The sequence below is a fragment of the Ceratotherium simum genome, chromosome 12, assembly GCF_057802395.1.
Source record: "Ceratotherium simum simum isolate JZ-2026a chromosome 12, ASM5780239v1, whole genome shotgun sequence".
NCBI classification, from domain to species: domain Eukaryota; kingdom Metazoa; phylum Chordata; class Mammalia; order Perissodactyla; family Rhinocerotidae; genus Ceratotherium; species Ceratotherium simum.
Window position 1 is genome coordinate 22,154,806 of NC_141911.1, and position 68,718 is coordinate 22,223,523.

Sequence of the window (68,718 nt, forward strand, 5' to 3'; positions counted from 1 at the left end):
AGCAAAATAACCAATAACCATTCTATAGATAAGAGAAAGCTGAGTTTACTGGAGCCAGAGTGAGGATTATAACCCAGGAAGGCCTTTTCCAGAAAGGAAGAAAGCATTCTGGAGCAGCATGGTTTTCAGTACAGTCTTATATTTTTTTAAAACAAAGAGCGCACATTTAACACACCCAGGATACATTTTCAAAGTTTCAAAGAGGTATTTAGTTGCAAATTAGCAGGTCAATATGACCCTGATGTCAGGAAAGGGACTAATAGGGGGCGTTACCAATAGGGCATAGGAAGGGAGGTATGCATTCTTTTTCTTTTTTTTTGGTGAGGAATAACAGCCTCGAGCTAATATCTGTTGCCAATCTTCCTTTTTTTGCTTGAGGAAGATTGGCGCTGAGCTAACACCTGTGCCAATCTTCCTCTATTTTGTAAGTGGGACGCCGCGACAGCATGTCTTGATGAGCAGTGTGTAGGTCGGCGTCTGGGATTGGAACCTGTGAACCCTGGGCCAATGAAGCAGAGCATGGGAACTTAACCACTATGCCACCAGGCCACCCCGCCCCAAGGTACGCATTCTTTACTTTAATGGTTAAAGCAGATGTACAATGTATATTTGGTAGGCCATAAGTGAGGCTTGAACCCAAATAGTACCCCATATACCTCAATATGTGAAAATCTCTTGACAGACAGAAGGAATTAAAACTGCCTGAGAGGGCCGGCCCCGTGGCTTAGCGGTTAAGTGTGCGCGCTCCGCTGCTGGCTGCCCCGGTTCAGATCCCTGGCGCGCACCGACGCACCGCTTCTCCGGCCATGCTGAGGCCGCGTCCCACATACAGCAGCTAGAAGGATGTGCAGCTATGACATACAACTATCTACGGGGCTTTGGGGGGAAGAATAAAATAAATTAAAAAAAAAAAAGAAGTAAAATAAAAAAAAACAAAACAAACAAAAAAAACAACTGCCTGAGAAGGAACAGGACAAGGCTATTTACCAAGTTGTGCATCTGCCTGCTTGAGAAAGTCAAGATGAGGTCTTTTCAAAGTATTCAATGGACCCAGAAATCAGATCACTAATTAAATTGGAGGAATTTCAGTGGAGAAGTCGGAGGAGATAAAAACAAGAGACAGTGAGTCAAATCTTCCACCCCACCCCCACCCTCCTAACCACGCCCCCCACCCTCCTAACCACGCCCTTGTGCAGAAAATTCCATCAGAGAGGAATATGGGAAATGTCATCAGGGGCCTTTCATTTCCCCAAGGCTGATTGCATCTGCAGTCTGTCCAATGAGATAAAGGAAGGGAAACACCCTACAGGATTATAAGGCTGAAAGAAGCCAGATTCAGAACTCAGCAGTAAACAGAGAGGCTGTGCTGTGTTGCCTGTTCTGACATGGACCAAGTAAGATTTGACTGATCTGTGAGGAGAGGAGAAGCTCTCAGTTGAATTGGTGCTGAGGGAAGCACCATCCCTGCCTTGGGGATATAAGAGCAGCTCCCCACTGTGGGCAGACCCAGGACCCACATAGAGCTGGCATCTTTGTGTGCAGCTGGGACCACAGGTGCAGGTAAGCCTAGACTCAGGGAAGGGACAGGAGCCTTTGGGGGGGCAGAGGGGTGGAGGAGGCACCGACTTCACGGACATGACCCTGCCAAGGCACCTCACCCCCAGTCCAGGAGGGCAGAAGAGAAACAGACCTAACCAGGGTGGCCTGCGAGGCTGCTCTGACGAAGTGTTGATTACATTCATTTTGAAGACATCTTCTGGCCAGGAGAGTGGTTAATGCCCGTGGGTTCAGAGGAGGATGCAGTGCTTGGGGGTAAGAGGGGCGAGTTCCAGCTGTGGTTGTAGACAGTGACTCCATGATATTAGCTGATAGAATCCTTATGCCTGGCCTCACTCTTGCCACAAACTGAATTCATCTTGATTTGGGAGATTTATGTGGGGTTGGAGGAGTGGGGACCAGGAAGGAGATGGAGTTGGAGTGGAAGGAGCATGAGGGCAGTTTTATGTCAACTGTGAAGAGAAAGAGGGGAGAATCGAGGATCTCAGAGCTTTGAAATGAAGGGAATGTGAAAGATGAGCCTCAAAGAAAAATAATGAGAGAAGCTGGGTTGGCTGGAATGGGGGCAGCAATACATTGACAATAATGGTTAGCATTTTAAAAATGTTTTTTATTAGACAAATCTTAAACATATAAAATAGTAGGGAAAATATTACAATAAACTCTATGCAGACATCTATAAACTTATGTCCCCAATTCATCTGCCCCTCAATATTACGAAGCAAATCCCAACCACATGTTAGTTTATGTGTAAATAAACTAGACTAGACTATAGTGTCTAATGGCGTGAGCCTCTTTTTAATAACAAGGTCATAATATCGTTAATAATCAAGCATTTTTTTATATAATGAGAGTTCCACTATTCCAATTGACTTATTGGTATTTTTTAGCCTTAGAAATATATGTATTTGGAGCAGAAAAATAACTTAGGTAAATCTTTGTCATTGATATACATGGCCTTCATTACTTTAATATATATTTTACTGTTTTCTCTTTGTTGTTTTATGTTGAAGAAATCTGGTCAATTGTCCTGTTGAGTGTTGACATCTGGAATTCCCTACATGGTCATTAATTTCCATCACTTCTTGAAGTTGCAGCTCTTTGCTGACAAAGAGGACTAATAAGCCAAGATGAATTGGAATAAAGGTGATCCAGAGCCAGGGGATCAGTGACTCCCTGGGCCATATCTCCTCCTGGCAGCTGCTTCTAGAGCTGAAGGGAAGGAAGCAGAAACAGGCTTGTGGGGTTATAGCTGCCTAGGATCCTGGGAAGACTTCAGGCTGTCTTCAGGAGGGTGACTGCTGACGACACATCAGCTTCTCACCTTTCCTAGTTCCTTGAGGATCATACTTACTGAAGAGAATCTCCTCAGACAGACACCCTCCCTGCACAATGGCCTTTGCAGCCTCCCTGGCTGACCTCCAAGCAGAGGCCAGCTGCCCCATCTGCCTGGACTACCTGAGAGACCCAGTGACCATTCACTGTGGGCACAACTTCTGTCTCTCCTGCATCCACCAGTGCTGGGAAGAACTACAGGACATCTTCCCCTGTCCCATCTGCCTCCACCACTGCCCTGACAGGAGCTTCAAGAAGAACCCCCAGTTAGGTCACCTGACTGAAATTGTTAAGCAGCTTCCCACCACGAGCAGCAAGAGGAAAGGGCAGGAAGAGAAACCCCTGTGTGAGAAGCACAATCAGGTTCTGGCCCTGTTCTGTGAGGAGGACCTGGAGCTGTTGTGTCCCCAGTGCAGGGTCTCCTCTGACCACCGGGATCACCCCCTGACGCCCACTGAACAAGCTGCAGCTAGTCACAGGAGGAAGCTCAGAAGCTACATCAAGCCCCTGAGGAAGCAGATTGAAGACGCTGAATTGGGGCGTGAAATCCAAGTTTCAAAATCTCTTACTGAAGTTCAGTGGAAGGTGAAAAAATGGAGGAGAGAGTTACGCTCTGAATTTGAAGAACTTAAGGATTTCCTGAGAAAGGAACAAGTTGCAATTCATGGCAGGCTGCTTATGCAAGAGAAGGATATTGAAGAAAAACTAACACAACACAAAAGCCAAATTTCAAACCACATGTCCAGGCTACAAAATCTGTTAAGTGAAATAACAGAGAAATGTTCCCAAGGAGACCTGGAGTTCCTGACAGGCATTGAAAGTATCCACAACAGGTATGAACACCTAAAATGCCCAGCCGTCTTTTCCTATGAATTAAGGAAAGAGAGTTGCAATTTCCCTCCACATTATTTTGGCCTGCAAAACATGATGAGCACGTTTCAGGTAGATTTGACGTTAGATCCTGAAACTGCCCATCCCAATCTTATTATCTCAAAAGACAGAAAAAGTGTGATATATAGAACAACAGAAGCAAACTGTCTTGACCACCATGAAGCATTTACTTATTACCCAGCTGTCCTGAGTTGTGAGGGATTTGATGCTGGCAGGCATTTCTGGCAGGTAGAATTAAGAGGCACAGGTGAATGGTCCTTAGGTGTGTGTAAAAATTTCCGCAGCAACGCTCACATTCCACCACGCCCAAAGGATGGATGGGGGCAATTTCAGCGGTGCACTAGGACGTGTGGTACAGGGCACACAGGGCAAGCCATGCGGATAGGTGTCTTTCTGGATTATGAGTTGGGAGAAGTTTCATATTATAATTGGAATAGCAGATCACATTTGTATACACTCACTGATACATTTACAGGAAAACTTATGCCTTATTTCTCTATTGGGCCTTCTTCAAAATCTCTTACAATCAGTATGGTCCTAGACGAACGATGAACTACCTGAAGGACCTTTCTGCATGTGGTTCTATTTTCTTCCTGTGTTCTTGGAGGGCGTTGTAATAAAGATTTTGAGTCCATTTTTGATGCTTGACTGCGGAACACTTTTAGGAGTCATCATTCTCTCTTCCCCTTTTCCTCACACCTGGCAAAGCTGATGAGAAAGCGTGGGTGCTCCATCCTCTGGTGCAGGTGGGCAGTTCAAACCCAGCAAGCCCCTAGGAGTGCCAGAAGCCTCACAGCAGCCCCACCCAGCAACCAGCACAAACACCTCAAGCTAGTCTCCCTTCCCTAGGCCCTCAAGTCATTTTGGCCCCACTCTGAGAGCCATAAAACTCATTATTTGAGTGATAAACCTTTTCATATCCTTCCGGAGTGTGTGGCATCATCAGTTTCGACATTTGTATCAAATTTGGGATAGGGTCCACCCTGGCTAGGCAAGCTGGTCCCGACAACTGGCATTGTGCAGAGGATTATTCAGTGTGCAGCACCAGCACCAGGGCCTTCTCCTCTGGCTGCGGCTTGTAATGGCTCTGCTGCCCAAGGCCAGCGTGCACCTTCAGCTGTGCTGCCTTGTGCTGCATTTGCTGAGCTCTGCTGAGGCTCTGTTCTAGATGTAACTGTCCTACGTCAGAGGCTTTCATCATTATTGGCCTTCAGGGATAAAAGTATGGATGGAGCTCCTCTTGAACGTGGTTCTGGGTCATGTGTGTCAGTCCAGACCTCCCTATATGTCTTAGAATGAATTGTGTGTCTTTCCTGGCATCAGCTGTGACTGATGTAGTTTTAGGGGAAAGACTCTAAGCTGTGACTGACTGGTTGTGTGTCTCAGTTGGACGTGGGCTCCTGTTCTATAGAGCACTCGGGAAAGACTCTACCTGTGAGATATCCTGCCCCACTGAGAAGTCACTCTGTAAATAACCAGCATTATATGAAGATTTGAAGTCCACACTCCTAAAGCAGACAGCTCACTAGGACCCTCCAAGATGCCTTTGCTACTTCTGCTGCATCTGCCTATGCCTCTGTCACAACAAAGATCCTGATTCTCAAGGTTACAGGGCAAAACACCCAAGGCCCCCTGTGGCACACTGAAGGTGTTAATTCACACCAGACTTAAGCCCCAGGTCCTTCAAATCTGGAAACCAACCATGGCCATAGAGGGGGCCCTAACCTTGATCACACTGATGTGAGGTTCTCTGGAGTGAGAAACTTACATATATGAGCTGGGAAGAGAAGATCAGCCCCTGAACTATATCCAGTGGCCAAAGAAAGAAGACAGAAAAATAGAAAAGAAGGAAGGAAGGTGGGGTAGGAGGAAGGAAGGAAAGGAAAAAAACACAAAAAAAGAAAGAGGGAGCTGGATTCATGGGGAGGAAAGAAAAAACTGGAACAGAGGTCCCTAATTTGACCCAGTTGGAAATTCCTAATGCACTAAAAGAATTTGTACAACAAAAAACATGAATAGGCTTTTGTTCCTCTACAACCTAGATGCAGTTTTAACCTCAGCATCTGCTTAAACACATCCTTTGTAAAATCTTCATGACCACCATCAGTGCTGGTCCTCAAATCAGCTATACCTGGGGATCTCATTAATTTAATCAAGGCATCCCTTATAATCTTAGCGATGCTGCCAAACATGCAACAGAGTCAAAGATATATGCCTCATCTTAACCATCAGAACTTGCCTAAATTCCCATGAGCATAACATACATTGCCCTAAAATATTCCAGAGAATGCCCGGTTACTCTGACCTAATGTGTAATACATTAAAATTAAATGAAATCTTTGGCATTTACAAATTGGCTTCACAAATCAGACCCTGTGGGTGCTGCCACCCTCATTAAAATAGATAATATGGCTAAATGTTGATTAAACAGGGCACTCAAGAATTAAAATTCATTATGCAAGATCTATTTATACTAGGGGTGATTATCCCCAGTGCTTCTCTCTTTAACTCCAACTTGGCCTATTCTTAAACTTGATCATAATCCTTGAAAGAATGAATGATACCTCACAGTGAATTACCACAAGCTTAATACTGTGGTCCTGCCCAATGTTATTGCAACTACTGCTTCTATCCCATTGGCAACTGGTAAATATCTGGCTACTATATATTTGGCTAATACGTTCTGTTCAGGGCTTATTTTAACAGCTTTTCCTGGGCACAGTTTGCCTTCACCTCCAAAGGGATACCATGCATGTACACACGGCAATCATGGGATCCTCAACAGCCTCGTCTTGGCACACAATTTTTGCAGGTAAGGTCTTAACTGTATCCAACTTTCTCCAGGAGCACATGTATGATGTACATTGATGACATCCTCCTCCATGGAGATCCATCTGAAACACTCATTCAGGACCCAAAAGGACCCAAAACGAGTTTGCACCAAGGTAAAGGGCCATTGCCCTACAAAGAGTGAAAGGCCCTAGTACCTTGTTGAAAATCTTTTAAATCATCTGGAAAACTGAGGACAACTCCATCCTGGACACTGTCAAGAAATACCTACTGACCCTCAACACCTCCAACATGAAAACAAGCTACAAAGGGGTTCCTGAAACCAATTTCAACATGTGTGTGTAGGCTTCCCCACAACAACAAGCAGTTCTTGGGTGTCCAAGAATTCAACTCAAATCTGACACTAACTACCCAGAGATAGGATCAGACTTCACAGGTAAAGGGCTCAGTCCCACAAGACCCAACCCCACTTCAGACACCACCTCAAGTCCCAGGTTGTGACTTGTACATCTGACTGCCTGGTTATAAATTGGAGGTTCCCATGACCTCCTCCTCAGGTTCGATTATTTTGCTGGATTGGCTCACATAACCCAGGGAAAGACTTACTTATGTTTACCACTTTATTAAAGGATATGATAAAGGATACAGATGATCATCCAGATGGAAGAGATGCATAGAGAAAGGTATGAGGGAAGGGACATGGAGCTTCCATGCCCTCTCTGGGCACGCCACTCTCCCAATACTCCATCTGTTCACCAATCCAGAAAGCTCTCCAAGAGAGGGGCTGATGAGTTGTCCTTTTTGGGTTTTCATTATATAGTCATGTGTGACTAAGTCTTTGGCCATTGACAACTGATTCAACCTCAACCCCCCTCCCCCCCCCCCCCCCGCCCTCCCTGTAAATCAGGGAGTTGGACTGAAAGTTCCAATCCTCTGATCACATGGCTGGTTCTCCTGGAAACCAGCTCCCCGCCTTGGGTGGGGTCCAACAAACACCATCATTAACATAACAAAACATTCCAAGGTTTTTGGGATCTGTGAGCCAGAAACTGGACAAAGGCCACATATATATGATAAATATACCTGGTCATCTGAATGACCACGTATATATTTCTTATAGATCACAGTATTGCACAAGTGCACCATCTTTTAGACCTTTCTGGGTTTGGAGGCAACATATTCCTCATTTATAAATTTTGCTTAAGACCATTTATGCTGTTTCCTACAAATCAGCCCACCTTTAATGACGCCCCCTCCAAGAAAAGGCTGTGATATTTATCTACTTTGAAATACATTAGACACTCCTGCTGGTGCCCCCAGAGAGATCGTCACAGTAGAGGCTGCAGCCACTTCCTCTCATGCTTCCTAGGGACTCTGGACCACCATATGGCCATACGTTGCCCCTGGGTTCCTGATGCAAAACACCGACCTTCTTAGCTCTATGCCGTTGCCATTGCTAGCCACACACCAGGATCTCTTAGAAAAAAAGGCTCTCAAAATCCTGAGTTTGTAAGTCTCCACACTCAGTTTCCCTATATGCCGTGCATTGTGGGCGCAGCAACCCACGAGGCTGGCACAGCTTGAGGACTCCTTGCTACAGGATGAAGCCAAACTTGGTCCATCTGGCACATGCTCCCTGAAGGAGGAGGTGGCCTTCCCTATCTTCAATCCCTTGCCACACGCCATGGTACTAAGGGAAGTCACCCCTATCCAACTCCTTGGCTACCTGGGGAGCCATTTGAGGTCATCTGAGTGAATAGCAATGGGAGTTCCTACACTGTATGGATGGAGTAACTAACCACTGCCGCGTGTGATGAGCTCAGTGGAGACTTGCTGCTTTTCATTCCTTTACCGGGACAGTCCTGATAAATGATGGGCCCCAAGGGTCAGTATCCAAGGGCTGAAGTTCAGGCAGTCATCCTAGCACTGGGAGCCCTGACCATGAAACAGCCCAATATGCCTGTGTTTACAGACTTGGGGGTCACTGCCTACAGTTGCCCCTGTGGGAGATCAAGATTTGGCTACCCTGAAATCTATCTCTTTACCTTGGTTGTTTTCTCTAGGGACATTTGACCTCCCCCACTAACTGCCTAAAGAATTTGACATAGTAACTCCTTCCTGGAACAGATCTATCATGATGGCTGTAAAGATAACATAGGGTAAATGTTACAATAGGAAAGGCACCAACAAGCCCCTCTTATCAGAAGTTCTCTCTGGCCACATTCTCTGGATGACCCTGCGAGGAGTTGCCAGACAATCATTTACATTTATAAGGGAAATCTCCATTTGTAAAGGTATCTCCCTCTCTGTTTTGAGAAGAGAGGGGGATGAGCTTATTTCTAGTGACTTATCAATGTGGAAGTTGAGGCCTTGGGGCTGCATAATAAACCTTACTCTTGTTTACTGTGCTTTAGTGGTAATCTCCTGTAACTGACTCCCCCAACCCCCAAAATCCTCCTTTGTCATTGGATGAACAGGGTATTTAAGATGAGAATTTGTGCTATTATGTTGAGAAATGCAGTGTCCCTGCTTTCTCCCATGTATACATGTTATTAAACTTGGTATTATTTTCTCCTGCTAACCTCTCGTTGATTATTTGGCCAGCCATAAGAACCTTAAGGAAAAGGGCAGAGGGAGATTCTCCCTCTTCCCCCTACACCCCCTTCAGGGTCAAGAACTCCAGCCTCAGAGACACCCGAAATACTAGCCAAGGGCACACACATCTCTACGTCTACTAAGGCCAGAATACAAGCCCTCACCAGGATATTCCTCATCCCCATTGGAATTCCACCAGAAATTCCTGATGGTGACTGAGGACTCATTTCAATTTTCAGAATACACAACAGAGGGCTCTTGAACAAGGCGTTCAGTGGAATGTTCACCTCCCTACTGGACTAGAGCTGCAGCCTCATACGAAACACAATGGCTTACTCAACCCAGTTCAAATCCAATGAAATAGAACATGGCACATCAAATCCTCAAACATTAGAGGTGAAGAAAGAGTCTGACTCCATTTCTCAAGTGTTTGCCTGCTGACAGCTTTGGATCCTCACTCCTCCTTCTCTCCCTTTGGCCCCACATCTGGGCAGTCTAAGAAAGCCCAGGAGCTCCCTCTTTTGGTGCCGGCAGGAGATTCAAACCATGCAAGTCCCATCCTGGTAGGAAACCTCACCCTGGCCCCACACCCCAACCACAATGTTCTCTGAAGCCATTTTCAGACCATATGCAAGCCTGCCCTGCTCTACTGCAACAGCCCAGCTGTGCAAGTCATAAACCCCTTCCTATCTTCTTAGTTTCTGTTTGGCATCATCAGTCTCGAAATCTGAACAAATTTTGAATGGAGGTCGATTATTCCCACGTGCAGTGGTCACACCAATACTTACGATATTGTACAATCCCAGTTTAATTCTTGGGATGTTCTGATCCCAGGAACCATGGTGTATTTGTTTTTTTGTGTGTGTGAGGAAGATCAGCCCTGAGCTAACATCCATGCCAATCTTCCTCTTTTTGCTGAGGAAGACTGGCCCTGGGCTAACATCCATGCCCATCTTCCTCCACTTTATATGGGACGCTGGCACAGCATGGCCTGACAAGTGGTGCGTCGGTGAGCACTCGGGATCCAAACCCCAGGCCACCACAGTGGAGCGCACGCACTTAACCACTTTGCCACTGGGCTGGCCCCAGTAACACTTTAAAAAAAAAACAAACAGTGTCATGGGTAGAATAATCAGGTTTCTGTGTTTCAGGATAGAGTCACTAGCTGTAGTTTTTGTTTCACAGTACAGATGAAAGAAATGATCAGCACTCAAAATAATAATAGCTAATACATAATTTGCTCTTACCAATTGCCAGGCCCTTTCTAAATACTTGTGTATTATTAACTCACTAGTCTTCACTGTATTAATATCACAGCCACGGGGCCCAGCCAGTGGCGTAGCTGTTAAATGCACGCGCTCCACTGCTGGCGGCCCAGGTTCGGATCCCAGGTGCGCACCGATGCACTGCTTGTCAGGCCATACTGTGGCAGCATCCCACATAAAGTGGAGGAAGATGGGCACGGACGTTAGCTCAGGGCCAGTCTTCTTCGGCAAAAAGAGGAGGATTGGCGTGGATGTTAGCTCAGGGCTGATCTTCCTCACCAAAAAAAAAAAAAAAAAAAAAAATTGCAGCCATCCTACACCAAGCCCTGAGCTCAATTACCTTTTAAGTGGTAGATTCAAACCTTGATCTAGTTAAGAGCTTTAGTCTTTATCCACTCAGTTATGTAGCTTTTTGATTATCAACCAGAAAAATGGTGTTTCTGTGTGTTTGTAATATGTAATGTCTGGACACTAAGATATAATATGTAATGTCTGGACACTAAGATGTAATATGTAATGTCTGGACACTAACAGAGAGACTCATCTGTAACATATTTTTTTTTCTGGTTACTGGATCAGCAAAGGCCCTTTGGCAAATGAAGACTCATCACAAAGGGTCATGTGCCTGACTCTCTGCCAACTGTCAAAATCCCTTGTGGGATTTCATCTACTCCACTGGCTTTACTTAACTATGGATTGAAGACTACCACTCTCTACCTCTAGCTGAGACCTCTCCTGTAAATGTCACGATTTCCTAAGGCACACTGAACGTCTCTACTTGGATCTCTCAATGGTGCCAACAGCCCAATATGACCAATATTTAACTTCACTTTCTCCCCATACCTACTCTTCTGCAATGTTTCCTGCCCATTGTTCCTCTAACTTCCTGACAAAGAAAGTGACAAGAATTTTATCCTGTGTCCCTGAAGCCTTGCCCTTCAGGAAGGCTAAACTATTTACCCCAACCAGGTTACACACGGAGGAAGGAAGTAGTAAGTCTGGACTCCAACCCATGTAACATCTGTTTGTATCCAAATACCTTGCTTTTTCTACAACCCAGTCTGCCAGTTTGGGGTGCCCAGGGTGTGCCATGGGAGGAGAAAAGAGAGAATGGAGCCTGGACAGACATGTGGCCATTGTGTATGGGAGGGACAAGATGAAGTTAACATGATAGAGAAGAGGGACTTGAGGGCATGGAGAGAGGCAGGGGCATGGACAGAATGTCTTCTCACTTACAGAGATGAATAGGGCCTGCTAGGGAGCTTGTCAGGTCTAAGTTTACAGTCTAGCTGCCTGAGGACATCTTCAGATTCTCTCTGCCTGTTGGTAGCTGTAGCTTTATTTTCCCCCAGAGGTCAAAGATCTTCTCTCTCAAAGGAAACTGGTCTTCAGTGCCCTGGGCTGTTTCTTGGGGCATCATTTCATTGGTGCCTTCTCTCAACATTTACTGTACAAGATACTATGCTAACTAAGACTCTGGTCAAATGGAGTTGGATAAATTCAGTCTCTGGTTTTACTGAGTTTCTAGTCAATGAGAGAGCTTATAATCTAGTCACAGGATAGGCGCTCCCTGTGCCATTTCACCAGGTGTGCTGTGTGTTATGATGCCATGGGACACTAGACTGGGGAGCAGGTGACCTCTTGTAGCCTGAAGGGGCCAGGGAAGACCTTCCTGGGGAAAGGAATCAGGTCAAGGGAAGGCCTCACTGCAAGCAGTGATTATTTGGGCAAAGGAGACAGGACAGTCAGTTCCAGACAAAGTGAGTAATTTAAGAGAGTTCTGATGCAGTAAGGAACTACGGGGCCGCTAAAATGGAAAAAACATGTGGAGCTTATTAAGAGGGTTGGGCACATAGGGAAGTGGCTTAGATGGGGCAGGTAGGCCAGGTAAGGGTCAGATGCTTCCAGTCTTTTAGGCAAAGGAGCACCAACTAGAGTCAGGCAAGCCAGAGAAGGGGTTCCCAGGTGTCCCTGAGGATGGTGTAGCAGATGCAGGGGCAGAGTGTGGAGGACGGACAACAGGATGAGCTGATGGATTGGCTATGGGAGTTAAAGAATAAGAGAAATCAGAGATGCTTTTTAGGTTTTGTCCTTAGCTATTACTAAGAGAAACAAGTTTCCTTTGAATGAAATAGAGAATACTAGGGGAAGAGCAAGTTCCTGAGAAAGGAAGATCTGGGCTGGGCTGGGATATTTGTTATTTTGGAGATGCCTGCTCATAGTGTAAGCAGTAAAGAGTTGAGTAAAGGACATTCCTTACTTCCTTATCCTCACCTCCAGCCAGCTATTTACTGAGAGGCAGGCTGAGGCTCAGGGAGGTGAAGGAGCTTTCCCAAGGCACCAGATGATAAAGGAGAGTCAGGAATCTAACCAGGTTTTGTTCATTCACAAATATTTACTGAGGACTAACTGTATACCAGGAACTAAGCTGCATGCCTGGGAATACAATGATTAAATTTCCTTTTCCTACTTTTTATCTTGAAAATTTTAAAGCATACAGAAATGTTGAAAGAATAGTATATGAACACCCTTCCAGCTATATTTAACAATTCAACAATTATCTGCCACAATTTGCTTTATTTCTGTGTGTTTACATATATCTTTCTCCTCCCCTACTCCTCCTCTCTTATTGTCTGAAACATTTGTAAGCAAATTGTAAATATCATTTCACCCCTTAATGCTTAAGCATAACTCTCCTAAGAATATTATCCTACTTAATGATGTACTTATCATAAACACAAAAATTAATAATTTCACTATTACTATGTGTTCAATTTTGAAGTATCTCCAATAGTCTCCCCAATATGCTTACACCTCTTTCCCATCCTTGATCCAACAGGTTAATGCGTTGCACTGTGTTTCTGTGGTCTCTTTGAATCTGGAACAATTCTTCTGTCCTTTTGATCTTTTCAAGACACATTCACTTTTTGAAAACTCCAGCCCAATTGCCTTTTAGGCTGCACCACATTCTTGATTTGACTGATTATTTCCTCATGGTATCCTTTAACTAGTTCCTCTATCCCCTGTATTTCCTATAAACTGAAAACTAGGTTTAGAGGCTTGATTCCAGTTAAGCATATTTGCAAAGAATACACCATAGATGATGCTGTAGACTTGTTAAAGTTCTGTATACCTTTTGGATGTGTGTGTGAACTGTGTTGTTATCTTTGCATGCTTTTCTACTGGGGTTTCGATGATTTTCTTCTCAATGTAGTCTAAGGTCAGTGTATATCCCATTACTAAACTGCATACAGGAGTTGACGCTGACCTACTGATCTTTGAGGTCACTGCCAATGAATTACAAAGGCAAAAGATGGGTGAAAAAGCAACTCCCGCCAACGAAGGAGAGACATTTAGTGGCCTAATGTTTATCAATGGGTGAATGTTAAAAAAAATAGTGGCATAGGGGCCGGCTCCGCGACATAGTGCGGACATAGTGCATGCATAAGTGCATGCACTCCACTGCTGGCGGCCCAGGGTTCAGGTCCTGGGCACACATCGATGCACCCCTTGGTCAGGCCATGCTGTGGTAGCATCCCATATAAAGTGGAGGAAGATGGGCACGGATGTTAGCTCAGGGCCAGTCTTCCTCAGCAAAAAGAGGAGGATTGGCATGGGTGTTAGCTCAGGGCTGATCTTCCTCACACACACACACAAAATAGTGGTATATCTATGCAATGGGATGCTACTCAGCAATAAAAGGAACGAACAGTTGACCCACGAAACATTATTCTGAACAAAAGATGCTGGAAGTAAGAGAGCATATACTGTAGGATTTCATTTCTGAGTGTTCCATTGATAGGCTGTCAATGTTTGGATGAGTAGTAAAATAAAGTCATATGTAATTTTTTATGTATTTATTTTTTTGTGAGGAAGACCAGCCCTGAGCTAACATCTGTTGCCAATCCTCCTCCTTTTTTTCCCCTTTTTCTCCCCAAAGCCCCAGTAGATAGCTGTATATCATAGTTGCACATCCTTCTATTTGCTGTTATGTGGGACACCACCTCAGCATGGCCGGACAAGCGGTGCATTGGTATGTGCCTGGGATCTGGACCCAGGCCGCCGGTAGTGGAGTGTGCACACTTAACCACTAAGCCACAGGGCCGGCCCCCTTATTATATATATATATATATATATTTTTTTTAATTTATTTTTTCCCCCAAAGCCCCAGTAGATACTTGTATGTCATAGATGCACATCCTTCTAGTTGCTGTATGTGGGATGCGGCGTCAGCATGGCCAGAGAAACCGTGCATCGGTGTGCGCCTAGGATCCGAACCCGGGCCGCCAGCAGCGGAGCGGTTGCACTTAACTGCTAAGCCAGGGGGCTGGCCCCAAATATTATATTTTTGCATACATTTTTCTTGCCTTTATTTCAGGAAAATCATCGTCATTATCAAGATATTCACAAAATTTGCCTTTTTTTTTTGGTGAAGATTGTCCCTGAGCTAACATCTGTGTCAATCTTCCTTTATTTTGTATGTGGGATGCCACCACAGCAAGGCTTGATGAGTAGTGTGCAGGTCCGCTCCTGGAATCCAAACCTGCGAACCCCGGGCTGCCGAAGGGGAGCGCCAGAACTTAACCACTACGCCACTGGGCCAGCCCCAATATTTGCCTTTTATTGACAGGAAAGCCCTTTATTTTTTTAATTTTATTTTAATTTAATTTATTTATTTTTTCCCCAAAGCCCCAGTAGATAGTTGTATGTCACAGCTGCACATCCTTCTAGTTGCTGTATGTGGGACGCGGCCTCAGCATGGCCGGAGAAGCGGTGTGTCGGTGCGCGCCGGGATCCGAACCTGGGCCGCCAGCAGCGGAGCATGTGCACTTAACCACTAAGCCATGGGGCCGGCCCCAGGAAAGCCCTTTAAACAAGTTTTCCTTGAGTGTTTGTTCTCAGAGCATTTTTGCTTTAAAAATTTCAAGTGGAGAAACGGCTCTACTAAAGTAGTAATAACTGGAATTGTCAATACAATTCTTAAGGCAATATTTAGATCTGGAATGAACTACGAAGTTTTATATCACATCAAACACTGTAATGGGGTTGCATATCATAAATTAATTTTATAAAGATAAAATATTTCACTATGATGACATAAATCACTATCATGTATGTCCCAATTCTCACCATCTCTTTAAGCAATACCTACATCTGCATACTATTTAAGTTCTACTTCCTTCAAAGAAACATTTTTTTCTCTAAATTATTCAAAATTATTTATATTTTACGGCAAAATACTAACTATGTTTAGTATCCACATTTAAATCAAAATTATTTAAGTAAAGCTGAAAGTTTAATTTTTTGAAAATTTAATCTTAATTTAAAAAATTACCTGTTAATTTAAAATTACCTGTAATATGGTATTTGCCATGCCTATTTCATGAGGAAGGTATGGAAATCAATACAAATTCTTTTGCTAAAAAAAAAATTTATTAAAAGAATTTCACGGGGCGTGGCTTGGCGGTTAAGTGCGCGTGCTCTGCTGCTGGTGGCCCGGGTTCGGATCCCGGGCGCTCACCGAGGCACCACTTCTCCGGCCATGCTGAGGCCGCGTCCCACATACAGCAACTAGAAGGATGTGCAGCTATGACATACAACCATCTACTGGGGCTTTGGGGGAATAAATAAATAAATAAATACAATTAAAAAAAAAAAAAGAATTTCACTAATTTCACTATTGGTTCTTAAAATAAAATCTACCACAAATATATATCTCCCTCAGGCTTTGATTGAAGAGGCAATGAAAGCTTAAAAAAATGAAGTTGATCTACGTAGGTGGATAAGAAAAAAATCCAGATATATTTAAGTGCTAAAAGCAACATGCAGACTACTGCACAAACTTGTTCCCTTTTGTGTTAATACAAACTAAAAAGTGTGTCTTTGTATATTTATATATGCATAAGACATTTGTGGATGAATACAGAAGAAACAAGAACGGTAATGCTAGAGAGAAACAGGAGGGACTGGTGCTTTTCATATCTCCTTAGTTTGTTTTAATCTTAGTTTTGAGTTTCTATTTCATTACTGACATTTCTGAAGAGTACAGGCCTGTTATTTTGTAGAATGTCCTCCAAATAGGTTTGTCTGAGGTATCCTCATTATTAGATTCAGGTCTGACTACTGGCAGGGTTAGCAAAGAAGTGAGGCTAAATTCTTGAGGCATCATATCAGGAGGCACATGTTATTGGTTACCATCATTACTGGAAATGAAAACTGGGAACATTTTGGCTAAGGTGGTGGCTGCCAGAGGATTCTCCACTGTAAAAAATACTATTATTCTTTTTAATTAATCTTGACAAAGTTTTCATTAAACCTAGGGATAGGGCCGGCCCCGTGGCTTAGCGGTTAAGTGTGTGCGCTCCACTGCTGGCGGCCCGGGTTTGGATCCCGGGCGTGCACCGACGCACCGCTTCTCCGGCCATGCTGAGGCCGAGTCCCACATACAGCAACTAGAAGGATGTGTAACTATGACATACAACTATCTACAGGGGTTTTGGGGGAAAAAAATAAATAAACAAAATTATAAACACAGGGATAGACTAAGGACTTTTTTCAGTGATGCGAGAACTCCAAACTTTTATCTCCCATGCATTTCCTCTGGAAGCTGCTGAAGAAAATAATCCACCAGAACAAAGGACTGACCTCCAAAGGAAAAGCACCTTAAAGCAGACACCAAGCGAATCCTCAGAATGACGTCTGGGTGGCAGCTCACACAGCAACTCTCGGGTCAGAGCAGGTCAGAGCCTCCTCAAGAGGATTCCACAAAATCAAAGTGATAGAAGGCCAGGTGTGTTTCAATGAGTTGAGGGGGCATTTAGATAATTTTGGATATAATTTGGGAATAAAATAAGCACAAGGAAGTAGAGAACAAAGAAAATAAATACATGAGACAGTGATCAACTAGGGGAAAATACTATGTGCACAGAGGAAACGTAATCAGCGCATCTTACGTGACACAGATTTGAATAGTGTTGAAGTAACTTATCTACTGACTTATGTGTCGCCCCACCCCAGTTCCTGTATTGAAACCTTAGCCCCTAGTACCTCAGAATGTGACTATATTTGGAGAGAGGGCCTTGAAAGACATAATTCAGGTAAAATAGGCTCATGAGTGTGGTACCTAATCAAGTACAACTGGTGTCCTTATAAGTAGAGGAAGAGACACTAAGGATGAGGGTAGACATAGAAAAGGCCATATGTGGGCACCGTCAGAAGGCGGCCGTCTGCAAACCAAGGAGAGTCCTCAGGAGAAACCACACCTGTGGACACCTTGGTCTTGGACTTCCAGCCCCCAGAAAAGGGAGAAAATAAATTGCTATTTAAGCCATCCAGTCTGTGGTATTTTGTTATGTCAGCCCCAGCAAACTAATACAAAATATAAAAGTAATATAAAGATGGAAAAATAAATGTTTTAAAAAAGGAAATAACTAATTTAGGAGGGGTCAGAGACTGAAGATGGATTGCCCTAAATCCTCATTTTCCCAAGGAGAGTATTAAAAGATAATGCACCTCGGGCCGGCCCTGTGGCTTGGTGGTTAAGTGCACGCGCTGCGATGCTGGCGGCCCGGGTTCGGATCCCGGGTGCACATCGAGGCACCACTTCTCCGTTCATCCTGAGGCCGAGTCCCACATACAGCAACTAGAAGGATGTGCAGCTACGACACACAACTATCCACTGGGGCTTTGGGGGGAAAAATAAAATAAATAAAAAAAAAAATCTTTAAAAGATAATGCACCAAACTCAAATGTACATAGGTATCACTATCAGCATGATATAAGGGAAATGAGAGACTCGCCTTAAGTGCAAAATTTAAGGGAGTGCAAAAAAACCCCTCAGTAATCAAGACAAATGCTACTTTTTTTTGGGGGGGGGGGAGAAAGATCAGCCCTGAGCTAACACCTGTTGCCACTCCTCCTCCTTTTTTTTTCCTTTGCCAGGGAAGATTGGCCCTGGGCTAACATCCATGCTCATCTTCCTCTACTTTATATAGGACGCTGCCCCACCATGGCTTGACAAACGGTGTCGGTGCATGCCCAGGATCCGAACCTGAGAACCCTGGGCCACTAAAGCGGACCACGTGCACTTAACCACTACGCCACCAGGCTGGCCCAGAAATGCTATTTTTAAAAATCAAAATTAATGCAAAAATTTCATGATGAACAAAACGTCATGTTTATACAAAGGTTCAGTATTAATGATTTTTCCTTAATGAATGCCTTCTTACCAAATTCATGCAAAACTAATTCATGCAGAATGCCTGTTAAAATTGTCATATTTGATTCAATACTTTAATATCAAAAAATTAGATATTACAGATAATTTTGAAGTACCCCAACTATTCTTCTATCTCACTCCTTTAGGGAGCTAAATGTGTTGTGTACCTTTCAGTCTACTTTAAAAGAATTAATATGAAAAATTTGAAAGATATACAGAAGCAGAGAGAATAAAAATTTAAAAACACCATATTTCTATCAATCCACATTGAACATTTATCGATTTTAATTCCTTTCTTTTTCTCCCATTTTAGCGCTGTCATTTCACTCCTATGTATATACCACAGCACCTATTACTAAAAATATGGACATTTTCTTGCATTACCTTTATAATAGCTAAGAAAACAAGCATTGCTTTTAAGACTTAATCTATAATCAAATTTCCCCAAATGGCTCATAAATGTCTTTTTAAATTTGGTTTGTTCAAGTTACAATCCAAGGAAGTTCCAGGCTTCACATTTAGAAATGTTCAGTTCCAACTGTCCTCTTGTTTTGTTTTTGTTTTTTTTAAAAATGTCATTGACTTAAGTGACTAGGTCATTTCCCTGTATAATTTCCACATAATTGTGTTGTTTTCTCATAGTGTCATTTAGCTTATTCCTCCTCATACTCTGTGTACTTGCTGTAAACTGAAAAGAGAGCTACAAAGGTTTGCTGAATTCAGATTCCACTTTTGTGACAGGAATACTTCATAGGTGATGCAGTATAGTTCAAAAAACAAAATAAGTGTACACATAATGTCTAGTTGCTCCCTTTAGTGATGCTGTGATTGATCAGCAGGTTAGGGTGGTGACAGCCTGAGAGCTCAACTGTAAAGTCACCACCAGAGGTTCTAGCCAGCTCAGTAAGGTGATGCTAAAAAAGGCTTAAGCATTGAACGGAAGAAATAAAACTGTCATTATCTGCAAAAGACATGATTGTCTTTTAGAAAACTCACAAGAATAAATTATAACTCACAGAGAAATTATAAAGTCTTGAAGGAATTTTAGCAAGATTATTGTATAATAAAATCAATAAATATATTTTTATGTATATCTATATGTGAGTGACTTACAGAAAAATACACTGTTTAAAGTGAACCTTTTACAACTGCATCAAAAATGTTAAATAGCTAAGAATAAGTGTGAAAATGAATATGTGAGAGTATTGTGAAGAAGATCATAAACATTTAGGGAAAGATTGAAGAAGACCTTTACAAATGTAAAAGTACACCATGGATTGGAAGACTCAATAGAGTAAAGGTGTCAACTCTCTCCAATTTGGATTACAGCTTCAATGTAATCTCAAATAAAATCCCCAAGGACACTATTTTAACAGAATTAAGACAAGCTGATCCTAAAATTGTTATGGAAGAACAAAGCACAAAAAAGTCATGGCACTTCTGAAGAAGAGGAACAAAGTTGAGACGTATCTTACCAGACATCAACATAGTAATTATGACGGTGTTGTTCTGGTGCAGGGATAGAACAGAATAAAGGCCCACAAAAATGAATGCAGACACAGAATGACAAATATACAGAAACTGGCTGTATGATACTGCCCACTTGCAGATCAGAGTGAGAAATGAACTGTTCAATAAATGGTTCTGGGACAACTGGTTATCCAGATGGACTCCATCTTACGGCTGCAAACAAAAATCAATTCATTTACATTTAAAGATAGAAGACTAAACTATAAAACATTTTGAAGTCAACATAGGAGACTATATTAACCACCTTTGCGTGGGAGAATGACTCATAGAAGACTCTAAACTCATAAAAGAAACAGCATAAAGGAAAAGAAAGATACAGTTAGCTATCTTAAAATTGCAATACAATACACACAAAAGAGGTTTTTCAAAGAAGATAAAAATAAATCTTATGTGTATAACAGGAAAAAATCCAAAAGAATATTTACACAACTGTCAATCATGGGTCAATAAGATAGAGATTATAAGGGAGTTATATTTCTGTTATATGTTGTTAAATATACAATCTTTTAGTGGAAAGCCTATATTACTATTGAAATATTAAACTTCAGAAAAGTTTGATAAAATGTTGGGAAAATTTTAAACAAAAATTTGCAAATTAAAATGTGATCCAAAAGAAGCAATTACAAATGATTGGCAGGTCAATATAAATATGAAAGACTTCTCTATAGCAAGAAGCACCATGAAAAAGGTTAAAAAGAAAAAGCTATTTCAACAGTGGAAAAATTAGCAACATATCGTTGATTGCCATATATATATTTTACATGATGTATACATCCATAATTTGTGTTTGTGTATGTTTATATATGTAGTATGTACATATATATAGGGTGAGTATACAGATTACATAAGGATAGTAGATAAAAATTTACACAAATATGAAAAACATCAATAAAGGGAATAGAAGGGAACTTGAAGATATTCATACTCACTAGTAATTTTAACAAATGCAATTCCACAATGAATTACCATATTGCCTATCAGACGGGCAAAGATAACCCTCACCTACCATTATTGGAAGTATAAACAGTTTGACTCTTCTAGGGGTGGGACAAGTAGAAATATATATCAAAATGTTCAACTTATATAGGTGTAAACCAAACAATTCAACAATTATGCTTTTGATAATGTATGCTATTCAAAAATTTTAAAACACAAAAAAGTATGCAGTTTCTAAAAGTCTTTCTAGTACCTCACTCAATTATGAACAGCCAACATTTATGAGCCATTTATAAAAGCCTAACATGAAAGACAGAGACTAAATAAACAGGAGGAAGGAGCTTGGAGGAGTAAATATTGGAAGCAAAATACAACTTCAAAATACCATATATAAAATTCTTAAAGAAGAATATTAACAAAGGTTAGTACACCTAGTATGTTCCAGGAAGAACAAGTTGGCCAGTGTGGCTGGAGGGCAGAGATTCTTTAACTAGAAAGTTGGATAAAGTTACTCTTTCCCTCAAAAGCCTCTAAGGACTCCCATTTCAGATTAAAATACCTAAAATGGCCTATTTGACCCTATAAAAAAAGCTGACTCTTCCTCCCTCTCCCCTACATCCACCTCTCTGACTCCACTCTTACTATTTTCCCTTCACTGACTCCACTCCACTTCGGGCTTCCTTGCTGTCCCTCGCTTGTCAGTCCCTTTCCTGTGGAACGGCTAGAACATTTGCTCCAGCCGTTTACTTTGCAATGCTCCACCACTGCTATTCCCTCATCCAAAGTTTTTTTTTTTGTGTGTGAGGAAGATCAGCCCTGAGCTAACATCCGATGCCAATCCTCCTCTTTTTTGCTGAGGAAGACTGGCCCTGGGCTAACATCCGTGCCCATCTTCCTCTACTTTATATGGGACGCCGCCACAGCGTGGCTTGACAAGCGGGGCGTCGGTGCGTGTTGGGGATCCAAACCTGTGAACCCCCGGCCACTGAAGTGGAGCACGGGCACTTAACTGCTGTGCCACCGGGCTGGCCCCTCCCTCATCCTAAGTTTTGCTCAGATTCCACGTTCCCTACGATGCCTACCCTGACATTCCCACTTCACACAGCTAAACCTCCCCACCCACAGTACTCCCACGCCCTTGACATTGATCTACTTTTCCCTGTTCCCATAGCTCTTTTTCAGCCTCTTACTTGCTGTATCAGTTATGTTTATTACTTGATTGTCTTTTTTCTCCACTCTAGAAAGTATGCTGCTCAAGGACAGGAATCTTGGCTTTGCTCACCTGGTACAACTTCAGATTGACGGTATCTGTGATTGTTAATTTGATATGTCAACTTTGCTGGGCCTTGGTGCTCAGATATGTGGTCAAACATTATTCTGGATGTTTCTCCAAGGGTGTTTTTCAATATTAACACTTGAATTGGTGGACTTTTTATTAAGTAAAGCAGATTGCCCTCCACAATGTGGGAGAGCCTCATCCAATCTGTTGAAGGCTGGAATAGAACAAAAGCAGGACCTACCATGAGCAAGAGAGAGTTCCGCCAGAGGATGAAGACCTTTGGGCTTGAACTGCAGCATGGAATCTTCCTTGGGTCCCTAGGCTGCTGGCACCATGCAGATTTTAGACTCATCAGTCTCCATAATCGTTTGAGCCAATTCCTTAAAACAAATCTTTCTCTAAAAACACACATCCCATTGGTTCTGTTTCTCTGTTTGTCTGTGAGAATCCTGACAAATATAATATTTTACCGCTCAGCCAAATAAATGAACAAAGTTCAAAACACTAGGAATAAAAATCTTAAAAATATCATAAAATATCATTTTAAAATCTTTAAAATATCATAAATCTTTAAAAGATCATAAAATATCATAAAATATCCAAAGTATCAAGAATCAGATTAGTATTAGACTTTTCAAAAACAATAGCATGTTTTGAAAATTAGGGAATGACTGGCTTAAATGTCATCTAAACATGGGTAGGATAAAATCATTTTGAAACATGCAAAATCCCCCAAATTTTAAAACATCGTAACATTTGAGGTGATGTCACTCCAAAGTGAAAAGATAAGACAAGCAGGAAACATGGAATTAAACCAACAAGGAATCCAACAGCAGAAGACAATTCTCAGGATAGTGAGGAGAGATAACAATTATATACCCATAGGCTAGCTTGTCCAGATTGGAACATGAGATCCAGAACTATGTTCACAAGGAAAAAAAACTATTAGATTATCTATAAATGTGTGTAGGGAAAGGGAAAAGGTAAAATCCCCATTATCCACAGTAATCAGTCAATTGTGCCAACTGATAAAAGACATAATAAAGAGAGAACAGTAGAACGTGATATTAAGAATTACAGAGGATGGGCCAGCCCCGTGGCATAGTGGTTAAGTGCATGCGCTCCGCTGCCGGCGGCCCGGTTTCAGATCCTGGGAGCGCACCAACACACCGCTTATCAGGCCATGCTGCGGCGGCATCCCATATAAAGTGGAGGAAGATAGGCACAGATGTTAGCCCAGAGCCAGTCTTCCTCAGCAAAATGAGGAGGATTGGCATGGATGTTAGCTCAGGGCTGATCTTCCTCACACACACACACACACACAAATATATATATATATATATATATATATATATATATATATATATATAAAGAATTACGGAGGTAAACAGCAGAATTCATTGAAGAGAAAGGTAGATATGAGGTAAGGATGACTGTTAACAACTTATATAATTGTAAAATAGTGACTATAATTAAAAGACAATTTATAGGCGATTTCAACAGAAAATATTTCATTGGATGTGTTAAGTAATATAATACCCAAATACTTTGTCTTAGAAATTCAAAGCACTTGACAATTGATACCCATAAAATCTATGAAACTGGCATCACTACCATGTTTTTATAGTTGCTGAAAATGAAGGAGAAAAATCTATTCTGGTTTTCCAGCAGTAAACCTTAAAAAGAATCTAGAATTACTGAGACTAAATTTACTGGCTAAGTTACCCCTAAACAGTGTTTTTTCCCAAGTACTTCATCTTTCATCATCTATCACTGAAGAGATTGTAAGAGGTTTAGAATCTATTCCAATATAGAAATAGGGGCAAATGGCTTCTGTAAAAGAATTGTTAAAAGTATAGAGAAGAGATCTATGGTTCATATTATAAAAGGAAACCTCACCCAACTCATAGTCCAAAAAAATGCCAATCTTACTGGGTCTTACTATGGGCAGGAGCTGGGTTCTCTTAGGACCCAACACAGCATAGACGCTCTCACCATATAGCCCAATTGCCCAGAATCTACCGTCAACTACTGGCTGATTCTGCCAGTTCCTAGGAAAACACTCTCAACACACCCCCAGTGTCCATTTAGGCTTGTTTCCCACTTCTACCTCCCAGTAATGCCTGCCAGAACTAAATCTGTTACAACCCAGGACAGCAGGGCAGAGAGAAAATCTCCTCGGGTTATAACAAAGGTTTTGTTTTCTCTTTCCATACTGCACAATTTTTCTGTCCTCAGAGACAATAAGCCGAGGATGTGCCATTTCAAGATCTAGAATCACATCTACTTGAAATGGCTTGATAATTCTGTCCAAGCCAGAATATTGTGGAGGAAGGCTAAATCCATATTTCTTTAATTGGAATGAAAAGAGTTCAGGGTCTTTTAGGTTTTGATATCTATGGTGGATACTCTTAACATGCATCAGTAATTCCAGTTCTGACTGCACACACTTGCCCTCTACCTCCCTCAATCGATGTTTTAATTTGGAGACATGACCTGACCATGTTATAAAGTTTTCATTGAGTTTTGTTAAAATGTCCATCTCTTCATCTTCCATCTGCCTAAGAAGAGCCTCTTGCTGACTCTGTACAAATAGTCTAAGTTGTTCAAATTCAGAATTGATTTCTTCTCTTCTATATTCTACCTTCTTTTTCAGCTCCACTGATTTGCTAGCTTGCAGAGTTATCACTTTTTCAAGTCGTTTTAAATTATCCTTCATGGGCTCAAGGCTACATTCCAGAATTTTCCTGTGATAAGATGCAGCTTTCTCAATGGAGCAAATGTAGTGTTTTTGGTGTTGAATGGAGAAACTGCACTGTGTACATAAAACCTCTAGGTCCTTCCCACAAAAAAGGGTCAGAAGTTGATTGTGCTTCTCACATACAGAATTCTCTTCTTTCTTCTTTCTTTTGCTTTTTCTGATCTGCAGGAGCTTAGCAATTTCAGTCAGATTACTGAGTTGAGGGTTGCTCCTGAAGTTCTTGTCACGAAAGCAAAAACGGCAGACAGGACAGGGGAAGATATCATCTAGATCGTTCCAAGTCATGTTGATGCAGGAGTGACAGAAGTTGTGCCCACAGTTGATGGTTACTGGGTCTTTCAAGTACTCTAGATGGATGGGGCAGCTAGACTCCTGGAGGTGTACCAGGGCTGTCACAAACTCCATTGAGCCAAGAACAAAAGTGTGGATAAGAATGCTTCCTTTAGCAAGGCCTGCCTCAAGATCAAGACCCAGTGAGAAGTGGATATCCGCCCCCAGACCTCACAGATTGACCAGCTCTAGGTTTCACTGGCCCAGCATGCTGATGACAGCCACTCAAGTCTTTAGTCCCCTGTCCCTTAACTTGAAGAGCAAGAAGAATTCACTGCTTGTAGCTCTATCACAGATTGGCCCACCCAAATTTAAGATTAATAACTGTCTTATTCGAAAAAGTAGCCACAGGTCCAAGCAAGCAATCATTCCTGTGGGTGAGAAAAATTTTTAATTTCAAAATTTCCTAGACTTGCAATCACACTACAATAATTAACTCAGGCAAGAATCATCAATAACTGCAAAAACTATTAGGTATAATTTTCTGGGTAATAATATATTCACACAATCTCAAAAATATCACTCTAAGAATTATATTTTATTTGTAGAGAGAAAAAATACTGCCTTTACAATGAAGAGATCTAGAGAATACCTCCTGATCAATGAAGGGACAAGTTAATGGCCTACAATGGGAAGAAAAACATCACCTATGAAGTATTTCTGCCAAAAAGAAAAAAAATTTTTTTTTAACCCAAATCTAATCACAGAGAAACAATCACTAAAATGCAAACCATGGAACATTCAACAAGACAATGTTCTTAAACTCTACATAAACAACAATGGCACTGAAAAAAAATATAGGGGAACTGCAGAAACAACTAAAAGAAATTTATGATCTTAGCTTTGATTCTAGATAGGCAGAACAATTGTTATAAAGTGGATAGTCTGGGACAATGGGAAAAATTGAATATGCACTCTTTATTAGACAACAGTAATAACAAAGTTAAGCTTTCTGAAGTCAATAATTGCATTGTAGCTACATAAGAAAATATCTTTTTGGGCCGGCCCTGTGGCTTAGCGGTTAAGTGCGCGCGCTCCGCTGCTAGCGGCCCGGGTTCGGATCCTGGGCACGCACTGCTTCTCCGGCCATGCTGAGGCCGCATCCCACATACAGCAACTAGAAGGATGTGCAGCTATGACATACAACTATCTACTGGGGCTTTGGGGGGAAAAAAATAAACAAATAAAATCTTAAAAAAAAAAAAAAAAGAAAATATCTTTTTTTTGTGTGTGTGTGAGGAAGATCAACCCTGAGCTAACATCCATGCCAATCCTCCTTTTTGCTGAGGAAGACCGGCCCTAAGCTAGCATCTATTGCCAATCCTCCTCCTTTTTTTCCCTTTTTCTCCCCAAAGCCCTAGTAGATAGTTGTATGTCATAGTTGCACATCCTTCTAGTTATTGTATGTGGGACGCCACCTCAGCATGGCCGGACAAGTGGTGTGTTGGTGTGTGCCTGGGATCCGAACCCGGGCCGCCAGTAGCGGAGCACGCACACTTAACCACTAAGCCACGGGGCCAGCCCCAAGAAAATATCTTACTCTTTAGGAAATACATGCTGAAGTATTTACAGATGAAGTGGTCAGGATCTTTGAATATTACTTAAAAAAAAGGTGGGTATCATGGTTTTGGTAAGATGTAGGAGTGAGATGGGTGTGACTATAAGAGGGTAGCATAAAAGAGACTTTGTGGTAATGGAATAGTTCCGTAACTTCATGTTGGTGGCGGCTATGTGAATCTACATGTGGTAAGTGGCACAGAACTATACATAATCACTTGACCAATAACAAATTCCTAGTTTTGATATAGTATTGTTAAGAAACTTGAGAATATGAATGACAGGACTTTTCTGCACTATCTTTCAAAGTTCCTGTGAATCTATGACTATTTCAAAATATTCAAGTTTTAGAAAAATCACGTTCAGGCTCATCCAAATGTTTAACTCAAAGGGAAATGGTGTAGTTCATTTTGTAGAGCGTTGGATACACTGGATTAATCTCTTATGTCCCTTGCCTTTTCTACTCATTGATTTTACCGTACATTTGGGCAGTCTGTCATCTTGTTAGATATACGGACCCAGTGTAGACGTTTAACCTAGACCAAGCCACCATCAGCTTTCAGCTAGATTATGGTACCACCCTTTAAGCGGTCAGCCGGCTTTCACTCTCGCTCCCTTGCATCCATTCACCATTCAGTAGTCAAACTTTTCTATGGAAAATAGAAACTCATAACATCTCTTTCCAGTGTTTAAAACCCTCCAGTGTCTGAGTGCACTTTAAATCCTCAATTCCTCAACAGGGTGTACAAAACACTGTTAAATACTGACCCATACTTGTCACTCTGAGCTTGACTCCTATCATTCTTTCTTCCTTGGCGCACTGCAGTGACAACTTGTTTTGGTTGAACACACTGAGGTCATTGCTATGGAGGTGAGCATTCTCTCTAGGAATCTCTGTCTTTTTCTTCAGGTCTTCTTTCTCAAATGCTACCTCTTCAGGGAAATAGTTTCTATTCACCCAGTTTGACTGCTTTCCTCTCCCCGTACTCTCTTGTTATCTCCTCTCTTTTCTATTTTCTTTCATAGAATGCAATCATAATCTGAAATTGTCTTCATATATTTGTCTGTTGATTAGTTTCTCTTTTGGCTTTAAATAGTGAATAAGATAAGTAGGTTCTTAGTCTACCTTGTCCATTGGCATGTAGAATTTCAATAAGGACTTTTTATAAAAAAGTGAACAACACACACACAAATGATTAAGCCCTAAAAAAACCACAAATATTAACAAATACCAATGTTATATAAAAGATGGGAGACTGTTCAACATTACAAGAGACTAAAGAGAAGAGACAACCAAATGTAACGTGTGATATCTCAATATATTAGGGGTCAGAAAGAAAAGCAGTCGGGCCGGCCTGGTGGCGTAGGGGTAAAGTTTGTGAGTTCCCCTTCGGCGGTCTGAGGTTCACCAGTTCAGATCCTGGGTTGCAGAACTATGCACCACTCATCAAGCCATGCTGAGGCGGAGTCCCACATGGTAGAACTAGAAGGACTTACAACTAGGATATACAGCTATGTACTGGGACTTTGGGAGAAAAAAAGAAAAAGAGGAAGATTGGCAATAGATGCTAGCTCAGGGCCAATCTTCCTCAAAAAAAAATATATAGATGCAGAGAAGTTATTACAAAAAAAAAGAAAGAAAAGTGACACGATGTCTGTAACGTCTTTTTAAACTACAGTCATGCACTGCATAACAACGTTTCACTCAACGACAGCCTGCATATACGATGGTGGTCCCATAAGATTAGTACTATATAGCTCAGCTGTGTAGTAGGTTATACCATCTAGGTTTGTATACTGTGCGTTGTTCGCATAACAACGAAATTGCCTAATGACACATTTCTCAGAACGTATTCCTGCCATTAAGCAATGCATGACTGTACTCAAAGGAATATATTTTACACATCTATATACTATTACACGAACTTGTACACACATGTTGTGAGAGAGAATGCAGGTCAGGCCAAATCTTAAAAATTGGGGAATCCAGGCAAGGGGTATGATGAGGTTTACTGCATTATTCTTTCAACATCACTGTAAGTTTGAAAAAGTTCAAAATAAAAAGTTGGAGAAACTTCTGGCTGCATGCCTACTTTCCAGCCAATCAGAGTTACCCTCTCAGACATGTGGCTACTCAGCCATCAGCACACTATTCTCTTCCCTTCTCCTCCGCACTACCAGGCACCGTTCTTTTAACTCCTTTTGCTGCTCTCCCTTTACATAAAATGAGACTTGAACACAGTAAAATTGTCATGATTTTACATTTGATGCTGGCTTTGTGTTTATGACCCACAGGAAATGACCTCATTTTGACTCATCAATTCTAAACTACACCTTATTTCAGAATTATTAAAATGTAAAAACCCATGCATCTTAGAATTGATGAAATATGATTATATATACCTGTCATGCATTTTAACATCCTCCCCTCATTCATTACAATGCAACACACTTTACATCACAGAACTACACCAGGCTTAGGGGCCTGAGGAACTTAGACAAGACAGTTGGATGGAGGTTGGCCCATCTTCCTAAATACACATGCAGGTAATCCTAGTCTATAAGTAAATTCACTCCTTTTTCCCTCTAGCTAACGTATACCTTGAGTCTGAATTACTTGCCAGATCTTCTGGCCACTCTCATCCGCATGTGCGCGTTTGGATAGTGGGGTTTGTCATGTGTGTGGAGGGTAGGAATGGGCTGGTAGACAGTGGGTTTTCTAACATAGACTGATCCACAGCTCCTCTCTGCTTCCTTTGATCTAGCAGTGCTCAGTACTTTTTAGACCCTTCTATGTCAATCTCCTATCTGAGTAAATATTACTTCCTCTGACTAGTGACCCTTTGTCTCACTTTTTCCCTGGGGTGAGTTCTGAGGCTTTTTGGAGAGAGCTCAAGTCACCTTCTCTGATAAGGTTTACTATGTGTCAGGGACTCTGCTAAGTGCCTTCCACACAGTCACTGACTGTCCTCAATTAACCCCCACAACTTTGTGAGTTGGTGTGGATAGAAGCAATCCAACAGAGGCCCTGAGTGTCCCCGCACGGGCTTTTGAGTAGGCCAGGAATGCAGGGCCCTGACTGTTCTTCACCCAGGCCATTTCTCAGGGTTGTGTTTGCAGAAGGCATCCTTGAAAGTGGGAGTCTCCCTGTGGGACCAAGAACAGGCTTGCTATAAAAGTGGATCCCCCAAACTCAGTGTTCTTTGGCTATGTTGCAAACCCATGGTGTGCACAGCATCCAACTGGTCCCTCCACATCACCTCTGGTGGGACTTGGGAGGTATGGGGAACCAACGCAAACATCATGCTCATGCTGCTGGCTATGCCAGGGGTGATAAGGTCCTGTCTCTGATGCAGGATCTTGTGTCATTGGGCAGCAACTATGAAACATTAACAGGCTAATTTACTAGCTGCCAAGTAGGGTAAAACCCTAAATCTTGACAGTTTGGTGTTAAAAATCCTCAATTATGGCTGTAGTAGAATTTAAATTTATGAGAATTTGAATAGGCTTATCCAAAGTCATAATACTAACTGGTGTAACTACTAGCATGATTCTACACCATTAAGCACACTACACTTCTTGGTACTCCTGTGACATAATAAGAAATATATACTCGGTCTTTATTGCAGCTTCTTGACACAGTGCTCTTAACACCTTTGGAATGTCCCTAGGATAAGAGTGTCTTTTGGACACAAAGAAATGGAAAGATATTCCGTGCTCTTGGATTGGAAGAATTAACATAGTTAAGATGTCCATACTTCCTAAAGCCATCTATAGATTCAATGCAATCCCTATCAAAGTTCCAACAACATTTTTCACAGAAATAGAACAAAGAATCCTAAAATTTATATGGAACAACAAAAGACCCCAAATAGCTAAAGGAATCCTGAGAAAAAAGAACAAAGCTGGAGGTATCACACTCCCTGATTTCAAAATATACTACAAAGCTGTAGTAACCAAAACAGCATGGTACTGGCACAAAAACAGACACACAGATCAATGGAATAGAATCGAAAGCCCAGAAATAAACCCACACATCTATGGACAGCTAATCTTTGACAAAGGAGCCAAGAACATACAATGGGGAAAAGAAAGTCTCTTCAACAAATGGTGTTGGGAAAACTGGATAGCCATGTGCAAAAAAATGAAAGTAGACCCTTACCTTACACCATACACAAAAATTAACTCCAAATGGATTAAAGGCTTGAATGTAAGACCTGAAACTGTGAAACTTCTAGAAGAAAACATAGGCAGTACGCTCTTTGACATCAGTCTTAGCAACATCTTCTCAAACACCACGTCTGACCGGGCAAGAGAAACAATAGAAAAAATAAACAAATGGGACTACATCAAACTAAAAAGCTTCTGCACAGCAAAGGAAACCATCAACAAAACGAAAAGACAACCTAACAATTGGAAGAAGATATTTGCAAACCATACTTCTGATAAGGGCTTAATCTCCAAAATATATAAAGAACTCATGCATCTTACCAACAAAAAAACTACCAACCCAATTAAAAAATGGGCAAAGGACCTGAACAGACATTTCTCCAAAGAAGATATACAGATGGCTAACAGACACATGAAAAGATGTTCAAAATCATTAACTATCAGGGAAATGCAAATCAAAACTACAATGAGATATCACCTGACGCCCGTCAGAATGGCTATAATTAACAAGACAGGAAACAACATGTGTTGGAGAGGATGTGGAGAGAAGGGAACTCTCATACACTGCTGGTGGGAGTGCAAACTGGTGCAGCCACTATGGAAAACAGTATGGAGATTCCTCAAAAAATCAAGGATAGAACTACCATATGATCCAGCCATCCCACTGCTGGGTATTTATCCAAAGAACTTGAAAACACCAATTTGTACAGGTACATGCACCCATGTGTTCATTGCAGCATTATTCACAATAGCCAAGACTTGGAAGCAACCTAAGTGCCCATCAAGGGACGAATGGATAAAGAAGCTGTGGTATGTATACACAATGGACTACTACTCAGCCATAAGAAAGGATGAAATCCAGCCATTTGTGACAACATGGATGGACATTGAGGGTATAATGCAAAGTGAAATAAGTCAGAGGGAGAAGGTCAAATACCGCATGATTTCCTTCATTAAGTAGTAGATAATAACAACAATAAACAAACACATAGGGACAGAGATTGGATTGGTGGTTACCAGACGGGAAGGGGGGAGGGAGGAGGGTGAAAGGGATAATTTGGTACATGTGTTTGGTGATGGGTTGTAATTAGTATTTTGGTGGTGAACATGATGTAATCTATGCAGAAATAGAAGTACAGTGATGTACACCTGAAATTTTTACAATGTTATAAACCAATGTTACTGCAACAAACCAATGTTACTGCAAAAAAAAAAAAAAAAAAAAAAAGAGTGTCTTTTGTATGCTAATGAATGAGTTGGCTGAGTATCCCTAAATAGCTTCAGAATGGAGGCAGGTCACCAGGAAGACTAAGGCACTAGAAGGCTGGGACTTTCAGCCCTAACCTGCGACCTCTTGGGAAGGTAGAGGCACTGGAGATTGAGGCAATCACCAATGGCCAACAATTTAGTCAACCATGTCTACGTGATGAAACCTCCATACAAATCCCTAAATGTTGGGGTTCAGAGAACTTCTGGGTTGGTGAATACATTGAGGCACTTTGGGGATGGCATGCTGTACCTACTCAGAACAGATGCTCAGTAAGTGGTATTGTACAGAAGAGTTAACAGAGCATGCCTAAGACTGCTGTCCTTAGAAAAGCTGCTTGAAAGGTTGGCCCTTGGCTCCTGTCTGGTAACTTGGATTTTATAAGGGTTCCCACCATTCCCTGATAACAATAGTTCACTGTGCCTAAAGTGTTTGTACATCGTTATGTACAATCATAGATGATGTGGTTTACGCTAACCACCAGCACTCCTTCCGAGAATCTGGAAATTTGATAAACACTAGACAGAGGCTGACTACATGACCTGTTCCCCAAAAACATCTTGGGCAGCGAGTCTCTAAAGAGCTACCCTGGTAGACAACATTTTGCACGTTATCACAACTTACTGTTGGAGCAATTAAGCAGGTCCTATGTGACTCAGCTGGACAGGACTTTTGGAAGTTTGCCATGGTTTCCCCCACATCATGAGCCTTTTCCCTTTGCAGATTTTGCTTTGTATCTATCCACTATAATCAATCATACTTCTGAGAACACTTTATGCTGAGCCCCGTGAGTCCTCCTAGCAATGGCCGAACCTGGGTGTAGTCTTGGGTACCCCTAGACACAAGTATTATTATTAGATCTTATAAAACTTCAAAGGAAAAAAGAGCTCCTGGAAGTCTAGCCCAACTGCCTAGATTTTTATTATATCATATAATGTATTAAAGTATATATTATAGCACTATTTCAGTCTAAAAGCTACTATATATTTGTTACTACCTCTTTAATGAGTAGAACAGGTGCTAAGCTGGTGACGGCAGCAGTTTGTCAAAGAAAATTTGCATATACTCTACTTTTGAAGCAGCTGTAAGGTATTATTCCATTTTTAAAAATTTTATTATATTGCAATTGAAGGATAGCACAGCACGCCACCCCCAAACATGCCCATTTGGCATAAGGATGATTTTGAGCTGATTATTTTGAGAAACTGCAGACACAGAAGTTCTGAAAACAGAGAAGTTATCCTTTTGTAAGGGAAATTTACATTAGAAAGGGAGCCTGTACCAGGAAGAGATCTAGTACAAGAGTTCACTGTTTCACCTGAGACTCATCTGCATGGCAAGGCTACCTTTGTTTACCAAACATTTCCTCTTCTCACCTTCCTGTGAATTGCCTTCTTCCTCTTTGAAGCCCCAGTCCCCTATTCCCTTGGCTTAGCTCAGGATGGTACACAGTCATGAGCTGCATCATGACGTTTCAGTCCATGATGGACCACATATACGATGGTGGTCCCATAAGATTAGCACCATATAGCCTAGATATGCAGTTGGCTATACCATCTAGGTTTGTGTAAGTACACTCTATGTTTCCAAAACAATGAAATCACCTAATGACTAATTTCTCAGAACGTATCCCCATCATCATGCGATGCCTGGTTGCATTAAGTCTCATATCTTTGTGGGGCTCCCGTAGGTACATATGTCCATACGTAATTAAAATTTTTTTCTCTCATTAACCCTCTTGGGGGAGGGGTCTCAGCCAAGAACCTAGTAGAGGGAAAATTATTTTCCTTCCCTACACAATAAAAAGAATGTATAAAGTAATAATGCGTCTTCCAACTCTTCTGCGCTTCCAATCTAACTTTTCATAAACAACACTATCATTGCATGGGTTCCTAATCCTTGTTTAAAATTCCATATTCTATGGAATTTTGGGCTGGGTAAATACGAAGAGGAAGTTTTAAGAATATTGCCCAAGGCTGTACAGTACATTACAAAAGATGACTGGAATTTTTGAAGGCATAAGGAACAATTATGTTACTTTAAAAAGAGTATTTCATTTAAAATAAGTAGGTGGGTGGTGTTCCTGCATAGATCCTGGTTCCTAAAGGGTCCTCCCCTCCCCCACATACTTATCTCCTCTAATGCACCTTCCAGACTCATGCCATGAAGTGAAAAGAACAGTTTTGGGGGCCACTTCCCCAGTCCAAGCTATAAACATTAGCCTACTATTGTAACTACTGCCTTCTACTCCATCCCCTCAATCAGTTGCATAACTCTACAGCTTTTTAAACTCAAATCTAATCTTCTTACCTCCCAATTTCAAGCACTGCAATAGCTTTTCATTACTATAATACAAGATTTTGAGGACACGAACATCTGGCCCTTACTCTCATTTCCTGACTCCATATATCTGTCATACCACAGATCATAGTTGAGATTTTACATTTATTTTTGTCAACTGTTGGTTAATGACATTACAGAGTACAGTTCATGGTGTGAATTCTTCCATATTTTTCCTCAAAACTGTATTACCTACTCTCATTCTTGTACTGTTGAAAAGTGTTGCCTAGTGAGCTCAATAAATATTAGGCTAATAAATTAAACCTGTGGTAGATTGCCAGCTCTCAAAATTCAACCTCTATGACTTTAGATGATGCTTAACATACTACAGCCTCAACCTTCCCATCTGCCAAAAAAAAAAAAAAAAAGATAACTCTCTACCTACAAGACCTTTGTGAGGAGTAAAGGGTGACTAAATCCGCCAGGAAGGTGCCGGCACTGTAGGGTGGAGCATCCTTACTGAACATCCCAACAATCCTCCTTTGGAGACCATGTGGCTACCTCCCAAACTATCGTTCAGCTCAACGTCTCCATCATTTAACACGGCCCCACCACCTGCACTAAGACTACACAGGTCTGAGCTGAGGCCCGGGACCCTGTATTTCTTAAAGAGTCTCCCAGAGAGTTTGAGGAGGCCCAATTAAGGACAAGCCGCGACCCCGAGGTATGGCGCCCAGCAGACGCTCAGGAAGCCCCTGCTCAGCTAAGCCTCACAACCAAAGGCCCTACTTGGCCCTTTATCTGCCCTCCTGGCTTACCTGGACCAGGCGGCTCAGTGGCTCAGGCAGGAGACTGCGCAGCAGCCTCAGAGCCAAACGGGGCGCAGAACCAAGACGCCAAAACGCCCCTGAGTGCGCGGGTTCCGGCGGCCGAAGCGCACAGCCGCTCTGCGCGGTGATTGGCGGTTCCCCCGGAAGTGGACAGGTAATGGCTTGCGCATGCTCAATGACCCTGAGTTATTGGGGAGGTGGGGAGAGGGACAGATCCTGAGGAGGGAGGCGGCTACAGGCTCAGTGACCAGAGCATTATTGGCTTAAATCGTTCACTTAATTCCAAGTGGCATCTTTTTCATGTTATGACTATTTTTATTCCTGTGAGAAACTTGAAAGTCAAAGTAAGCCCAGGCCATGCTCACCGGAGGCTGGTTTTAACAATCTTGACCGCAACCTCCTTCATCCACCAAATCTCCTCCACATCGACCAGACAGTAAAGGGGTGAAGAGTTCTGCAGTGTAACCTTTTCACCTGGTCTGGTGTTACAGGGTGGTGTAGGTGAGCTTTGAGATAAAAGAACAATCAGCTCTTTGGATCAGTTTGCATCTCAGTGGCTGAGTGGGTGGGTCTGTCCCTCCCTGTAGGATTAGGCCCTACCACCTCAGTCTCCACTGGCTCTTTCCTGAGGAAGTGCCGTTTGAGGTGGAATTTGAGGACGGAACATGAGTTACTTAGACAATCTTGATAAAATCTTCAAGGCTTGCAGATTAGTAATTGAGAAGCTTCTTAACTCATAACTTGGTACCTGTGGGACTGAAAGAGGCTAATATTTGCAGAAGAAATAATAAAATTAGCATATTACTTTTCTATTGAAAACATAGGGCTGGATTCCCAGAGGAATAGCCTATTGTTCTGTGGTCTGGTATCTAATGGAAGGATAGGAGTGAATTAGGCAGGTCCATGTGCATATGTTATTGGTTGTTTTTTTGATAAGTGTGATTTATAAGAAATATATATTTGGTCTTCGTCCTTGGTTTCTGGCTCACAGCTCCCAAAACTCTTGTAATTTCCTGTGGGGTAAGAGCAATGGGAGCGTCTTTTGTTATAAAATTTGGTCTCTTATCCTTAGTAACTGGAAGAAAAAAAAAAAAAAACTCTTCAGAGCGGTAAAAGTGAAAATAGATGTTTTGTAATTCTAAGAGCCCCTTCAATCACAAGTGAATTTATGTTAATGAGGTGACTTTTGGAAATTCCCAAAAGATTGAGGGGTAGGGGAGGGCTGGTTGACGGGGTAACCAACCAAAAATAGAGGATAAGGAGGGGGTTTGGAGAGCTTCTAGGTCGCTAAGACAGAACACTTGTATGTGCCACCATGGTGGACCCCAAGCTGTACAAGGAGTGAAGCTCCTTTGTTTGGTGCCTCGCCCTATGCATTGCTTCATCTGGCTGTTGATTAGTATCCTTCAATATCCTTTGTAATAAGCCAGTAATCTGGTGAGTAAACTGGTTTCCTGAGTTCTATGAGCCACTCGAGCAAATTAATCGAACCCAAGGAGGGCGTAGTGGGAAAATCTGAAGCAGTCGGTCAGAAGCAAAGGTAACAACCTGGACTTGCAACTAGTGTCTGAAGTGAGGGGCAGTATTATGGGACTGAGCCCTTAACCCATGGAATCTGAGGCTATCTCTGGGTAGATCGTGTCAGAATTTAGTTGAAATGCAGGACACCCAGGTGGTGTCAGAGCATTGCTTGGTGGTGTGGGGAAAAACCCTCCCCACATTGGAATTGGTATCAGAATCATTTTCACAGGGGAAGGGAACTACCTGTGTGAAGGTCCTGTTTTCAGGAAGATAAAGGGTGAAGTAGAAAATGACAGCAGCATTATTGTTGAAGCAAAGAGAACGTACTGGAGAGTCCAAACATGGGCAAAAAAGAGACTGACTAGAGAAGCAGTCTGGGGTGGGGGCCAGAGTATTGAGGGCATTTTAGGCCCTCTTATGAATTTTGGTCTTTGTCCAAGTGCAATAAGAAAACTATTGCAGTGTTTGAAAGGATAAAAATAGCATGATGAGAACTGCGGGATAAAAAGATGTTTATGCAGAAAACAAAGTGTGAGCCAGAATGGATGTGAGTAGACCACTTAGGAGGCTGTTGGAATTACTGAGATAGACATGGTGCCAACTAGTATTTGGATGGTCTCTTGGACAACATAATTTGGATTCAGTTGGCTACACTATTTTGAGTGATTGTGAGTGCAGAAGATAAGGGATCATGATAATAGTTAGCAGTTTATTGAAGGGTTTCAACTGGGTATGGGTTAAATGTGAATGTAATCCCATAATCTATTACTGGGGTTCCTTTCTGGGCCTATACCTGTTACCATGGTTTCCAGTCCTTCAAAGAGGTTTTATGAGCATCAGAATTACCTAAAATACTTGTTAAAATTCCAGAGACCTAGAAATCACCCTAGACCTAGTTTATTGTAAGTAGGGATTTCTTAGTAAGGGGTGGATTTGCTTATTTGATGGGAGGAATAGAAGAATTGGAGCTCTTGAAAGCCCAATAAATAGCTGGCACTAAGCCCCATAAAGTACATTTTATTTAATTCTTACAATAAGTGTAAATATTCATACATGGTCAGGCTGAAACTCAGAGGTTGAGTATCACTCAAATTATTGATTAAATTTCATTGAGTTGAATTTTAATAGAAGAAAGTTTGGAACAGTGCCCAGTGAAACATAGTCATTATTTCACAATTGTTTTTCCAGAATTCATTATGAATTTATGTTGGTCACTTTTTGGGAATAGAGTTCTTATAAACCTACATGGTCTGTTCATGCTTTTCTCCAACTTCTATCTCCCAGAAATGCCTGGCTGAATCAAATTCCTCAGATCATAGGTCAAATGTATAAAAAGTAAATCTCTAGAATGTAGTTTTGTATTTACAAACCTCAGAAATAAGCAGATTAGCATCCACATAGGATCTTTAAATGTCTGTATTTTTTTTCTGCTGAACATCCATCTTTCTTAATTGCAAGGAAAAGATTGCCGGTGTTTCCAAGTTTTTCTATTTGTGATGACCTCTGTTAGCAATTTCTTATGTGTGTGTATGTTTACACATCCTTCAATCTCTTAAGTATCCTAAAATTGTCTTTTGTCTATATAAACACAGAATCTTTTTTTTCTCACAAATTGAATGTGTTCTGCAACTTGCCCTTTTCACCTAGTGATGTGTCTTACAAATTGTTTAATATCCATTCATGTTAATATACTGCACTTTTCTTTTTTTTGCTGAGGAAGAGTCACCCTGAACTAACATCTGTGCCAATCTTCCTCTATTTTGAAATTTTTTTTTAATTTATTTATTTTTCCCCCACAGCCCCAGTAGACAGTTGTATGTCATAGCTGCACATCCTTCTAGTTGCTGTATGTGGGACGCGGCCTCAGCATGGCCAGAGAAGTGGTGAGTCGGTGCACGCCTGGGATCTGAACCTGGGCCGCCAGCAGCAGAGCACGTGCTCTTAACTGCTAAGCCACAGGGCCAGCCCAATCTTCCTCTATTTTGTACGTGGGTCACTGCCACAGCATGGCCACTGACAAGGGGTGTAGGTCCTTGCCCAGAAACCAAACCCAGGCTGTTGGAAGCAGAATATGCTGAACCTAACCTCTATGCCATGGGGCCAGCCCCAATATACTGCAGTTTTTGGAAAATGTTTGCTCCTTGCTCCCTTGTATAAATGGGGTATATTGATAGGGTGATATTTGAAGATCCAGTATTGTATCCTTTTGTCTATATCAGTGTTGCATAGCTTTTTCCCAAATGCTTTTACAATAAAATACAATTTTGAGAACTTAGAAATTTAAAAAATATATTCATCACTTTTACATATGTGATAGACTGATTTTAAAGAATATTCTATTTTATATTTGTATATTGTTTACATTTTAATTATATATTTCATTTTAACACAATCTTCAATAATATTCATTTTTTCTTTTTCATTTTATTTATTTTTTAATTTTATTTATTTATTTTCCCCCAAAGCCCCAGTAGATAGTTGTACGTCATAGCTGCACATCCTTCTAGTTGCTGTATGTGGGACGCGGCCTCAGCATGGCCGGAGAAGCACTGCGTCCGTGCGTGCCCGGGATCCGAACCCGGGCCGCCAGCAGCGGAGCGCGTGCACTTAACCGCTAAGCCAAGGGGCGGGCCCTTCTTTTTCATTTTAGCATGATACTTGATGCCTAATGTCTTTACATTTTTATGAAAAATCATTTCCTGTATATAAAGTAAAAAATAAATAAAAATGTCATATTGGATTTAGGGAAAGAATGAAAAATAAGATGCATTTATTAAAATAGGTCACAACTGCATCCATGATCTGATATTTAGTTTCTTGCATTCAATTTTTTTTGTGTGTGTGTGTGAGGAAGATCAGCCCTAAGCTAACATCCGTGCTAATCCTCCTCTTTTTGTTGAGGAAGACCAGCTCTGAGCTAACATCTATTGCCAATCCTCCTCCTTTTTTTTTTTCCCCCAAAGCCCCAGTTAGATAGTTGTACGTCATAGTTGCACATCCTTCTAGTTGCTGTATGTGGGACGTGGCCTCAGCATGGCCAGAGAAGCAGTGCATCAGTGCATGCCTGGGATCTGAACTTGGGCCGCCGGTAGCGGAGCGCGAGCGCTTAGCCACTAAGCCATGGGGCCGGCCCTGCATTCAATTTTTAAAACATAATCATTTGTATAATTTTTTATGCATCCAATTTATTTTTAAGTGACAAGATAAGAAAGAATCTTCAAGGCTGCTATTTGGAAATTATTTTCAACAAATAATAGGTTCTGGGGTTTTTTTGTAGCAAGTCTAATTTTCAAAAAGAAAAAGGAATCGTTATATTTTTTCTTTAAAAAGAAGTGCCAAAGCAATCCTGAGAAAAATGAACAAAGCTGGAGGCATCATGCTCCTTGATTTTGAAGTATACTACAAAGCTATAGTAATCAAAACAGCATGGTACTGGCAGAAAAACTGACACATGGGTTAATGGAACAGAACTGAGAGTCCAGAAATAAACCTACACATTTATAGGCAGCTGATTTTTGACAAAGGAGCTGAGAACATACAATAAAGAAAGGAAAGTCTCTTCAATAAATGGTGGTGGGAAAATTGGACAGCCACATGCAAAAGAATGAAAATCGACCACTATCTCACACCATCCACAAAAATTAACTCAATGGCTTAAACACTTAAATGTAAGGCCTGAAACCATAAAACTCCTAGAAGAAAACATAGACAGTACGCTCTTTGACATTGGTCTCAGGAGAATCTTTTTGAATATCATATCTACTCAGGCAAGGGAAAAAAAAGAAAAAATAAACAAATGGGGCTACATCAGACTAAAAAGCTTCTACAAGGCAAAGGAAATCATGAACAAAATGAAAAGACAACCCACCAACTGGGAGAAAATATTTACAAATCATGTATCTGACAAGGGGTTAATCTCCAAAATATATAAAGAACTCATACAACTCAATGACAAAAAGACAAACAACCTGATCAAAAAATGGGCAGAGGCTGTGAACAGACATTTTTCCAAAGAAGATATACAGATGGCCAACAGGCACGTGAAAAGAGGTTCAACATCACTAACTATTAGGGAAATATAAATCAAAACCACAATGAAATATCACCTCACACCCGTCAGAATAGCTATTATTTCAAAGATAGGAAATAACAAGTGTTGGAGAGGATGTGGAGAAAAGAGAACCCTTGTACACTGCTGGAGGAAATGTAAACTGGTGCAGCCACTATGGAAATCAGTATGGAGATTCCTCAGAAAATTAAAAATAGAACTACTATATGATCCAGCTATTCCACTTCTGGGTATTTATCCAAAGAACACAAAAACAAGGATTCAAAAAAATATATACACCCCTATGTTCATTGCAGAATTATTCACAATAGCCAATACTTGGAAACAAAACAAGTGCCCATTGAAGGATGAATGGCTAAAGAAGATGTGGTATATATATACAATGGAATACTACTCAGCTAAAAAAAGATGAAATCTTGCCATTTGCGACAGCATGGATGGACCTTGAGGGTATTATGCTAAGCAAAATAAATCAGATGGAGAAAGCCAAATACTGTATGATTTCATTCATATTTGGAAGGTAAAAACAACAGTAATAACAAACAAATACATAAGATACAGAGAATAGATTGGTGGTTACCAGAGGGGAAGGGGGGTGGGGGGAGGGCAAAAGGGGTAAAGAGGCATATGTGTACAGTGACGTAGGTACTAGACTTTTGGTGGTGAACATGATGTAGTCTATACAGAAGTCAAAATAGGATGATGTACACCTGAAATTTATAAACCAATGTTAGCTCAATTAAAAAAAATAAAGAAAAAATAATAAAAAAATAAATAAAATGTCATTAATTTCAAAGAAATTTGAAAATGAAGTTCTGAGAATTGACGATTATTAACATTTTGTAATATGTCTTTACATCTTCTTTTAAAAAAAAGACATGAGGGGCCAGCCTGGTTCGTGGGTTCAGATCCTGGTTGCAGACCTACACACCACTCATCAAGCCATTCTGTGGTGGCGTCCCACATACAAATTAGAAGAGGATTGGCACAGATATTAGCTCAGGCCAATCTTCCTCACCAAAAAAAAAAAAAAAAAGACATGAAACATCACAAAGATCATTGGATATCCAAACTCCTCAGAGAAATTGTGTTTAATGTGTATAAATTAATATATTAACATATATGTATCCATAAATAATGTAATCTTTATACGTGTGGCTTATATTAATCTATGTATGGTATGGTATCACACTATATATTTGCACATTTCTTTTTCTCTCAACATTCTATTTCGGAAATCATGGGAAAGATGATGGTCACTTGAAAAGTTAGTAGCACTGGAGGTAGGGCAATTTGGGAAAGATGTCTATGCTTGTATATTTTAACTTTTTATTATGGTAAATTTTCAACATGTGGAAAATGCAGAAATGGTAGAATAGAACTGTCACACAGCAACAATTAATATGATTAATACTGTTTTATCAATTCTGTGTCTTCCTTCCACCTTCCCTGAAATATTTTGATGGAGACTTCATAAATCATATCATTTCATCTGTAAGCATTTTAGAATATATCACTACAAGATAAGAACTTTTTTTTTCTTTGCTGAGGAAGATTTTCCCTGAGCTAACATCTGTGCCAATCTTCCTCTGTTTCGTATGTGGGTTGCAAGCACAGCGTGGCCACTGACGAGTTGTGTGGGTCCACGCCTGGGAATTGAGCCCAGGCCGCTGAAGTGTAGCTTGCCAAACTTAACCACTAGGCCATGGGACTGGCCCCTCCACTTGAAATTTTTAAAGCAAAAGTGCTCTGAGAACAAACACTCAAGAAAAAATTGTTTAAAGGGCTTTCCTGACAATAAAATGCAAATTTTATGACTATCTTGATAACAACAATGATTTTCCTAAAATAAAGGCAAGAAAAATGTATGCAAAAATATAATAATTAAAGAATTATATATGACTTTATTTTACTACTCATCCAAACATTGACAGCCTGTCAACAGAACATGCAGAAATGAAATCCTGCAGTATATGCTCTCTTTTTTCTGGCTTCTTTTGTTCAGAATAATATTGTAGGAGTCAATTGTTCATTCTTTTTTATCGCTGAGTAGCATTCCATTGCATAGATATACCACTATTTGTTTTTTCATTCACCCATTGATAACATTGGGCCACTAAATGTCTCTCTTTGGTTGGTGGGGGTTGCTTTTTCACCCATCTTTTGCCCTTGTAATTCATTGGCAGTGACCTCAGAGATCAGTAGGTCAGTGTCAACTCCTTTATGCAGGTTAGTAATGGGATATACACTGGCCTTACACTACATTGAGAAGAAAATGATCAAAACCCCAGTAGAAAAGTGTGCAAAGATAACAACACAGTTCACACACACATCCAAAAGGTATACAGAACTTTAACAAGTTCATGGTATCATCTATGGTGTATTCTTTGCAAATATGCTTAACTTGAATCAAGCCTCTAAACCTAGTTTTCAGTTTACAGGAAATACAGGGGATTGAGGAAGTAGTTAAAGAATACCATGAGGAAATAATCAGTCAAATCGAGAATGGGGTACATCCTAAAAGGCAAATGGGCAGGACTTTTCCAAAAGTGAATGTCTCTTGAAAAGATCAAAGGGGGAAAAGAATTGTTCCAGATTCAAAAAGACCACAGAGACATAAAAACCCAGTGCAACACATTAACATGTTGAATCAAGGATGGGAAAGAGGTGTAATGACATTTGGGAGACTATTGGAGAAACTTAAAAATTGAACACATATTATAGTAACAGTGAAATATTATTAATTTTCATATTTATGATAATGGTTCATCATTAAGTAGGAGAATATCCCTATTCTTAGGAAATTTATGCTTAACCATTTAGGGGTGAAATATTATGATATTTGCAATTTACCTTTTTTTTTTTTCCCCAAAGTCCCAGTAGATAGTTGTATGTCATAGTTGCACATCCTTCTAGTTGCTGTATGTGGGACGCGGCCTCAGCATGGCTGGAGAAGCAGTGCATTGGTGCGCGACTGGGATCCGAACCCGGGCTGCCAGTAGCGGAGCCTGCACACTTAACTGCTAAGCCACTGGGCCTGCCCATGATAAAATTTTATGATCTTTATTAGCTAACCGTTTTTTTCTGGAGTGGGAAGGTATAAAGGATTTGACTTTCTACCTGACACAGGTTTGTATTTTTGTATATATTTGTAAACAAACATTAATTATTTGTATAACATTAAGATGAGTTTATTTCATAAAAATAAAGATTGATGAAAAGAATATTTACTTATTATTAGAGAAAGAATATATACAGTAAAATATCTAGCTATACTAACAGACATTATCATAATAGAAAAAATCTGAATAGACATACTTTAATATATCATCAATTTTTGGTGATGGAATTGTGATTTCCTGTTGTTTATGTGTGTTTCACTATTTTAAAGCTGTTTCTATGACATTTATGTACCAATAATATTGATAATAATTCTAGAAAATTTCTGAGTATTTATGGAACACTTTACAAACAATTTTATTTTCTCCTGTACTTGCTTATTTTTTATTATAAAAAAATTTCAAACATATACACAAGTAAAGAGAATAGGATAATAAACTCCCATGAAACACTCATTTTTAACACTTTTCAACATATGGCCAATCTTGTTTCATCTCTCTACTCTGGTCTTGCATCTGCAGGCCATCCAGGACCAGTTCAACTGACCCCATCTCTTATCAACAGAGTGAATAAGAATTGCTTTTCAGAAAATCTGCAAAGTCACATAGCCAGGGCATGCACAGGAGAAGAAATCTTGACCTGAAATGACCATGGAACCAAAGATCCTCCTTCCCACAGAACCCAAGGACCAGGACACAATCAGAACTTGAAAGTTGGACTCTTATCAGAAGCAAAGGGTGCCTTATTCAGGAAGATCTGGTGTTAAATTTCCTTCCCCACCTCATCATAAATGTTTAGAACCCTGTCATAGATGTTTAAAACCTTACCATAAATGTTTGAAGCCCACCAATCAAACCCATCCCACTAGCATTTCTGTGTGCCAACCTGTTCTCCCTAGCCTCTTAAATTTCACCCCAAATCCTGAATCAGGAAGACAGATCTGAAGGCACATGCCCCCTGTTCTCCCTACAGATCCATCTTGCAGAATGAATCCGATCTCTTTTCCCAAAGGCTGATGCCATAGTTAATTGGCTTGTTTATGCACATCAGGCAAGTGAACCCCAATTTTGTGTGGTAATAGTCTAGACCCCCTTCACTTAGATTATTTTGAAGAAAATCATCTCATTTGAAGATATCACATCATTTCATCCAAAGGCATCTCAATATCTCTCTCTGAAAGATAAGAGTCTTTATAGATAAATAATAATACCACTGCACACTTAAAAAGTTAAATGAAATTCCAAGATCATCAAATAACATTTCTGTCTTTAAATTTCCCAGGCTGTCTCATAGTTTTTATTTTTGAGAGTTGATTTGTTTAATTCAGGATCCAAACAAGATGTACATATTTGTATATTTTTTACTTAATACTCGTAAGTACTCCTAGAGTTCATGTGATCATGTATGTATGTATACATGTTGCCATATTACAGGTGAGAAAAACAAGATTCAAGGAGGTTATAAGTAACTTGCCCAGGGTGGATGGCCTAATAAATGGTAGAGCACAAATGGAATAATTAAAATCAGAAAAAAATATTAGTGACCTGTTGTGAGATACAGGTTGGGGAATCTTCATCAGACAGATGGTGGTGTAAATCTCTGGAGTGGGTAAGACCACACAAGGAGTAGGTGTGGCCTGAAGAGATGACCAGAATATACCTCTCCACAATTCTCTGATGGTCATTGCATGGCATTTCCCTCCATTTATTTGTTCTTTCCCCAGAAAATATTAAATATGCTCTATTTTATTATAATCTCAACATTTATTATGTTGTAATTTTATTAGAGTTCATAGATTTGAAAGCATTTGGGTTCATTTTTAAGTCAGGAAACCTTCCTCTGTCTGGCATTAAAACCCATTATGGAAAAAAATTCCCATAGCTCTGTTCATTTCTTTTATCTATAGATTGGGGGCTAAAATTAATGGAATTAACCGATAGGTGGGAGAGCACAGAATTGAGATAGAATTACTCACCCTCACAGGTGCAAATTAATCCCCCAAATCCATTGTTCCACTTTGATTCCATGCTCTGGGCTAATTCCACCTAGGATTTATAATCAGTATTTCTCTTTCACATCTCCCACCAGAGGCATCCTGGCTTTTACCCCAACCGCTCCAGTGAAATTGCTCCCACTAATTTATCAGTGATCTGGTGTCCTAATTCACTGAATAGTTTTTCATTCCCTTTAAAGTTGTCTTGATCTGTCAGGCACATGACCCTGCTGATTGTCCTTTGACTGCTTCTCTCAGTCTCTTTGGCAAACAGCTGTTCCTCTGCCTGTCCCTTAGGACTCCTTGCTACCCAAGGATCTGCCCTTGGCCAGTGGTCCTCACTAGTATTCTGCCTCCACAGGACCCACAGGAAGCGAAACACAGTCCCCAAGGTCACATCTCACATGATAACATCTCACATTCAGAGATTCTGAAGCGGGGAGGGGGATGTTGGAGGTTTAGAGTCAGGTAACCCAAGGCAGGTGTTCCCAGGTGTCCCCCAGGAGGGTGTACTGGAATTCAGGGACATAGTCCTAAGGGAGGATGCCAGGAATTGCTGAGGGATTGGATGGGGAGTAAAGAATGAGAGAAATCAGAGAAGGTTTTTGCCTTAACTATTAGGAGAGTGGAGGTTCCCTGAACTGAGAGGGAGAAGACTGGGGGAGGAGCAGGTTCCTGGCAGTGAGAGTTGGGGAGACACAGTAAAATTTTACTGAAGAAACAGTAGAAATTGCAGAAAGACAGAAAGTACCAAGTGTGACTCCCCCAAAAGAAACTGAATTGCCAAAAGCCACGTGGGTGTCTCCATTGAGGAATGTAGGTGCCTCTGGAAAATATGTGCCTTCATCTTGTCTGTGTGTGTTGACCATGGGTAGTGGAGGAGGACTCAAGCAATGATCAAAGGGCTCCCATGCCATCCCAAACCCAGGAGCTTGGCCTCCTTAGAGGATTCCGTTGACATTTGTCCTAAGGGTGTGGTGAACCAGGATGTCGGAAAGCTACCGTAGTAGGGCAGATGAGAAATGCTGTGGACCTGATCTGGACCGATGTCAATGGATTACAAAGTGGATATACTTGAATTGGTGATCGATTGGTTATGGTGAGTGAGGGTGTGGAGAAGGACTCCAGGTTCATGGTGTGGACCTCTTGGTGATTGGAGGTGCCAGTTGTGAGACAGGAAACACAGCAGAAGATAGGTTTGGGAAAAAAGCAAAGTTAACTATTGGTCATATTGGGCTGTTGGTGCCATTGAGAGATCCAAGTAGAGACGTTCAGCGTGCTGTAGGAAATCCTGACATTTACTGGAGAGGTCTCAGCTAGAGGTAGAGAGTGGTAATCTTCAATCCATAGTTAGGTAAATCCAGTGGAGTAGATGAAATCCCACAGGCAGTTTTTGACAGTTGGCAGAGAGCCAGGCACGTGATCCTTTTGACTATGACAAGAGTCTTCATTTGCCAAAGGGCCTTTGCTGATCCAGTAAGCAGAAAAAAAAGTGTTACAGATGAGTCTATCTCTATTAGTGTCTAGACATTACATATTACACATTAGCGTCCAGACATTACATATTACAAACACACACACAGAAACACATCACTTTTCTGGTTGATAATCAAAAAGCTACATAACTCAGTGGATAAAGGCTGAAGCTCTTAATAGAGCTAGGTTTGAATCTACCACTTAAAAGGTAATTGAGCTCAGGGCTTGCTGTAGGATGGCTACAATATTAATACTGTGAAGACTGGTGAGTTAATAATACACAACAAGTATTTAGAAAGTGCCTGGCAATTGGTAAGAACAAATTACATATTAGCTATTATTATTTTGAGTGCTGATCATTTCTTCCATCTGTACTGCAGAACAAAAACTACATGCAATGACCCTACCATGAAACACAGAAACCTGATTATTCTAACCATGAAACTGTTTTTTTCAAAAAGTGTTCCCATGTTAAATGTATATTCTGGACCAAAAAGAATCATTGTCTTTGTGTCTTCCGCTCTCAACAAGAAGCCAAATGACCTCTACCACTCACCTAAAACTATTTCCAAATTTTATCAGTGATCTAGTGTCCACTACATTGAGATAGTTTCTGTATGAATTTTTTGTTGTTTTTTAAACTTTTCTTATCTTTTTAAATTGAGGTATAATTGGCATACAATATTATATTAGTTTCAGGTGCACAACCTAATGTTTCAATATTTGTATATATTGCAAAATGATAACCACAATAAGTCCAAATAACATCTGTCATGGTACATAGTTACAAAAATTTTTTCTTGTAATGCGAACTTTGAGGATTTACTCTCTTAGCAACTTTCAAATATGCAATACAGTGTTATTAACTATAGTCACCATGTTGTACATTACATCCTCGTGAATAATTTATAACTAGAAGTTTGTACCTTTTTTTTTTAATTTTCATTTATTTATTTATTTTTCCCCCCAAAGCCCCAGTAGCTGGTTGTATGTCATAGCTGCACATCCTTCTAGTTGCTGTGTGTGGGACGCAGCCTCAGCATGGCCGGAGAAGCGGTGTGTCGGTGTGCACCCAGGATCCGAACCCGGGCCACCAGCAGCGGAGCGCACGCACTTAACCGCTAAGCCACGGGGCTGGCCCTTGAAGTTTGTACCTTTTGACTCCCTTCACCCATTTCACTCACCTCCCTCCCCCACCCCTGGCAACCACCAGAACCAATCTATTCTCTGTATTTATGAGCTTATGTTTTTTTTTTTAGATTCCACATGTAAGTAAGATCATATGGTATTTGTCTTTCTCAGTCTGACTTATTTCACTTAACATACTGCCCTCAAGGTCCATCCATGTTGTCACAAATGGCAAGATTTCATTCTTTTTAATTGCTGAATAATATTCCAGTATATATATGTACATACATATATATACACACCACATTTTGTTTAACCATTCATTTATCAACGAATAATTATGTTGTTTCCATATTTTGTCTATTGTAAAAAATGCTGCATTAATATGGGGTGCATATATCTTTTCAAATTGGTGTTTTTGTTTTCTTTGGATAAATACCCGGAAGTGGAATTGCTGGATCATATGGTAGTTTTATTTTTAATTTTTTGAAGGAGCTCCATACTGTTTTCTATAATGGGTGGCCAGTTTACCTTACCACGAACGGTGAACAAGGATTCCCTTTTCTCCATATCTTTGACAACACTTGTTATTTCTTGTCTTTTTGATAATAGCCATGCTGACAGGTATGAGGTGATGTCTCATTGTGTTTTTGTTTTTTGTTTTTTTGCTGAGGAAGATTCCCTCTGAGGTAACATCTGTGCCAATCTTCCTCTATTTTGTATGTGAGTCATGGCCACAGCATGGCCACTGCCAACTGGTGTAGGTCTGTGCTCAGAAACTGAACCTGAGCTGCCAAAGCAGAGTGTGCTGAACTTAACCACTAGGCCACCGGGCCGGCCCATCATTGTGGTTTTGATTCACATGTCCCTGATGATTAGTGCAATTTGCTTTTTTTTTTTAGCAAATTTTTTTATTGATGTCTTAATCGTTTATAACATTGTGAAATTTTAGTTGTACATTATTGTTTGTTAGTCACCATATAAATGCCTCCCTTCACCTCTTGTGCCCACCCCCCAAACAGTTCTCTTTGCCTGTGTCTTAGTTTATCTTCCACATATGAGTGAAATCATGTGGTGTTTGTCTTTCTCTCTCTGGCTTATTTCACTTAACATAATACCCTCCAGGCCCATCCATGTTGTTGCAAATGAGACAATTTTGTCTTTTTTGATGGCAGAATAGTATTCCACTGTATCCATATACCACATCTTCTTTATCTGGGACACTTGGACACCCAAGACAAGGGACGCTTGTGTTGCTTCCACATTTTGGGTATAGCAAATAACATTGCAATGCACATAGGGGTGCAGAAGCCTCTTTGGAAGGTTAATTTCAGGTTCATTGGACAGATATCCAATAGTGGGATAGCAAGATCATAAAGTATTTCTATTTTTAGTTTTTTGAGGAATTTCCATACTGTTTTCCATAGAGGCTGCACCAGTTTGCATTCCCACCAGAAGTGAATGAAGGTTCCTTTTTCTCCACAAACTCTCCAACGTTTGTTGTTTTTTGTCTTGGTGATTATAGCCATTCTAATGGGTATAAGGTGATATCTTAATGTAGTTTTGATTTGCATTTCCTCGATGATTAGTGATGTTGGACATCTTTTCCTGTGCCTATTGGCCAAGGGAAATGGTAAGTATCTGTTGGGAAAGTATCTGTTCATATTCTCTGCCCATTTTATGATTGGGTTGTTTGTGGTGCACTTTGCTTTTTACACTTAAATATATCTAGATTTTTTTTCATACCCACCTACATGGATCTATTTCATCTATTGCGTTTAGCATTCTCTGCCTCTTCAATCTAAAGCCAAATGAGAGAGGAACCACTAGTGTACTTTATTTTTTTGTAAAGATTTTTATTTTAGAATTGCAAAAAATTCTTCTATTCCCACACCTTCCACATGAGAAATGGGGACTAAGAAATACACATGACTGTATAATGAAAACCCAAAAAGGACAACGCATCAGCCCCTCTCTTGGAGAGCTTTCTGGATTGGTGAAGAGATGGAGGTATTGGGAGAGTGGCATGCCCAGAGAGGGCATGGAAGCTCCATGTCCCTTCCCTCATACCTTTCTCTATGCATCTCTTCCATCTGGATGATCATCTGTATCCTTTATCATATCCTTTAATAAACTGGTAAACATAAGTAAGTGTTTCCCTGGGTTATGTGAGCCGATCTAGCAAATTAATTGAACCTAAGGAGAAGGTCATGGGAATCTCCGATTTATAACCTGGCAGTCAGAAGTACAAGTTGCAACCTGAGACTTGAGACTGGCTTCTGAAGTGGGGGTCGGTCTTGTGGGACTGAGCCCTTTACCTGTGAAATCTGATTCTATCTCCAGGTAGATAGTATCAGATTTGAGTTGCTGGTGGCCAAGAACTGCTTCTTCTTGTGGGGAAGCCTACACACACACACACCCTCACAGACACACACATTGGAATTGGTGCCAGGAACCCCTTTGTAGCGTGTTTTCATGTTGGAGGTGTTGAGAGGGTCAGTAGGTATTTCTTGGCAGTGTCCAGGATGGAGCTGTCCTCAGTCTACCAAATAATTTTCAAATATTTCAACAAGATACTAGGGCTTTACACTCTGTGTAGGACAATGGCCCTTTCCCTTGGTGCAAACTCCTTTTGGGTCCTTTTGTGTCCGGAATGAGTGTTTCGAATGGATCTCCATGGAGGAGGATGTCATCAATGTACATCACACGTGTGCTCCTGGAGAAAGTCGGATGCAGTTAGGACCTTGCCCGCAAAGATTGTGTGCCAGGACAAGGGTGTTGAGGATCCCATGATTTCCATGTATAGATGGATGGTATCCCTTTGGAGGTGAAGGCAAACTATGCCCAGGAAGCTGTTAAAATAAGCCCTGAACAGAACGTATTAGCCAAACCTATAATAGCCAGATATTTACCAGTTGCTAACTGGATAGAAGCCGTAGTTTCAATAATATTGGGTGGGACCTCAGCATTAAATTTGTGGTAATTCACTGTGAGATATCATTCATTCTTTTTAAGATTATGATCAAGTTTAAGAACAGGCCAAGTTGGAGCTAAAGAGAGAAACACTGGGGATAATCACCTGTAGTCTAAATAGATCTTGCATAATGGATTTTAATTCTTTTTTTGTTTTGTTTTGTTTTGTTTTTTGTTGAGGAAAATTTGCTCTGAGCTAACATCTGTTGCCTATCTTCCTCATTTTTTCTTTTTTTTTAGCTTGAGGAAGGTTAGCCCTGAGCTAACATCTGTGCCAATCTTCCTCTATTTTTCTTTTTGTATGTGGGACACTACCACAGCATGGCTAGTGAGTGGAGTAGGTTTGGGCCCTGGACCGGAAACTGGGCCACTGAAGCGGAATGCATGGAACTTTAACCACTTGGCCATGGGGCCGGGCCTGGATTTTAATTCTTGAATGCCCTGTTTAATCAACATTTAGACATATTATCTATTTTAATGAGGGTGGGAGCATCCATGGGGTCCCATTTGTGAAGCCACTTTCTAAGTGCCAAAGACTTCGTTTAATTTTAATTTATTACACATCAGGTCAGAATAACCAGGCCTTCTCTGTGATATTTTAGGGCAATGTACATTATGCTCACGGGAATTTAGGCAAGGCAACAGTTCTGATGGTTAAGATGAGACGTATCCTTTTGATCTCTATTTTGTGTTTGGCAACATCACTAAGATTATGAGCAGTGCCTTGATTAAATTAGAGGGATCCCCGGGTATAGCTAATTTGAGGACGACCACTGATGGTGGTCATGAAGATTTTACAAAGGATGTGTTTAAGCAGATGCTGAAGTTAAAACTGCATCTACGCTATAGGTGAACAAAAGCCTATTCATCTTTTTTGTTGTATAAATTATTTTAGTACATTAGGAATTTCCAATTAGGTCAAATTAGGGACCTCTGTTCCAGTTTTTTCTTTCCTCCCCATGAATCCAGCTCCCTCCCTCTCCCTTTTTTTCTTTTCTTTTCTTTCCCTTCTTTCCTTCCTCCTACCCCTCCTTCCTTCCTTCTTTTCTATTTTTCTGTCTTCTTTCTTTGGCCACTGGATATAGTTCAGGGGCTGATCTTCTCTTCCCAGCTCATATATGTAAGTTTCTCACTCCAGAGAACCTCACATCAGTGTGATCAAGGTCAGGGCCCCCTCTATGGCCATGGCTGGTTTCCAGATTTTAAGGACCAGGGGCTTAAGTCTGGTGTGAATTAACACGTTCAGTGTGCCACAGGGGACCTTGGGTGTTTTGCCCTGTAACCTAGAGAATCAGGATCTTTGTTGTGACAGAGGCATAGGCAGATGCAGCAGAAGTAGCAAAGGCATCTTGGAGGGTCCTAGTGAGCTGTCTGCTTTAGGAGTGTGGACTTCAAATCTTCATATAATGCTGGTTATTTACAGAGTGACTGCTCTTGCTCCACACGAGTGACTTCTCAGTGGGGCAGGATATCTCACAGGTAGAGTCTTTCCCGAGTGCTCTATAGAACAGGAGCCCATATCCAATTGAGACACACAACCAATCGGTCACAGAGTCTTGCTCCTAAAACTACATCAGTCACAGCTGATGCCAGGAAAGACACACAATTCATTCTAAGACATATAGGGAGGTCTGGACTGAGACACATGACCCAGAACCACGTTCAAGAGGAGCTCCATCCATGCTCTTATCCCTGAAGGCCAATAATGATGAAACCCTCTGATGTAGGACAGTTACATCTAGAACAGAGCCTCAGCAGAGCTCAGCAAATGCAGCACAAGGCAGCACAGCTGAAGGTGCACGCTGGCCTTGGGCAGCAGAGCCATTACAAGCCGCAGCCAGAGGAGAAGGCCCTGGTGCTGGTGCTGCACACTGAATAATCCTCTGCACAATGCCAGTTGTCGGGACCAGCTTGCCTAGCCAGGGTGGACCCTATCCCAAATTTGATACAAATGTCGAAACTGATGATGCCACACACTCCAGAAGATATGAAAAGGTTTATCACTCAAATAATGAGTTTTATGGCTCTCAGAGTGGGGCCAAAATGACTTGAGGGCCTAGGGAAGGGAGACTAGCTTGAGGTGTTTGTGCTGGTTGCTGGGTGGGGCTGCTGTGAGGCTTCTGGCACTCCTAGGGGCTTGCTGGGTTTGAACTGCCCACCTGCACCAGAGGATGGAGCACCCACGCTTTCTCATCAGCTTTGCCAGGTGTGAGGAAAAGGGGAAGAGAGAATGATGACTCCTAAAAGTGTTCCGCAGTCAAGCATCAAAAATGGACTCAAAATCTTTATTACAACACCCTCCAAGAACACAGGAAGAAAATAGAACCACATGCAGAAAGGTCCTTCAGGTAGTTCATCGTTCGTCTAGGACCATACTGATTGTAAGAGATTTTGAAGAAGGCCCAATAGAGAAATAAGGCATAAGTTTTCCTGTAAACGTATCAGTGAGTGTATACAAATATGACCTGCTATTCCAATTATAATATGAAACTTCTCCCAACTCATAATCCAGAAAGACACCTATCCGCACGGCTTGTCCCGTGTGCTGTGTACCCCATGTCCTAGTGCACCGCTGAAATTGCCCCCATCCATCCTTTGGGCGTGGTGGAATGTGAGCGTTGCTGCAGAAATTTTTACACACACCTAAGGACCATTCACCTGTGCCTCTTAATTCTACCTGCCAGAAATGCCTGCCAGCATCAAATCCCTCACAACTCAGGACAGCTGGGTAATAAGTAAATGCTTCATGGTGGTCAAGACAGTTTGCTTCTGTTGTTCTATATATCACACTTTTTCTGTCTTTTGAGATAATAAGATTGGGATGGGCAGTTTCAGGATCTAACGTCAAATCTACCTGAAACGTGCTCATCATGTTTTGCAGGCCAAAATAATGTGGCGGGAAATTGCAACTCTCTTTCTTTAATTCATAGGAAAAGACGGCTGGGCATTTTAGGTGTTCATACCTGTTGTGGATACTTTCAATGCCTGTCAGGAACTCCAGGTCTCCCTGGGAACATTTCTCTGTTATTTCACTTAACAGATTTTGTAGCCTGGACGTGTGGTTTGAAATTTGGCTTATGTATTGGGTTAGTTTTTCTTCAACATCCTTCTCTTGCATAAGCAGCCTGCCATGAATTGCAACTTGCTCCTTTCTCAGGAAATCGTTAAGTTCTTCAAATTCAGAGCATAACTCTCTCCTCCATTTTTTCATCTTCCACTGAACTTCAGTGAGAGATTTTGAAACTTGGATTTCACGCCCCAATTCAGCGTCTTCAATCTGCTTCCTCAGGGGCTTGATGTAGCTTCTGAGCTTCCTCCTGTGACTAGCTGCAGCTTGTTCAGTGGGCGTCAGGGGGTGATCCCGGTGGTCAGAGGAGACCCTGCACTGGGGACACAACAGCTCCAGGTCCTCCTCACAGAACAGGGCCAGAACCTGATTGTGCTTCTCACACAGGGGCTTCTCTTCCTGCCCTTTCCTCTTGCTGCTCGTGGTGGGAAGCTGCTTAACAATTTCAGTCAGGTGACCTAACTGGGGGTTCTTCTTGAAGCTCCTGTCAGGGCAGTGGTGGAGGCAGATGGGACAGGGGAAGATGTCCTGTAGGTCTTCCCAGCACTGGTGGATGCATAAGAGACAGAAGTTGTGCCCACAGTGAATGGTCACTGGATCTCTCAGGTAATCCAGGCAGATGGGGCAACTGGCCTCTGCTTGGAGGTCAGCCAGGGAGGCTGCAAAGGCCATTGTGCAGGGAGGGTGTCTGTCTGAGGAGATTCTCTTCAGTAAATATGATTCTCAAGGAACTAGGAAAAGTGAGAAGCCGACGTGTCGTCAGCAGTCACCCTCCTGAAGACAGCCTGAAGTCTTCCCAGGATCCCAGGCAGCTATAACCCCACAAGCCTGTTTCTGCTTCCTTCCCTTCAGCTCTAGAAGCAGCTGCCAGGAGGAGATATGGCCCAGGCAGTCACTCATCCCCTGGCTCTGGATCACCTTTATTCCAATTCATCTTGGCTTGTTAGTCCTCTTTGTCAGCAAAGAGCTGCAACTTCAAGAAGTGATGGAAATTAATGACCATGTAGGGAATTCCAGATGTTGACACTCAACAAGACAATTGACCGGATTTCTTCAACATAAAACAGCAAAGAAAAAGCAGTAAAATATATATTAACGTAATGAAGGACATGTATATCAGTGACAAAGATTTACCTAAGTTATTTTTCTGATCCAAATACATATATTTCTAAGGCATAAAAATACGAATAAGTCAATTGGAATAGTGGAACTCACATTATTTTTAAAAATTCTTGATTATTAACGATTTTATGACCTTTTTATTAAAAAGAGGCTCTCTCAGGACATACAACTTATAAATACATATGCACCAACACAGGAGTACCGAAGTGCATAAAGCAACTATTAACAGACGTAAAAGGAGAAATTAACAGCAACACAATAATAGTAGGGGACCTCAATGCCCCACTGACATCAATGGATAAATTATCCAAACAGAAAGTCAACAAGGAAATAGTGGAATTAACTGAAAAACTACATCAGATGGACTTAATAAATATATAGAGAACACCTTCCAAAAACAGCAGAATACACATTCTTCTCAAGTGCACAGGGAACATTCTCAAAGATAGACCATATGTTGGGAAATAAGGCAAGCCTCAACAAATTTAAGATTGAAATCATACTAAGCATCTTTTCTGACCATAATGCTATGAAACTAGAAATCAACCAGAAGAAAAAAGCTGGGAAAGTGACAAATAAGTGGAGACTAAACAACATGCTACTGAACAACAAATGGATCAGTGAAGAAATTAAAGAGGAAATCAAAGACTATCTGGAGACAAATGAAAATGAAAAACCACCATGCCAATTCATATGGGATGCAGAAAAAGTGGTCCTAGGAGGGAAATTCATAGCAATAGAGACCCACCTTAACAAACAAGAAAAATCCCAAATAAGCAATTTTAAACTACACCTAATAGAATTAGAAAAAGAATAAACAAAGCCCAAAGTCAGCAAAAGGAGGGAAATAATAAAAGTTAGAGCAGAAATAAGTGAAATGGAAACCAAAAAAATGGTAGAAAGGATCAATGAAACTGAGAGCTTGTTCTTTGAGAAGATAAACAAAATTGACAAACTCTTGGCCAGACTCACTAAGAAAAAAAGAGAGAAGGCTCAAATAAATAAAATTAGAAATGAAAGAGGAGGTATTACAACGGATACCACAGAAATACAAAGAATTATAAGAGAATACTTTGAAAAACTATATGCCAACAAATGGGACAATCTAGAAATGGATAATTCTTAGACTCATACAACCTCCCAAAACTGAAACAAGAAGAAATAGAGAATCTGAATAGATCAATCAGAAGTAAAGAGATTGAAACAGTAATCAAAACCCTCCCCAAAAATAAAAGTCCAGGGCCAGATAGCTTCTCTGGAGAATTCTATCAAACATTCAAAGATGGTTTAATACCTACCTTCTCAAACTATTCCAAAAAATTGAAGAAGACAGAACACTTCTTAACATATTCTACGAGGCCAACATCACTTTAATCCCAAAGCCAGACAAAGACAACACGAAGAAGGAAAATTACAGGCCGATATTGCTGATGAACATAGATGCAAAAATCCTCAAGAAAAGTTGGCAAATAGAATACAGCAATACATTAAAAAGATCATACACCATGATCAAGTGGGATTTATACCAGGGACGCAGGGATCGTTCAACATCTGCAAATCAATCAGTGTGATACACCACATTAACAAAATGAGGAATAAAACCCACATGATCATCTGAATAGATGCAGAGAAAGCACCTGACAAGATCCAACTTCCGTTTATGATAAAAATTCTCAATGTTGAAAGCCTAGAAATAAAACCACACATCTCCAGACTGCTAATCTTTGACAAAGGAGCCAAGAATATACAATGGAGAAAGGAAAGTCTCTTCAATAAATGGTGCTGGGAAAATTGTTCTTTATGCAAAAGAATGGAAGTAGACCATTATCTTTCTCTGTACACCAAAATTAACTCAAAATGGATTAATAACTTAAATGTAAGACCAGAAACCATAAAACTCCTAGAAGAAAACATATGCAGTACAATCTTTGACATCAGTCTTAGAGGATCTTTTCAAATACCAAGTGCACTCAGGCATGGGGAAGAAAAGACAAAATAAGCAAATGGGACTACCTCAGACTACAGAGCTTCTGCAAGGCAAAGGAAACCAGGAACAAAATGAAAAGACAACTCACCAACTGGGAGAAAATATTTGCAAATCATATATCTGACAAAGGGTTAATTTCCAAAATATATATAGAATTCATACAACTCAACAACAAAAAAACAAAAAACCCGATCAAAACCGGACAGAGGATGTGAACAGATATTTTTCCAAAGAAGATATAGATGGCCAACAGGCACATGAAAAGACGTTCAACATCACTAATTATTAGAGAAATGCAAATCAAAACTACAATGAGACATCACCTTACACCTGTTAGAATGGCTGTAATTACCAAGACAAAAAACAACGAATGTTGGAGAGGATGTGGAGAAAAGGGAACGCTCATATACTGCTGGCAACTGCATACTGAATGCAAACTGGCACAGCCACTATGGAAAACAGCATGGAGATTCCTCAAAAAATTAAAAATTGAAATACCATACGACCCAGCGATCCCACTACTGTGTATTTATCCAAAGAACTTGAAATCAACAATTCAAAGAGACTTATGCACCCCATGTTCATTGCAACATTATTCGCTATAGCCAAGATGTGGAAGCAACCCAGTGCCCAACAACTGATGAACGGATAAAGATGTTGTATATTTATACAATGGAATACTGCACAGCCACAAAAAAGGACAAAACCATCCAATTTGCAACAACATGGTTGAAGCTTGTGGGTATTATGTTAAGTGAAATAAGCCAGACAGAGAAAGACAAACACTGTATGATTTCACTCATGTGTGGAAGATAAACAAACACATGGACAAAGAGACCATATTAGTGGTTACCAGAGGGGAATGGGGTTAAGGGGTGGGCATAAGGGGTAAAGGGGTTGGGCCGGCCTGGTGGTGAAAGTGGTTAAGTGTGCATGCTCCGCTTCGGTGGGCCTGGGGTTTGAGGTTTCGGATTCCAGGCGCGCACCGACTCACCACTTGTCAAGCCATGCTGTGGCAGTGTCCCATGTAAAGTAGAGGAGGATGGGCACGGATGTCAGCTCAGGGCCAATCTTCCTCAGCAAAAAAAAAAAAAAAAATTAAAAAAAATGGAGGATTGGCATCGGATGTTAGCTCAGGGCTGATCTCCCTCACACAAAAAAAGAGGGGCGTAAATGGGCACATATATATGGTGACTGACAAATAAGAATATACAACTGAAATTTCACAATGTTATAACTATTACGACCTCAAAAAAAAAAAGCCCTCTCCATTAGACATCATAGTGCGGTATTTACACATAAACAAACATGTGTCTGGGGTTTGCTTCATAATATTGATGGGCAGATGAATTGGGACATAATTTTATAGATGGCTACATAAGGTTGATTGTACTATTTTCTCTACTATTTTATGTGCTAAGATGTTGTCTAATAAAAAACATTCTTTAAAAGGCTAACCATTTTTGTCAATCTTATTGCTGCCCCCATTCCAGCCAAGCTGGAATATTCATGTGCCTGTTGGCCATCTATATATTGTCTTTGGAAAAATGTCTGTTCATATGCTCTACCCATTTTTGATCGGGTTGTTTGTTTTTTTTGTTGTTGAGTTGTATGAGTTCTCTCTTTTTTCTTTGAGGCTCATCTTTCACTTTCCCTTCATTTCAAAGCTCTGAGATCCTTGATTCTCCCCTCTTTGTCTTACAGTTGACATAAAACTGCCCTCATGCTCCTTCCACTCCAACTCCATCTCCTTCCTGGTCTCCACTCTTCCAACCCCACATAAATCTCCCAAATCAAGATGAATTCAGTTTGTGGCAAGAGTGAGGCCAGGCATAAGGATTCTATCAGCTAATATCATGGAGTCACTGTCTACAACCACAGCTGGAACTCGCCCCTCTTGCCCCTCAAGCACCCCATCTTCCTCTGAACCCACCTACATTAACCACTCTCCTGGCCAGAATGTGTCTTCAAAATGAATGTAGTCAACACTTTCTCAGAGCATCCTCCCAGGCCACCCTGGTTAGGTCTGTTTCCCATTTTCCACCCTCCTGGGCCAGGGGTGAGGTGCCCTGACAGCGTCACCCCACTACTAGTTTCTGCCCTTGTGGTCGGTGACTCTCCCACCTCCCTGCCCCGCCCAAGGCTGCTATCCCTTCCCAGAGTCTAGGCTTACCTGCACCTGTGGTCCCAGCTGCACACAACGATGCCCACTCTATGTGGTTCCTGAGTCTACCCACAGTGGGGAGCTTCTCTTATATCCCCAAGGCAGGGATGGTGCTTCCCTCAGGACCAACTCACACGGCCAACTTCTCTCCTGGTGAATCAGTGGAATCCTCCTTGATCTGCATCAGAACACGCAACACAGCACAACCTCTCCATTTAGCACTGAGTTCTGAATCTGGCTCCTTTCAGCCTTATAATCCTGTAGGGTGTTTCCCTTCCTTTATCCCATTGGACAGACTGCAGATGCAATCAGCCTGGAGGAAAGGACAGGCCCCTGATGACATTTCCCATCATCCTGTCTGATGGAATCTTCTTCACAAGGGCTTGGGTAGGGGGTGGGGGTGGGGTGGAAGATTTGACTCACTGTCTCTTGTTTTCACCTCCTAGGACTTCTCCACTGAAACTCCTCTGATTTAATCAGTGATCTGATTTCTGGGTAAACTGAATACTTTGAAAAGACCTCATCTTGACTTCCTCAAGCAGGCAGCTGCATGAATTGGTGACTAGCCTTGCTCTGTTCCTTCTCAGGCAGTTTTAATTCCTTCTGTCCCTTAAAGGGGGTGTTTCTAGAGTGAGTCCTTGCCTCTGTCTTCTGGATTCACAAACTCATTCCGAAATTCTCAACTTCCACAGGCTCACGTGCAGCAGACAAGCTTCCAGTAACATCTCTCCTTTCCCTGCTCCTTCTAGAGGTGGGGGCTTTGTAGGGATGTTGGAGAAGAGAGGGAGGGGCTGATGCCCGGATAGTGCCAAAGCAGCTGTAGGACCAGGCTTCCCTAGGTGGAATGTATCCTAATTTTGCTTTGGAGGACCTGGGCATATAGTTGAAATAAGTCCTCCTTGGTGACTCTGGCATTTTGTGCTATCCTTGGTAATCTCCTCCACAGCACATGGTTTCAGCTGTTACCCAATGACAATCTACACCTCCAGGCTTGATATCTGTCAGTATGTTTTCATTAATATGGACATCTACCTGACATCCTATTCACTGACAGCTCATTCACTCCTATATTCATTCAACAACCTTGTTGAGTGCTCGCTAGGCATGGAGTCTCACTAGCAGCCTGGAACACAGGGGTAACTGAACATTTCCCACCAGCAGGGAGAGACAGTGCAGAGTGGGGAGAGATGAGCCACAGAAGAAAGGTTCGGGACTCCTCTTCATGAGGACGGCCAACTCCTGAGAGGAGAGCATGAGAATTTTCCTCTGTCAGGAGGACAAATGCCTGCACTCTACAACTCTCTGCTGTTATGGTTTTCACAAAGTCAAATGATATTCTGTGCGTGACAGAAAGCCTCACACGGTAGATTGGAGTCACACAGTGATTCCCCATCTCTATCTGCCTGTTTGGAGTTAATTGCTGTTGATGGCTTCTTTTTGAAACTTCCCAAAGAGTCTATGTATGTATGAGAAAAGAGCCCATGAGCAGGAGTCTGTGTAGAGAAGAGTCCTATTTGTTTATCTCCAAATAGGGGTAACCTATGTGTTCCGTTCTACAAATGTCTATTTGTCATTTATTTTCGTCTATTTCACCATAGATCATGCTGTTTTACAGTATATTGCCAAACTGAAGGAAAAGTCTGAATGGGAAATATAAGTAGGATGGATGTTTTCTGAAGAAACTGTAGGCACTCTCCTCTTCTAGATTAATGTTTCCCACAACGTATTTGGCTCTCTCTTTGTTCCCCGAGAATAGCTCTCATTTGTGTAGTTATTAACCATGTTCTGGGCGCTGTGTGAAGTGCTTCACCTAAACATCCAATTGAATTTATGCTTCACTACTGAGAGGTGGTGCTGATCACTTCTCATATAAAGAAGTGGAAAGTGAGTCGTGGGATAGGTAATTCGTCCAGGGTCATAGGCTCCCTCCTCTGTCTTCCCCCAGCACCCTTTCTGTCCTTCCACATAGACGTCAAAACACTTCTGGGTTCCTTGATTGTATTGGTGACTAACTTGGCAATTTTGTATTTAAGATTACACCCCAAGTTAATATTATAATTCTGCTAGACTTTTTCAAACAATACATGATTTTTGTATTTGAGGAAACAGGTGCTCAAAGAATTAAGGGAGAGAGCTTCTAACCACTTCCAGTTTGGCACTGCACAATTCAAATGGGTTTTTTCTGAAACTCTCAAAAATATTAATATGCCTCAGTTTATCTTTTAACAGTACCTTACAATTAATTCAATCGTGAAAACTGTAATTAATACATGAAAACTTTGTGCCCAGAGATTAGGACAATATAAATGTTCAATAATTGTTTGCTGGTTTAAAAAAAGAAAAAAGAATTAAGTATATTTAAATTTTTATTTTTATTTATTTTTATTATGGTAAAAAACATAAGATTAAATTTATCATCTTAAACTGTATATTTTTACATTTTTAAATATACAGTTTTGTATATGAAATATATTCACATTGTTGTACAGCAGATCCTAGTACTTTTTTTTTTTGTGAGGAAGATCAGCCCTGAGCTAACATCCATGCCAATCCTCCTCTTTTTGCTGAGGAAGACTGGCCCTGAGCTAACATCCGTGACCATCTTCCTCCACTTTATGTGGGACGCCGCCACAGCATGGCCTGACAAGCGGTGCATCCGTGCGCGTCCAGGACTCGAACCTGGGCCGTCAGCAGCGGAGCGAGCACACTTAACTGCTACACCACGGGGCCGGCCCTCTAGTACTTTAGTCTCATCTTGCAACACTCAAACTCTATATCCTTAAACACTACTTCTCCATCCCTCCTCCCCTTAGCCCTTGGTAACCACCTTCTACTTTCTGTTTCTATGATTCTGTGGTTTTTTTCTTTTTTTAAATAATTTTTTGTATTTATTTTTTTCCCCAAAGCCCCAGTAGATAGTTGTATGTCATAGCTGCACATCCTTCTAGTTGCTGTATGTGGGACGCGGCCCCAGCATGGTGGGAGAAGCGATGCGTCGGTGGGCACCCGGGATCTGAACCCGGGCTGCCAGCAGTGGAGCGCACGCACTTGACTGCAAAGCCACGGGGCTGGCCCCTATGATTCTGGTTTTGATTACTTTAGTGCTTTGTATAAGTAGAATCATCAATATTTGTTCTTCGGTGACTAGTTTATTTTGCTTTGCATAATATCCTCAAGGTTCATCCGTGTTGTAGCACGTGACAGGATTCTGTTTTGGACCCATGAATCTGGAGATTCCAGTCAGAAAAGCAAATGGATGCCTCCATTAGGTGTTACATACAGAAGACTGATGGTCCAGCAAAGGACAGGCTGGAGAGAAATTTTGAGCCATGTGCACAAAGGTGTCCTACGTAGTACTAAGAAGGGATGATGCCACCTAGGGAGAAAAGTTACAGATATAAAAAGAGGGCTCTCCAGACAATTTCTAAAAGAAACACAAATTAACGAGTGGACAAATACTGACACTCTGGTTATCAGGGAGAACAGTGAATTCAAATTCACATTGCCCCCATCAGAGTAAGCAAAACTGAAAAGACCGTTAAAATGCAGTTGGCAAGAATTGTGAGAAAAATCATACCTTATCAGTAGAAATGTTATGGGTTCAGATTTTTGTTTTTATACTTATTAAAAAAGGAGGTATAATGTGAATGCAGTAAAAAAGTTACTTTTTGTGTATGCAACATGACATAGACTTTTTTTTTATAATTTTTTGCTTATTGCAGTAATACTGGTTTACAACATTGTATAAATTTCAGGTGTACATCATTATACTTCTATTTCTGCATAGATTACATCATGTTCACCACCCAAATACTAATTACAACCCATCACCACACACATGTACCAAATTATCCTTTTCACCCTCCTCCCTCCCCACCTTCCCCTCTGGTAACCACCAATCCAATCTCTGTCCCTATGTGTTTGTTTATTGTTGTTATTATCTACTACTTAATGAAGGAAATCATGCGGTATTTGACCTTCTCCCTCTGACTTATTTCACTTTGCATAATACCCTCAATGTCCAATGTTGTCACAAATGGCTGGATTTCATCGTTTCTTATGGCTGAGTAGTATTCCATTGTGTATATATACCACATCTTCTTCATCCATTCGTCCCTTGATGGGCACTTAGGTTGCTTCCAAGTCTTGGCTATTGTGAATAACGCTGCAATGAACACAGGGGTTCATGTATCTTTATGCATGGGTGTTTTCAAGTTCTTTGGATAAATACCCAGCAGTGGAATAGCTGGATCATATGGTAGTTCTATCCTTGATTTTTTGAGTAGTCTCCATACTGTTTTCCATAGTGGCTGCACCAGTTTGCACTCCCACCAGCAGTGTAGGAGAGTTCCCTTCTCTCCACATCCTCTCCAACATATGTTGTTGCCTGTCTTGTTAATTATAGCCATTCTGACGGGCGTGAGGTGATATCTCCTTGTAGTTTTGATTTGCATTTCCCTGATAGTTAATGATTTTGAACATCTTTTCATGTGTCTGTTGGCCATCTGTATATCTTCTTTGGAGAAATGTCTGTTCAGGTCTTTTGTCCATTTTTTAATTGGGTTGTTAGTTTTTTTGTTGTTGAGATGCATGAGTTCTTTATATATTTTGGAGATTAAGCCCTTATCAGGTGTATGGTTTGCAAATATCTTCTCCCAATTGTTAGGTTGTCTTTTCGTTTTGTTGATGGTTTCCTTTGCTGTGCAGAAGCTTTTTAGTTTGATGTAGTCCCATTTGTTTATTTTTTCCATTGTTTCTCTTGCCTGGTCAGACATGGTGCTTGAAAATATGTTGTTAAGACCGATATCGAAGAGCATACTGCCTATGTTTTCTTCTAGAAGTTTCATAGTTTCAGGTCTTACATTCAAGTCTTTAATCCATTTGGAGTTAATTTTTGTGTATGGTGTAAGGTAAGGGTCTACTTTCATTTTTTTGCACGTGGCTATCCAGTTTTCTCAACACCATTTGTTGAAGAGACTTTCTTTTCTCCATTGTATGTTCTTGACTCCTTTGTCGAGGATTAGCTGTCCATAGATGTGTGGGTTTAGTTCTGGGCTTTTGATTCTATTCCATTGATCTGTGTGTCTGTTTTTGTGCCAGTACCATGCTGTTTTGGTTACTATAGCTTTGTAGTATATTTTGAAATCAGGGAGTGTGATTTGTGTCCAGCTTTGTTCTTTTTTCTCAGGATTCCTTTAGCTATTCGGGGTCTTTTGTTGTTCCATATAAATTTTAGGATTCTTTGTTCTATTTCTGTGAAAAATGTTGTTGGAACTTTGATAGGGATTGCATTGAATCTATAGATTGCTTTAGGAAGTATGGACATCTTAACTATGTTGATTCTTCCAATCCAAGAGCACGGAATATCTTTCCATTTCTTTGTGTCTTCTTCAATTTCTTTTAGCAATGTTTTATAGTTTTCGGTGTACAGATCTTTCACCTCTTTTGTTAAGTTTATTCCTAGGTATTTTATTCTTTTTGTTGCAGTTGTACATGGGATGGTATTCTTAATTTCTCTTTCTGCTACTTCTTTGTTAGTGTATAGAAATGCAACTGATTTTTGTATGTTGATTTTGTATCCTGCAACTTTACCATATTCGTTTATTACTTCTAAAAGTTTTCTGGTGGATTCTTTAGGGTTTTCTATATATAAAATCATGTCATCTGCAAATAGTGACAGTTTCACTTCTTCCTTTCCAATTTGGATCCCATTTATTTCTTTCTCTTTCCTGATTGCTCTGGCTAGGACTTCCAGTACTATGTTAAATAGGTGTGGTGACAGTGGGCATCCTTGTCTGGTTCCTGTTCTTAGAGGTATAGGTTTCAGTTTTTCACCATTGAGGATGATATTAGCTGTGGGTTTGTCATATATGGCCTTTATTATGTTGAGGTACTTTCCTTCTATACCCATTTTATTCAGAGTTTTTATCATAAATGGATGCTGTATCTTGTCAAATGCCTTCTCTGCATCTATTGAGATGATCATGTGATTTTTATTCTTCATTTTATTAATGTGGTGTATTACGTTGATTGATTTGCGAATGTTGAACCATCCCTGCATACCTGGAATAAATCCCACTTGATCATGGTGTATAATCTTTTTAATGTATTGTTGTATGCGATTTGCTAGTATTTTGTTGAGGATTTTTGCATCGATGTTCATCAGTGATATTGGCCTGTAATTTTCTTTTTGTGTTGTCCTTGTCTGGTTTTGGTATCAGGGTAATGTCGGCTTCGTAGAATGAGTTAGGGAGCTTCCCACCCTCCTCAATTTTTTTGGAAGAGTAAGAGAATGATAGGAATTAAGTCTTCTTTGAATGTTTGGTAGAATTCCCCAGGGAAGCCGTCTGGTCCTGGACTTTTATTTTTGGGGAGGTTTGTGATTACTGTTTCAATCTCCTTACTGGTGATTGGTCTATTCAAATTCTCTACTTCTTCTTGATCCAGTTTTGGAAGGTTGTATGATTCCAACAATTTATCCATTTCTTCCAGATTGTCGAATTGGTTGGCATATAGCTTTTCATAGTATTCTCTTATAATCTTTTGTATTTCTGAGGTGTCTGTTGTAATTTCTCCTCTTTCATTTCTGATTTTACTTATTTGTGCTTTCTCTCTTTTTTTCTTGGTGAGTCTAGCTAAAGGTTTGTCAATTTTGTTTATCTTTTCAAAGAACCAGCTCTTGGTTTTATTAATTTTTTCTATGGTTTTTTTGGTCTCTATTTCATTTATTTCTGCTCTGATTTTTATTATTTCCCTTCTTCTACTGATTTTGGGCTTGGTTTGTTCTTCTTTTTCCAGTTCCTTTAGGTGCATTGTTAGGTCGTTTATTTGAGATTTTTCTTGTTTGTTGAGATAGGCCTGTATTGCTATAAACTTCCCTCTTAGAACTGCTTTTGCTGTATCCCATAAATTCTGGCATGTCGTATTTTCATTTTCATTTGTCTCCAGGTATTTTTTGATTTCTTCTTTGATTTCTTCGTTGACCCAGTCATTGTTCAGTAGCATTCTGTTTAATCTCCACGTATTTGTGGCTTTTCTGATTTTCTTCCTATAGTTGATTTCTAGTTTCATACTGTTGTGGTCAGAAAAGATGCTTGGTATTATTTCAATCTTCTTAAATTTATGTAGACTTGTTTTGTGGCCTAATATGTGGTCAATCCTGGAGAATATTCCAAGTGCATTTGAAAAGAACGTGTATTCTTCGGTTTTTGGATGGGATGCTCTGTATATATCTACTAGGTCCATCTGTTCTAGTGTATCTTTTAAGGCCAATGTTTCCTTATTGATCTTCTGTTTGGATGATCTATCCATTGGTGTAAGTGGAGTGTTAAAGTCCCCTACTATCATTGTGTTACTGTCTATTTCTCTTTTTATGTCTGTTAATAATTGCTTTATACATTTAGGTGCACCTACATTGGGTGCGTAGATATTTACAAGTGTTATATCCTCTTGTTGGATCGTTCCCTTGATCATTATGTAAAGCCCTTCTTTGTCTCTTTTTACAGTTTTTGTTTTAAAGTCTATTTTTTCTGATATGAGTACTGCTACCCCAGCTTTCTTTTCATTGCCATTTGCATGGAGTATCTTTTTCCATCCCTTCACTTTCAGTTTGTGAGTGTCTTTAGGTCTGAAGTGTGTCTCTTGTATGCGGCATATATATGGGTCTTGTTTTTTTATCCAGTCAGCCACCCTATGCCTTTTACTTGGAGCATTTAGTCCATTGACGTTTAAAGTAGCTATTGATAAGTATGTATTTACTGCCAATTTTTAAGTTTTTTTTTCTCAGTGTTTTAGTAGTCCTTCTCTGTTCCTTTCTTCTTCTATACAGAATTGATGGTCTTTTTAGTTTGACCTCTGTCTGAAAGCTCTACTCTTTAACTCCCCTCCTCCCTCCTTTTATGTTTTTGATATCATATCTAACCTCTTTTTTGTGGATTTGTATCCATTACTCTCTTATCATGGAAACAGCTAATTTTTCCTATTTGTGGTCTTCTCTTTTCCCCTTAAATCAGTCCCTTTAATATTGCTTGTAGCACTGGTTTCTTGGTGACAAACTCCTTTAATTTTTGCTTGTCTGAGAAATTTTTGATCTCTCCTTCCATTTTGAATCATAACCTTGCTGGGTAGAGTATTCTTGGCTGTAAGTTTTTTCCTTTTAGCACTTTAAATATATCATGCCACTCTCTTCTAGCCTGTAAGGTTTCTGCTGAGAAGTCAGCTGATAGCCTTATGGGGTTTCCTTTGTATGTTACTTGACTTTCTCTTGCGGCTTTTAGGATTCTCTCTTTATCTTTAATTCTGGACATTTTGATTATGATGTGTCTTGGTGTGGGCCTCTTTGGGTTTATCTTGTTTGGGGCTCTCTGTGCTTCCTGTACCTGGATGTCTGTTTCCTTCCTTAGGTTAGGGAAGTTTTCATCTATTATTTCTTGAAATAGACTCTCTGCCCCCTTGTCTCGCTCTTCTCCTTCCGGGACACCTATAACACGGATGTTAGTGCTCTTGAT

The 68,718-nt window shown here is 40.8% G+C and overlaps 3 protein-coding genes across 4 annotated transcripts; 1 reads left to right on the plus strand and 2 right to left on the minus strand.

Annotated features, from left to right (window-relative positions):
• The first annotated feature begins 391 nt into the window (after window positions 1–391).
• LOC147915795 (tripartite motif-containing protein 75-like) lies at window positions 392–4,850 on the plus strand. 2 transcript variants are annotated; one of them, XM_087437455.1, is made up of 2 exons: window positions 392–562; window positions 2,571–4,850. In XM_087437455.1, exon 2 carries the CDS (start codon window positions 2,950–2,952, stop codon window positions 4,333–4,335), a length of 1,386 nt encoding a protein of 461 aa, XP_087293581.1. In that variant the 5' UTR covers window positions 392–562; window positions 2,571–2,949; the 3' UTR covers window positions 4,336–4,850. The 2 variants fall into 2 exon arrangements, with proteins under 2 accessions (XP_087293581.1, XP_087293580.1); XM_087437454.1 differs by lacking the exon at window positions 392–562 and adding an exon at window positions 1,251–1,560.
• A 19,050-nt stretch (window positions 4,851–23,900) lies between these two features.
• On the minus strand, window positions 23,901–25,968 carry TRIM60 (tripartite motif containing 60). The gene is given in 1 exon segment (XM_014789868.2): window positions 23,901–25,968. A coding segment is annotated over 1 exon segment (1,413 nt). The 5' UTR covers window positions 25,563–25,968; the 3' UTR covers window positions 23,901–24,149.
• Window positions 25,969–53,898: 27,930 nt separating this feature from the next.
• On the minus strand, window positions 53,899–55,985 carry LOC101404380 (tripartite motif-containing protein 75-like). Its single transcript, XM_004433463.2, has one exon. The coding sequence runs from the start codon at window positions 55,608–55,610 to the stop codon at window positions 54,225–54,227; it is 1,386 nt and encodes a 461-aa protein (XP_004433520.2). The 5' UTR covers window positions 55,611–55,985; the 3' UTR covers window positions 53,899–54,224.
• Between the last annotated feature and the right edge of the window lie 12,733 nt (window positions 55,986–68,718).

Bases quoted from the DNA above. Each gene is read 5' to 3' on its own strand.
- LOC101404380 (XM_004433463.2), bottom strand. From the start codon at position 55,610: ATGGCCTTTGCAGCCTCCCTGGCTGACCTCCAAGCAGAGGCCAGTTGC.
- LOC147915795 (XM_087437455.1), top strand. From the start codon at position 2,950: ATGGCCTTTGCAGCCTCCCTGGCTGACCTCCAAGCAGAGGCCAGCTGC.